The sequence below is a fragment of the Telopea speciosissima genome, chromosome 3, assembly GCF_018873765.1.
Source record: "Telopea speciosissima isolate NSW1024214 ecotype Mountain lineage chromosome 3, Tspe_v1, whole genome shotgun sequence".
NCBI classification, from domain to species: Eukaryota; Viridiplantae; Streptophyta; class Magnoliopsida; order Proteales; family Proteaceae; genus Telopea; species Telopea speciosissima.
In genome coordinates this window covers 61,297,368-61,368,837 of record NC_057918.1, presented here as the reverse complement: position 1 = coordinate 61,368,837, position 71,470 = coordinate 61,297,368, and the positions used below count along the sequence as shown (strand labels likewise).

At 41.0% G+C, this 71,470-nt stretch overlaps 1 protein-coding gene and 1 long non-coding RNA gene across 3 annotated transcripts; one reads left to right on the top strand and one right to left on the bottom strand.

The window, feature by feature from the left end:
* Nucleotides 1–31,109: 31,109 nt before the first annotated feature.
* On the top strand, nt 31,110–31,922 carry LOC122655380. Its single transcript, XM_043849578.1, has one exon. It carries the CDS (start codon nt 31,110–31,112, stop codon nt 31,920–31,922), a length of 813 nt encoding a protein of 270 aa, XP_043705513.1.
* A 7,937-nt stretch (nt 31,923–39,859) lies between these two features.
* LOC122657126 lies at nt 39,860–65,796 on the bottom strand. Of its 2 annotated transcripts, XR_006332218.1 has the most exons (4): nt 65,681–65,796; nt 62,427–62,540; nt 62,259–62,326; nt 39,860–40,076 (listed from the first exon to the last, which is right to left on the bottom strand). It is a non-coding gene; the product is annotated as an uncharacterized LOC122657126 (long non-coding RNA). The 2 variants fall into 2 exon arrangements; XR_006332217.1 differs by lacking the exon at nt 65,681–65,796 and having other exon boundaries at nt 62,427–62,585.
* Nucleotides 65,797–71,470: the final 5,674 nt, after the last annotated feature.

Genomic DNA, 71,470 nt, shown 5'->3' with positions numbered 1-71,470 from the left:
AGCCAGACTTTTCCGAAGTGAAACGCGTACAATTGGGGGTTCCAACACTTCAACACTTCCCTTAATAAATCATGATGGAGCTTGAAACAACCGATCCTTCCCAATACTATTAGATGGTGATCCTCTAGGAGTGGAGGCTCGTCCACATTCATTCGGAGAGTCCACTGACGCAACTGTTCGTCAAGTCCTTCTTTCTTTGGTCCTCTCATGCCACCAGTATCAAGGATTGGGTTAGCATTTTGCAACACAGAATGAATAAATCCTTTGTTAATAACCAGCTTTAGATGACTTTTACTCCTAAGCTAGGTCAAGGATGGAAGGCCAAATGGCGAGATTTACCCATATGTGCAAGGGACGCCGGCTGGCGGAATTTATGGGAGGAAACCGTTACAATGCCTTCTTTTTTTTTCTTTTTTTTCTTTTCCTCTTTTTTCTTTTTTTTGAGACCGTACCCAAATACATCGAGTTGCCTACGTATCCCTTCGGAGGAATCAGGTCGAACATAGTTCAAATTGCTTCACATATCTCAGATAAAATACTTCTTTAGTTGGTCCATATTGACCAGACCCCAAAGATCTTCTCCGTCAAGATCAGAGAGTTGGACCGCCTGTCCTGGAAATATGGTCTTGACTTTGTAGGGTCCACTCCAATTGGGTCGGAATTTTCCTCTTGGGTCTTTGATTGGAGCTCGCTGCTCTCTAAGGACCAAATCTCCTTCCTCAATGCTCTGAGTGCGGACACCTTTATTGAATGCCCTAGCCATTCTTTGCTGATATTTCTTGAGATTATCCATGGCCTTCATCCTTTTCTCATCTAGGAGATTGAGCTCTTCGTACCTGGCCCTTACCCATTCTCCTTCTGGCAATTGACTATCGAGTAAGACTCGAAGAGAAGGGACCTGAATTTCTACCGATAATACGGCTTCCATCCCATATACCAGAGAATACGGGGTAGCTCCGGTAGAGGTTCGGATAGATGTTCGATATGCCCATAAAGCTAGTGGAAGTTTCTCTGCCTAGTCATTGTGTGTATCTGCCATTTTTTGCAATATGACCTTCATATTCTTGTTGGCTGCTTCTACTGCTCCATTAGTCTGTGGTCGGTAAGTAGTAGACTTATGCCTCTTAATGCCAAATTGGTTACAGAGTTCTTCCACTTTTCCCCTGAAATGCAAACCTTGATCTGAAATCAACTGTTGCGGCACCCCGTATCTGCAGATGAGATTCTCTTTTATGAACTTTGCCACCTTAGCGGAAGTTAGGACTGCATAAGATTGAGCCTCTACCCATTTTGTGAAATAGTCGATGGCGACTAACACAAGTTGATGTCCATTTGAAGCCTTTGGAGTTATTTTTCCAACCACATCAATTCCCCAGGTAGAAAATGGCCAAGGGGCATTTAATGAGTGCAACTCTATCGGAGGAATATGAATGATGTTGGCAAATATCTGGCATTTATGACATCGCCTTACGAAGTTAGCACATTCAGCTTCCATAGTAGCCCAATAGTATCCCATCCTGAGAATTTTCTTGGCCAGCATCCTTGCATTCATGTGTGGTCCACATATTCCTTGATGGATTTCTTCCATAATGATTTGAGCCTGATCCTCATCCACACATAATAGTTGGATACCATCATAAGACCTCTTATACAACAAGTTTCCTTGGAGGATGAACTGAGTGGCATATTTTCGTAAATGCCTCTTCTCTCTTTCTGAAAACTCTTCAGGATATCTCCTTTCCTTGATGTAGTCGACCACTAGAGCATACCAAGGTCTTCCATCCTCGGTGAGCGTATTGACTGGTTCTCCATATGCTAGGCAAGTCCTTCTTTCTATTAGGAAGGGCTGGATCTTGTCTCGAGTATCACATTCTACCATGGACGCTAAAGTGGCTAGAGCATCGACGAACCAATTGCTATCCCTGGGCAGATACTCAAAAGAAACTTCCTTGAAGCATTGCGTCAGTTGTTCCAGATAGACTTGGTAGGGCTTCAACTTCTCATCCTTAGTCTTCCACTTTCCTTGTGTTTGATAGATCACTACAGAGGAATCCCCGTAAACTTTAATTTTATCAACTCCTACAGACAGAGCCATTTCTAACCCAATAGCACAAGCTTCATACTCGCTATGTTATTGGTACAACTAAATTCCAATCAAGGCCATCGACAAGTAAAAGTCTTCTAGGGTTATCAATAACACCCCTACGCCAAATCCTTTTTGATTGGCGGCTCCATCAAAGTACGCTTGCCACCCCTTAGTTGGTCCGGCTTCCACGGAGTACAAATCTTCATCCGGGAAGAGGTCCTCTGTTGCTCGGGAATCATGCTCTAAGGGAAATGCTGCTAGATGGTCGAGATTGCTCGCCCTTTCACGGACTTTTGCCTGACATAAGTTATGTTGAATTCGATAATAGCAACAACCACCTAGCCATCCTTCCTGCAAATGCTGGTTTCTCAAGAGGTACTTAATGGGATCCATACGAGAGATCAACTCTGACGGGATGTGACACCATATAGTGCCTCGGCGCTTAGTTACCCAAACCAGGAGATCTACATGTCTTTTCTCTTCGGGCATATCGAGTTTCATACTCGATGAATTTCTTGCTCACATAGTAGATTGCATGCTCTTCTCCATCCGCCTTGCCAACTTGGGCCATCATTGATCCGACCGCTGTTTCTCCTACTGACAAATATAGGAGCAAAGGTTCACCGAACACTGGAGGGACAAGTATAGGAGGAGAAAGTAGATACTCTTTGATTTTCATAAAGGCATCTTGACATTTCTCGTTCCATTCTTTTGGCTCTTTCTTCCTTAGGAGTTTGAAGATAGGTTCACAAGTGGATGTCAACCGAGATATGAATCTGCTGATGTACTGGATGCGGCCCAAAAACCCTCGTACTTCTTTTTCTGTCCGGGGTGGTGGCATTTTCGTGATGGCTTTTATCTTGTCAGGGTCCACTTCTATCCCTCTTTCGTTGACAAGAAATCCCAGTAATTTTCCTGCTTTGGCCCCAAACACACACTTCTGAGGGTTCAACCTCAGCTTGTATTCTTTGATTCTTTCAAAGAACTTTCTGAGAGCTGCAACATGGCCTTGTCGGTCAATAGATTTGACTATCATATCATCGACATATACCTCTACTTCTTTGTGTATCATGTCGTGTAGGATAGCCGTGGCGCTCTTTGATATGTTGCCCACATTTTTCAACCCAAAAGGCATTACTTTGTAACAAAACGTGCCCCGGGTATGGTGAAGGCGAGTTTTCTCCTGCCCTCCGGACACATACTAATTTGGTTATATCCTGAGAAACCATCCATGAAGGACAGTAGAGCATGGCCTACAGTGTTGTCTACCAAAATGTCAATGTGGGGTAACGGAAAATCATCCTTCGGGCTGACCCTGTTTAGGTCACGAAAATCCACACACATTCTGACCTTCCCATCTTTCTTAGGGACTGGGACAATATTGGACAACCATTGAGGGTACTGAGTTACTTGAAGAAATCCTGCATTCCATTGTTTGATTACTTCTTCCCTAATCTTCTCACTCCATTTCGGCCGCATCCTTCTTAACTTCGCTTGATCGGGCGAGCCTCCTGGATATGTTGGTAATTCGTGTTGCACAATCTTTGGATCGATGCCAGGCATATCCTTGTAGGACCAGGCGAAGACTTCCTCAAATTCCTTGAGGAGAGAGATCATTTGGGATGTTTCGTTATTGTTGAGAGAAGCACCAATTTTGATTATTCGAGGGCATTGATCGGTCCCTATATTTACGGGGTGGGTATCCTCTCGGACGGGTTGAGCTCTTCTTTGCTCCAATTGTTCTAACAGATTACGATGTTCTAAGACATTATCATCATCAGAAGAATAGGAAGAAGAAGAAGAAACATACTCAGAATCAGTAATGTCATTCATGATAAAGGGAGGAGTACAGACAGACCCAATGGACTGGACATTTCCACCGGACTCAGATACAGACTTAGACAGGACTATACTAGAGCTGGTTACAACTTCAGATTCATCAATATGGAAATCCTCCATCATTCTTGCCCAATTCGCTACGGATCCTTGGAGAGGTTGTATGAGAAGATGTGGTGCCGGTCCTTCTTCTTCTTCTTGAATGATCACTGCTACTTTGAACAGTTTGCCGATCCCTTGATCCCCTGTGACTTCCTTCTTGCTGGCTTGATCCAATTCCATGGCTATCTAGTCTACTTCGTTCTTAAAGAATATTTCAAGTCCTGGTAGACGTTCGCCCTATTCTTGATTGAACCATGGTTCTGGATTTCCACAGTAAGGGAAGTCTTCTCCCTCTTTCACGAAGTACCCATTCAGAGTCTTGAAATATGGCTCACCATTTGCCGTACTATTCTTCTGTCCTGTGGTTTTCTTCCTTGGGTTCTTTGGGTTAAACCCTAATCCACAACGGTTGGCATTGGCTGGTATCTCTGGGAACGCCGGTACCCCCTGTTGGTTTTTACCCAATCCCAATCCAGGGAAATATTTCATCTTTCTCATAATCTTTACAGAGGCCTCGCTCCACATTGTCAGGATTTTCCCTAGACTCTGGTCTTCCTCACTTGCAGAGGTAGTACAAATGTGGCCGATTTCAAACCCACCCAGCTGCACTTCTTGCGAGGATGAACCGCCTACTTCAATGTTGGCCAAAGTGTGTACCATTTCTGGGTCTCCAAAGATGGTAATCACTTTCTGATCATGTATGAACTTCAGCTTTTGATGAAGACTTGATGCTAGGGCTCCTGCTGAATGTAACCATGGTCTTCCAAGCAACATATTGAAGGATGCTTGAATGTTGATGACTTGGAAGTCTATGGTGAAGCAGGCTGGTCCAATCTTGACATTGGTGGTAAGAATCCCAGTCACCTCCCTTTTAGAATTGTCGTATGCCCTGATGGTTTGACTAGACGACTTCATTTTGTCTAGAGATAAACCCATGCATCTGGCTGCTTTGAGGGGCATCACATTGAGGGTGGACCCATTGTCTATCAGAACCTGGGGGACCTGATTCTTGTTACATTCCACCATAATGTAAAGTGCCCGGTTGTGATTCTTTCCTCCTGGGGGTAAATCTTCTTCTGAGAAAAAGAGTGACTGAATGGCATAAGGGGCTCCCACTATGTGAGATAACTCTTCAGGCCCCATTTCTATGGGCACTTGAACCTTGGTAAGAGCTTTCAGAACAGCTTCTCGGTGGGTTGGTGACGCCATTAATAAACCCCAGATTGAGATGTTGGCTTGGGCTTTCTTTAATTGGTCTAGTACTCAGTTTTCTGGCTCAACAACTGCCGTGGACTGGCTAGATCGATATTTTTCCACTGTCAACTCTTTATTCTTGAAGTTTCGGCCACTCTTGGTTTTCGCCACCTCTGACTCTCTTTCTTTAGTGACCAACTGGACTGGGCAAAAGTCCCCATCTTCTTCGTCACTATCAGTGATGATAAGAGGACCCTTGGGATAAATTCGGGTTTTACCTCCTTCGTCAGATAAGGCCACGATAGACTTTCGGGCTTGATTTAGGATTCCTGACAAGGTTTCTCGCCAAAGAACTCCTTTGGATCGTATGGGGTTCTTCGGTATCAATTGGCCAATGGCATGAAAGGCTTTCGAAGCCGCTTGGTACGTCTTCCTTGCTTCCGCCAATGACTTATAGAAGCTGTGATCCTTCTTTTCTCCTTGAGAAACTAAAATTTTGGACCTCTTTTCTGGGGTTGAAATAACTGGGTGGATATTCCCTGTTGGGTCATTTACCGCTTCTCCCTCATTGACATGACACATATAGAAATCATCATGTGCTCTTGCCCATGCGCGGTATTCTCTGTCACCCTGATACGGAGATGGGGGAGGAGTCCCACATAGGTCTTGTGTCAAGGCCAAAGTTAACTTTACAGAGTTTTCCAAATGGCGAATTGCTTGAGGGAGTGTCCACTGTTCTTTAACATATTCTAGCTGTCGAAGCTCCTCCTGGTACTTATCATCCAAGACCACCGTCCTCATGAGTGTTTCCTGGATTTTATCTATATCCCGGTGGATCTTGTTCACCCGGAATGATAATTCCCATGGTGCGGGTCCGCAAATGTTCTCATACTTCTCCAGACGTGTCCTTGGTTGCCAAGGTTCCTCATCCTCCGTTTCTTCTTCCCCTTCGGACACTTCATCATTGGATTCCTCTGATGCAGATTCTTGCTCACTTTCATCTTCTTCAGATGATTGTTCTTCTTCCAACGGTTCTTCCCCTTCATCATCGATGCCCATAGGAAAGATACCTCTGGTGGGGTCATTCTAAAATTCCCCGAGGCTGATATCATTGATCCATGCGTCTCAGGTTTCACTTCTTCGGGGTGGATCTGGATAGGAGAATGAATCTGAATACAAGACCAGGTCTTCTGGAGGAGTTCCGAACAGATCACAGGCCAAAGCATTGACTAACCAAGTCATATTTTTCAGCTCATGGAGGGTTCGAGCGAGTTCATCGCTCTCATTTGGCATCACCAAGCTCTCACAACGTGCTGCGAAGTTACTACACACCAGATCTGGGAATAGAGAAGTAGCCTTATACAGGATCTCTTGAGTATTGGTGGAAACGTCGAGTATATTTGCGACCTGATAGAAGGCGCTCATGTTCCAACGCTCGAAATCTTCTCTAGACACCGTCTAATCGCCTCTGGGAACCTCTGGAGATGATATCTCCTCATCATCTCTGCTTTCATACTCATCTGATGATACAGGTTGAATAAGGCCGGTAGGGTCATTATTATCATCATTTTCGATGTTATTTACCCAATCCATCTCTTCTACTCCTTCGTCCTCCATCGTCGGACTTTGCTCGGCATACTCTATCCATCCCTCGTGGATATCTTGGTCGTCTTCCTCATCTGAGCTATTGTCAATATCTCCCCTTATATGGGCAAGAGAGACTTCTTTGGTCAGAGCTTGTCCAATAGCTAATGCTGAGACTGCTTTAAGGAGCTAAGGTGTGACTCTGGTGATTTCAGTCCCTTCTTCTTCTTCAGGAACCAGGTGAGATATTTCAGATGAGGAGAAACCATACTTGCACAATGGTGTCATTATCTCGAGACCCTCTAATCCATACTCCAAGAAATCCAACTTTCGAAGCCGGTTGATGGATGCTATACCTCTACCTTGGTCATATGGTTGCCCGCCTGTTCGGATATTCCCGTCACAGTTGGTTCGGGCGCAATAAACGCAAATCTGCATCCTTTCTGCCCGTGCTTGCCGTGACCGCTTGTCTCTTCCTGAATACCACGGGATGGGCTGGATCAATGTGGTAGGATCTTGGAATGGTGTCTCTTCCTGCAGCATGTTCACTGATCCCGTAGACGACTCTGGGGAATAGGTCCCTTTCACCAATGGTTGTGAGATTTTCCATGCAGGTATTTGGTATTCTACCCATGTGGCACCTTCTGACTTTGGATGATAGAAAGGGGAATCGGGCCGATCCACTTCCTGAGACACCTCTTGTCGAATCTGTGGTTCTTTTTCCTCCTTGAGTTTCTTGGTCAACATTGCTATTTAGATGTGTGCTTTCATTAGCTTCCTCTTCCCGACTGGATGAATCAAGGTAGTAGGATCTGCTTGCTCGGCACCCTCTTGAAGCATATTTAATCCATGGTTAGGTAGAGGATTTATGGTGACATTTGGCGGCTGCTTCTTCTGAAGTTCAATTTTACCCTCGTCAATCAAGTCCTGGATCGCATGCTTAAGAGCTAGGCATCTATCCGTATGATGGCCTTGTTGGTCGTGGTAATGACAGTACAGATTGGGCTTATACCAGGTAGGTGGATTGTTCAAATCCACAGGCTTAGGAGGGACGGAATTGATCATTCCCTGTTTCTTGAGCTTGGTGAATAACAACAAGGGCATCATTCCTTCAAAGTTGAAATTCCTCCTGGGTGCTTCAGATTCAGTTTGGATCACGAGAGGGGTGGATCCTGTGGCTACCACCTGGACTTCTGCCGCCTGGCTGCTTGTCCCTACAGCATTTCCTCCTTTGGCTCTTGGGCTTTTCCTTGCCGAATAGCTTCCTGATGCTTCACGGGTCATACCCTGATTCTGCCTTTCTTTAAAGATCTTATCTTCAATCTTCTTCCCGATTGTCATAAGAGCATCAAATGTTTTGATGTGCTGGTAGTATATCTTCTCACGGTACTCCCCATACAGATTTTCTAACAATATCTCGACCTGCTCCTCCTCAGTAGGGCGGTTCCACATTTTCGTGGCCTTCTCCCTGAACCGCATGATGTAGTTTGAGAACTCTTCACTTGGTTCTTGCCTCAAGGTTTCCAATTCTCTTCGAGTAATGTCCATCTCAGTGTTGTATGAATATTGCTTAGTGAAGGCTTTAACCACAGAGGCCCATGACTGGGTTTGGGTGTGATCAAGCTGGGTTAACCATCTCAAAGCAGATCCGGCCAAAGAATATAAGAACGCCTGTCCCATTTGGTTTTCAGAAAGTCCCCATGATCTGGCAATGGTGGCAAAAATCTTGAGATGAGCCCTAGGATCTCCCGATCCGTCGAACTTATCCAATTTCCATTTGAAATCTTTGGGGATTTTCCCTTCGGGAAAGAACACCAGGTCTTCTTCATCTTTTTCTTTGACTTTGCCCTTGACAACCACTTCCAACTCGGCTACTTTTTCTCTCATTTTCTTCTCCCTTTCAGTCTCAGGAGGGTCCATAGGGTGGCTATCTTCCCCTTCTTCCACTGGTATGATGATTGGAGTCTTGAGGGTTGCGGGGTTAGTTTTTTGAACTTCTTGCTCTGCAGTCCAGCTATGGATCCACCCCTAGATAGTTTATTGACCGACTGAACTAGTTGTGCCATGAGTTTCCGCATTTTGGTCATGTCTACTTGCAGCCTATCCACTCGATCTTCGACGTGACTTTCAGACAAATGATCCTCCGGAGGATTCATGTTACTCACAAGTGATATCTCAGAAGATGAACTAGAAGAATGAGAAGGAATCAGGGATCTTGAGGAGAATGGTGGGTTGGCTCGAGTCAACCTTCCGTCACATCGGACCCAGATGGATAAGGATGGAATCGTGCTTCTACGAAAGAGAGAAGAATACCTAGTTTAGACCCTAAGAAGGCTAAAGAAGAATTTTATTTTATTTATCTTTTTTTTTTGTTTGTGATTTTTTTTGTATTTTATAACATTTGTTTCTTTTTATTATTTTATTCGACTCAAGTAATCGGAGTGGTCATCAGAGTTTCAGCAGACTCCTTCTGAGACCAAACTTTGAATGTCGTCATTGCCCAAGCATTTTCGAACACAACAACAAAAAACAAACAAAAGAAAGATCCTAGTTACCGGGTCATTGATGATTATGTCTGGAGTCAAGATGAGATGCCTTCTTTTTTTTTTTTGGAGGGACATGTAAGGTTCCATTATATGGAAGTGGACTTCCATTTTTCTTTGAGGGACCATCGTGGGACTATGGAATTCCTTATCTTTGGTGGTATCTCATATCAAAACCAGGTTAATCGTCAAATGACCCTAAACTCAGTCTTTCTTACAGCTAACAAAGGTTAGTTTGTGTCGTACCCTAATCATATGTGGTCTATTTTCCTATATGATGCATGTAATGGGTAGGCTTTCATAGGACAGAACAAGGCCACCCTTGACAGAACCGATATACCTATCGCTCGTGGTTAGGAATTGTAGGCACGTGGTTCTTTTGATATACCTGGAGAATAGGTCACACAAACTCAGAGTAATCGAGCTAGTGCCTTTTTTGAGTGGCAGAGCACTCCACAGCACACTAGTGAATACCCTCGCTGGTGATTCTAAACTCGTACAGTAAATATCAAGGGCTGTAGCTTTGCCGCGAATTACCCATGACTACTCATGGGGTCCAACGACTAACTACGAGGGTAAGAGGAGTTCCCATGCAGTGTATGTGTGCAAGAGAGTGGTACAGGAAGCGGCTATCATCCGATCTCAGAGTACTTAGCATGACGTGCCTCACCTCCCCGGGGGTAAAGGCACGACAGGGAGTACCCTCGCCGTTTGATTTCACTTGAGCACTATGCATGATGCGGTTAGTACACACAAGGGTTAGCAGACAAATATATTATGGTATTTGTTTATTTATTTATTTATTTTTTGTATTTTGTTTTGTATATATATATATATATATTATATTTTTTTATTATCATATTTTTTTTTCTTTTTATAAAAGTTTAGAGAGAACATTCTGTCATTTATTGATAGCACCTATTTAGAGAGTTTGACCTCGGGTGGACATTTGCCCACCATGTCCCCAGTGAAGTCGCCACTGTAAGTACCGCGGTCCTCCGGGACGAAGGTTTCCTCAGCCCTTCTTGCTAGTGTATTGGTGACATAGGGTTTTGGGAGATACATGTGTGTGTGTATGGATGTGGATAACATTGTCAATATATGATAAATAGGGGATTGGGATCATGCATTAAAATATGTTAACCTAATGAGAAGTCGCCACCTAGGGTTAGGGCCTAGGACCCATTAAGTGTAGCCCTACCCGTGGTGAGCGGAATCGGGCTACGTGACTCCATATGGTCCAACCAAAGGTTCGGGTAAAGGGTCAGGTTACGAGTGTGGGAAGGTGTTAGGCACCCACCTCGCTCGGCCGAAGCCGGCCTCTCTGTGTTAGATGCTATGTAAGGACGAATGTTGTTTCTCTCTTATTACGGGGATGGGGGATATTATGAACTACATTCAGGTGCTATGAATTAAACTAAAGTACAATAAACTACATTATATATGTGAAAAGTGTAGACTAAAGCGGTAAAATATGAAAGGACTACATTGGATCGACAAAAATGTAATAATTATACCTGTATGGTTGTATGCCCCTGGCTCAGGGGAGATGGACGAATGGACTGACGCTGCTTCTTTCTCGGCGGAGTAACGGCTCTTTCGAGTGATTTGAAAAAGAGTAAACAGACAGAATAACGTCTGTAACAAGGGAGTTTCGATGGTTATCCGTGCACAGACGGGATACCAAAGCTAAGGAGCCAAAGCGCTCTATACTCAGAGGGACAATCGAAGGAACAGTCCACCCCAGGGAAACCTCACATACTCACACACTCATGAGAGAAGGAGGAGAAATGAGGGTGAAAAGGGGGAAAAGATACTAGGAATCACTTGGGGAGGGTCTCTTTACCCAAAATTCCTTGGGAAATGTGGGAGGGGACCCTCCTATTTATAGGGAGGGACCTTTTCTCTCTCCTGGCCGAAAAGTCCTCCACGACGCCGTGGAGATGTCCACGGCGCCGTGGGGGGCTTTTCCACGGCGCCATGGGTGACGTCAGCAGGCTGATGTCACACCCCCTCATGGCGCCGTGGAAATCCGGTACACCTCCCCACAGTGCCGTGGGAAGGTACCCACGGTGCCGTGGGCGCACAGTGCCATTTTTCCTTATTTTTGGGCCTAAAATGGGCCATTTTGTGCTCAGCATGGTTCTTGGTCCTATGGGCCAGGTATCTTTGGGTCTGAAAAGAGGGGGGGGGTGCGTCGTCCATCGTCCATGTCCCGTTGTCATCATCGCCAATTAGGGGGTGACAAAAATCAGTGTCTACACAATGCATGCATAAGTCATAGGTATAGATAAGGTACCTGTTATGATGCCCGGTGTTGACTCTGTCTTCTCTATAGTCAAGGTGAAAAGCTACCTTGGGACCTATCATCCTATTGTGGCTGCTCGGGATATTCGACATGTGGATTCGACACATATTTGGCTCCACGATATGGGCAAACCCTAGTTGTATGCCCCAGCTGATTGTAGTCATAACAACAAAAATTCGGCCTAGACGACTAAGGTGTAATTGTGAATTGTGTCATTTGGCCAAGTTGGTTTGCATCCTTTCTACCAGAGCTTGTTGGAGTCGAACAGGATAGGGTCCTCTGGGAGCCTTACTAGGTGTCTCAAACTCTTGCGATGTCATGGGTTTCTTCTTAGATCCTTGTGTTCAAGGTAGCGGTACAGGTTGATCCTGAGGTGCATCGCTTGTAGATGGTGCAACAATTATGGAGGAATCCACTGGCACGGTCTGTATCTGTTGTGCCAATTGGATTTGTGCGTTCACACTGGCCATGAACTCTTGTTGTTGCCTTCTCATGGCCGCCAACATATCCTCCACCTACTTCCCTTCTTGTTGTTGAAAACTTCTCAGCATATCATTCACTATGAAGATAACATCATCACTAGTGAGGGAGGTTGAGTAGTAGGTGCAGGAGGTGGTACTTGTGCAGGAGTCACTGGTTGTCTTTCTCCTTTCCGCAGTACTGCTTAGAATTGGGCATTCATGGTTTGTATCTGATGTTCCTATTTCATGACTTGCAACATACTCCCCAGTATTGCCGTCACGACTACATTGTTTTAGGCAGGAAGGGTGAGTGGTACAGCCGTGTCTGAGGCATCTGATGCCTCATCACGGGGAGGGGAGAAATTCTCATCTGAATGGGTGTGAACCATTATAAATACCTATTCAAAATTCTCAACCCAACATGTACATTTAGTAGGTTTCATAATGTGAAAGAGAAATCCAAGTCTATAGAGAGTCTATATATATATATATATATATATGACAGCTCAAAAGCAAAGAGGGAAGTCATAAGGAAAGATTACTAAAATCTAGAGATGATTTGACACATGGAGCTAGGCTTAGGGTCTATGGCCCACCTTTATTATGTGTTATGATCTTCACATTTATTAGTTTAAGTTGTTGTAGTTTATTTACTTCCTTCTATGTACGAATAACAAGAAATCCAACTGAATTTTTGAGAATTCAACCTTTGTGAACGCCAATAGGGGAGGTCTATGTAATCAAAGCTGAATCTAAGAATGGAAAGCTAATTCATCACTACTATGTCATATTATTCTTGTTTTATTATTGATGTTATTGGCTTTCACGCCTATCTAGTCTTCTGCCTAGGTTTTGTGATACAATATCGTTGTCTTGTAAGTCTTTTAATTAAAACCTACTTATGTAGAGTAAATCGATATTCCGCTCAAGTGTGATTCCAAGTGCAGAGCATCACGCTCTGATACCATGTTGTCACGCCTCCATCCCAAAAAAGGATAAAATACAATAAAAGAGGATATGATTAGGATGACACGTGTCACCCCACACCGCCAAGATCTCGATGCAGTGGCTCAAATCACAGTCAACTCAATACAACTCACATGTATGCTAGAGTGCGGGAAGAAATACATTTACAATAAAAGTAAATGTATATACAAAAGTGCGGCAGCTTTTACAATAATAAAAGAGTTCAAAAGAGACAATTAATATATTACATCTTTTCTTAAGAGGTTAACTAAAACTAAGAACAACAGTAATATTAAAGAGTTTATATCATACAAATGAGGAAAACTTAAAAGAAACAAAAAAATAAATGTCTCGATCCAAGTGCCTCATTGGCACAGTCATCAACATCTAATCAACATCATATATAGAAGTCATCGACAGCACGTCAGCAACACCAAGCAAAACATATCCAAAAGAAAGAGCCACAGAGATTTCTACCAAAACATCACCTGCAATGCATCTAAAAAGGTTGCGCAAAGAGGGGTAAGCTCCACTGAGCCCAGTGAGGGGATGGGCAACATACAAGCAATAACACATAGTCCATGATGCATGAATTAATTAACAATATTAGCCACCTAGCAAACATATCTAAGTCACTAGGTACTTGCTACTGCAACAACTCGAGTAACATCGCAGATCACTTATCTTATCACTGAAATGTGACCTCAATTGTCACAATGGGGCTCGCGCAGGTAGAAGCCACTTGCCACCCGGAGGCAAACCCCGATAACCAATGGTCATCCCTAACCTGGCCTCGTCTCACTCCTCAGGCACACAGGGAGCCTTGGTTACCCAATACCTAAACCCCTGTTGGTAAGGGTCGTAGCAAGGGATCATAACCCTAACCGAATACTATATGAACTATCATGTCGAGAGGTATTCCGGGTACATCAACCTCCCATACCATCTAGTACCCGGGTACCAGCATAACACGGAGCATGACAAACCATATAATAGCACTAACCATATGATGCAATATGATACTATCGTATCGAGAGGTTTTCCAGGTGCATCAAAGTCCCATATCATCTATCACCCGGATACCAACACGACACGGCGCATGACAGACCAATTATAAACATGATGAAGACATTAACAAGCCATATTCATAATGCATACATTCACAATTTCCACAAACATGGTTATAATAATACAAGAATGAGTATGAATGAGAAATGGTATACAAGCATAACATAATGCAAAACACTCTCAAATTAAATCAAATCCACACCCACTCACCTATTAGTTCACGACTCGTTTACTTGGGTTCATCGTCGATCAACGTATGATAAGCCTCACCGTAAGAGTAATATTACCTAAAGAAGTGTGACAAAGCAAGTTAGGTAAGGTAGGAGGGTCTCCAAAGGTTAAGCTTTAAGGAAGGATAATAGAGTCTAGGTGGACTCTTGAGCGGAGGCACAATGCCTGGGTCCAATTGGAGCAGAATGCTCTAAAAACCTGGACCGGACTCTTGGGTGGATTCTGGTTTGAGTCTACTCCTGGGTCCAGCGCAAACCAGCAAGCATGCGGACTCTGGTCTGGGTCCACTCCTGGGTCCAGCACGAACCAGCGAGCAAGCAGACTCACAGGGCGGACTCTGGTCTGGGTCCACTCCTGGGTCTGCCTTTGCTGAATCCGAATTTCCTAAGGTTTGAGCTTCCTAACTTGATTTCACTTGGGTTTTAAGTCACAAGGACTTGGGAAAAGGGTCTTTGGGTCTACTTGGGTCACCATAACCTACTCCTATCAAGGAATTGATGGATCTATGGAATAAACCACTATAATGACCCAAATCTTAGGTTTTTCATTTGAAACCCTAGATTCAAGTGAGAGGTTAAATAGAAAGTCAATAATGGTCTTAGAGATGATCATCAAGCTCCCCATAGAGGTGATTTAGCTCTATTTTCATAGATTCCAAAGGAACTATCAAGGATTAATATTGGGTAATAGTTACTATAAATTTTGAATTTGAAAAAACAGTTAAATTTCAAGTTTTTAGTGAGACTTTGCTTAGTTAGATTTCATTAAGGAACTCAAGAATAGGGAGGACTGATTTCAAGCTTGATCCTAAGGCAATTGGGTAAGAGAATAGGGTTGACAAATTAGCCATAGTCTTAATAGAAAAATGGAAGAGAGAGTGGAGTCCCCACCTTCAAAATAAAAAATGGGATCTCAAGTTCTTCCTCCACTTCTTCTTCTTTTTCTTCTTCTCTTTTTCCTTTCAATTTTGCAGTACTAATTCAATTGTTGAGTCTCTAGATTAGTTAGGAAACCATTGCTAAGCCTCACTAAATGACACCTCCACCTTGCATGGGCTAGGTGGCTTTGTTCCACCAACCACTACTTCCATTCTTAGCTACCTCCTGCTTCACTATTTATCCAACAAGCCACCACATGCTTCCTTGCCACCTCCTACTTCACAATTTATTTAAGTAATACAACATAACCCATGTGCTATTTAAATCATATGTAAACATATATATAGATATAAACATAAACACCATATTATTATATTGTATATAACTTATATTAAAATAATATTATATTACATCTTAATTTATAGTGTAATATTATTATAATATAATCCATTTAAATACATATAATAATGTATTACACAAAATTCTTAAAATTTCGTATCCGATCCGCATCGGATACAAGGCCGGATCCAAGCTTGGATGTGAATTTGTGCGTGAACCCGAGCCTAGATGTTTGGTCCTTAAGTCTCAAAATCCATTTTTAGGTTAAGTTGGGTCTATAGGGCCCACTTTTAATGCCCAACACAAAATATAAAAGAAGAGGGTGGGGCCCACCATGTCCAGGGGCACCACGATGAAATCTAAGACATGGGACAAGTGGGTTCCACAACACTTTACCCAAAATAAACCTTACAGCAAGGGTAGACTCACCCCTGTGAGTCCAGCTCAGGGTCCAGTCCTATAAAAATAGAGTAAATCCAAGGCATTAGACCCCGGGCTTGGCCCACCTTTCGAGGGTTACGAAAGAAGCATGTACACATGATATTTAAGGATTAGATGTTCACCTTCACGTGGCCACATCGCCCATTAGATCAAAATTCCACCCTTTTATTCCAGTTATCACCCTGACTGCTATGGCTCAAGGTCACAGGTGTTGACCGTTGGCAGCGTCGCAATATCTACCAATGAAAGTTCAATGTGGCCCGAAGAATTAGGGTGTAGTTTAGGTGCAGGTATAACAATATGGCCATTGTCACTATTGGTAACAGGTATGTCATCAGTATATACTAATACATACATGGTGAGAGACCCTTGCATGAAAATAAACAAAGAGGGGTCGGTTTGGGATGTCCGAAATGAGAAACTAAGAAAGGTGATGGAACCATGCACTGGGTGCTTGTTTCAGGCCATATAGTGATTTCTAAAGCTTGCAAATAAACTCCGATCTAGTAGGGTCCTCCAACCTTGGTGGTTGGGACATGTAAACCTCTTCATTAAGGATGCCATGGAGGATGGCATTATTGACATTCAATTGACGAATAGACCACCCTTTGGAAATGGCAAGAGGGAGTACCATCCAAATAGTGGTGGGTTTTACCACTAGACTGAATTTGTCAGCGTAGTTCAGACCATACTGTTGATGGAATCCTTTGGAAACAGGTTATGGCTTATACCTTGTGTGCCATCTGCCTTACTTTTGATGCGGTTAATTCACTTGCAACCCACCAAGTTTTGATTGGGCTGAGGGGGAACCAAGGACGAAGTATTATTTCGCAATAGAGCATTGAACTCTTTGGTTATAGCAGCACGCCACTCAGGTGTTTTGTTGGCTTTGGCGAATTAGGTGGGTTAAATCATGAGGGGGTGGAGATTGGGTTATGTTGGTTTGAGGTAGTGGAGATGGGCATCGGTGAAGGGTCATTAGATGTGATCGGACAGGTGGATAGGGTAGGGGAGGGATGGGTATATTGGGAACACAAGGGAGTTTATTCCTTCATTAGATTTAAGTGTTTCAAAATTGGACCATTAGGTCCTACAACCAGAAAAGAAAATAGATTTTTTGAAAGGGCTCGAGTGTCCAATATGCAAAGGAAAAATAAGAAAACAAATACATCCAAAATGACCAAATGGTCATACTTACATCCAAAAGAAAAGAAAAGGAATGAAATGATCAAATGGTCATATCTACATCTAGAAGAAGGAAGAAAAAATAAATAAAGTAATAAGCCTTAAGGTTGTGGTTCTTCAGCCGCCTTCTCTCTGGCCTCAATGTCATCGCCATCATCATTAGAGGAGCCCTCCTCATCATCACTCTCAGAAGAACTAGAGGGGAACTCACCATTCAACCCTCCACCATTGCCACCACTGCCATCTCTGCCACCCCCAGCACCTTCACCATTGGCCAAGCCCTCCTCTGCTAAGGTGGTGTCATCCATACCTATTCGCTGGTCTAATACGCCCCTCGGAATCCCAATAGTGGCCTTGAAGCCCTCAATGCTATGACTAGTAGAAGCCATTAGAGAATCTAGCTTTGCTTGTGGCATGCATAAGATAGTTTTTAGGATATGTGCTGACTAACAATGCATGTAAAAATGGAATGAATTGAGTTCAAGAAACTTACTAATCGACGACACTTCGTATCCTCATCTCTCAGCATCGGGTCATATCCATCAAGAATCAACTGAAGGTTGTCATAACGATGTCCAAGGAACTGTGAACACAGCCAATCAGTAGAAAGCAGTAAATATATAATACAAGGGAGAAAAAGAATGGGGATTTAACCACTTACATAAGCAAATGGGGTGGGAACCCCGATGAGAGGTCCCTAAGGGTTAGGGATGGTCCTGTACTCGACCCCATCCTGAAAAACCCTACCAAGGATCCTTAGAAGAGGAACACTAGGGTGAGGGAGATCCCTTGAGGGTGCACTCTGAGCACCATTCCCTCCGGTAGACGGCATGTTAGAGCAGCAGTGGGGGTTGACACAGCAGAAGTAGCCCGAGAGGAAGCTCCCATCGATGGAGGTTGCTGAGTCCTATAAGAATGCTCCTACAAAAGAAGAAAGAAAGAGTTAGAGCTTGATGGAATCATTAAAAGAAAAGAAGAATATACTCAAAGTATAAAAAGGGCACTTACCACCGGTCCATCATGAGTAAGTTGGAGGCATACACACTCCTTGATCATGAATTCCCCATACATATCTCGGGAATCACTCTTAAAGAAGCTGACAACATTGTAGCCCATAATCCTCTCCTAAAATCACTCCTCAGAGATCCTCTGGGGGTGCAACATGCGGAAAAGGGGAGGCTCAGGAATGTGGGAATACCTAGTGGTGCCCCACTGATGGGTAACCCTCTCTCCAATGTGCCAGGCGTACCCTGAAGATCCCTAGAAGAGAATGTGAATAAGGCATAACCTCTAGGCCTTGCTCGTCTTTTCCCCAACAGGAGTCTCGATCAGATGATTCCAAGGACTCCATATCAGAGTCAAGAGTCAAATGACCAGAACTTGTTGAGAGGAAAATAATAAGGAAAAAGTGATGAAGAATAGAGATACTTACATTGGATCTAGGGATATCTCTCAATTCTCCTCAAAGGAGTTGACAACAGAGTGGCGATGACAGTTTTTCAGGGACAAACCTCCCAACCCTGAGAAAGAAGTCATCCCCGTAACTCTTCAGCTTAGGGGCTCAAACACCCCCCCCCCCCCCCCCCCCCCCCACCCAATTTCTCAAAACACCAACACTAAAACACACAATGGTTTGATTAGTTCCAAGCATACATGAAAATGAAATGAAAAATGAAGCGACATGATCAAGTATGCAAGAAACAATGGAAAAGAAAGGAAATAACATTTACCTCAAGGGCATACCAAGCCCTAATGATGCAATGGGACTTTTCGAAGGCAAGGGAGTCCAAATTCCCCAGTAGATTGGCGTAGCCAATGCAACCCCAATCATACTTCCTCACTCCCTCTATCCTCTTCAGATAGCCTAGTAGGACTAGGCTAATTCAGCTGCTGCTAGTACTAAAGAGGGAGTTCCCCAGTAGGTACATCACAAAGGATTAGGCAAATCGATCCTAAGTGGAGTTGGGAGAGTCATTCACCATAGTCCTCTTCCTCTCCCGCACCATCTGGAACCAAGTGATTTAAGGCCTGGTACTCCGGGGTCTGCTCTCTATCAAGTCCCTCACAACCTCCTTGTTGCTAGAATCCCAGCCATCTGGGCACCCCTTAATGCTTCCCTTGGTACCAGGAAAGATGTGTGTCGAGCTTATACTCGTCATTACTCCAACGAGTCTCTTCGTTGAACATGTCAAAGTCTGAAGAAGATGAAGATTCTTGGGTGCCTTGGTCTCTACAAGGCACCTCACTCTCCGAAGCTCAGACCAGGATGGTAATGCCACTCCCACGCATCCTAGGCCTCTTAGAAGTGGCCTTCTCCTCAACCATCGGGAATTTAATTGCTCTTGTGTTTGGGAGCCATGGATCTCATAAGAAGCTAAAACCCTATGTTTTCAAGGGTTTCACAACCAATAACTCGAATGGAGAAATAGAAAAGGGAAGGAGGATTTTTCGTAGTCCTTGCTCCCCAAATCAAGTAAAGAATGCCCCAAAATCAAAACCCTAGAGGCTCTACTAGCCCCAAATGAAAGAAATCATGTCTAGGGGTTTGGGATGAATAAGGTAGAAGAAGAGATTAGAACCCTAGTTTTAGGAGAAATCCAAGGTATCCTTGGAGTTTTTTTAGAGAAAGGACTCCAGGAAACCAGAGAAATAGAAAGAATGAAGCAAATGAAGGTTGGGTCCACTATTAAACCCAAAAAAGGCGAGTTGCAGGTAGCCCATACATCACCGTAGAAACGACGCAAGGTGCACACTGAACGCCACTCTATTGGGAAATGCCCTTCTCCATAAATTGGTTTTGATGATAACACACACATGAAAAGCCTTGACTATATGTATCAAGTGAATGATTATTGAACTAGTCAAGTCCAAGCTTTGGAAACTATTGAAGATCAAGAAGGACCTAAAGAATTGTTATGTACGCACATGGTGCATTAGTGATTTGTTAGTAATTGTTGTTCTAGGTAGTTTTAAGTATTGGGTTTGGAGTTATCAATGAAAAGTTGTGGGGAGTAGTTATTAGTAAGTGGTAGGAGTTATTATGGAAGCGGGCTACTTAGTTGTATTGGTAGTTATTTTTAGGTTGTATTCCTATTTAAATGCAAGTAGACGTAATGAAAGATAGAATGAAGTATCCTAAATTATCTCTCTAGATTTATTTTGAGAAGAGGATTGGCGACCTCCTAATTTCGCTGCAGCACTAGGCTTTGTCCATAAAGCCAAATCTCTATATTTTCTCCTATCTTTTCTCTTTTATTTATATATATATATATATTTATCTATTTTCTCTCTAACAATATCCATGCACGTAATAAATAGCATCAGAGCCATGCATGGAGGAGGAAATCGACCATCTCAGGTCTATACGAGAATATCCTCCTCTGTTTAATGGCAAAAACAAGGTGACCTTCCAATCGTGCAAAATGAAGAAGAGGCACTCCATCCAAAATTGCAAGTTGTGTTGGATCGTCTTCAGAAATTGCTCTACCAAGATTTGGGATCCAGGTGGATTATTTTAATTTTATTTCTCCCTTATTTTCCTTAAGGACAATGACAATTTCAAGGGGGAAGGAGTTGTCATATACCTAATTATGCGGTTCTTTACATGTATTAATTATTATTTTATTTGTATTAATTATTATGTTATGTTGTGCGTCAGTTAGTATTGAGCGTGAATTAGTTAGGATAACTATCGGTGTTAGTGGGTTAGTTATTTAAATGTGGAAGGAGTCATGACTAGTAAGTTATGTAATGGCTATACAACCCTATTTAATAGTGATTATGAATGAAAAGATTATCAGATTATTATCCCATAAATTATCTCTCAAGAGTTATCTTGAGAAGAGGATTGGCAGCCTCCCAATTGTTCATCCGTAAAGCCCCAAATTTATCTCTCTTCCTCTCCCTATTATTTCTCTTTTATTTTATTTTATTTTCAGATTATCTTGCACATATCAAATGACATCAAAGCCATATTTGAGAAAAAGGGTTGAGAAATTGGAAGATGCCGTGCATTCACTCCATGTTGGGCAACAACAAATTTTGGGGAAGCTTACCCAAACCATGGAAAAACTCACCGAATTATTTGTCAGAATTGAATTGAGTATGCCAACCAACGGCCTTGCATTAGAAGCATCTTCAAGCAAAGTAAGGAGACCGGAAGAAAAGATGGTCATAATGGTGTTCCCGATGTAGCCAATGAAGAAGATGAAGAAGTTGAAGAAAATAAAGAAGAAGAAAAAGATGATGACGAAGAAGATGAAGAAAAAGAAGATATCCTTCAAGGAGATTCCATGCTTGACAACAAGATTGGCTCACCATGAGATAATCATTCTGACTTTTGTAATTGAGATATTCCATATTAAGATATGGGATCCTGGTGGAGTTATTATTTCCTTAATTTCTTTGTCCTTGAGGACAAGAACACTTTAAGGGAGAAGGAATGTTACGTATTAGTAATTAGTATTTAATTATTTTATTTATAATATATTATTTACATTAGTATAATTATTTAAGTAGTTATTTAGGGAAATTATGAAGTTGTAAGTGAGGAGTGGGAGATGTGGGAGAAGTTTTAGGATTTTGTAACTACTTTGGCTTTGCCTATTTAATAGGCTAATATGAAATGGAAGGCATAAGATTGAATCCCAAATTTATCTCTTAGAGATGAGGTAGGCTTCCTCACCCTAGCCAGATGCCATTGCTTCGTCTGTAAAGCAAAACCCAATTCTATTTTCTCTCTTTTTCTCCCTATTAATTCTTTCTTTTTTTATTTTATTATTATATTATCCTTGCATGTAACAAATGGTATCAAAGCTAGGCACGACGGAAGAAATCGACAGTCCCGGGTCTATACAAGTGTATCCTCCTCTGTTCAACGGCTTAAAACAAGAGTGGTTGGAAGAGATTAGTTCTAAGATTGACCGTCTCGGATCCGTACGGGATTTTCATCACGTTCTTCAAGCATTATTGGACTGACGAGTTTGTGAGCATAACATCGATAATCCACGGAAGCAACTTGGGAATTACCCCAACAAGATTTGGGATCCAGGTGGGAATTATTTAAATTTTAATTTATGTACTCTTTTGTTTCAATTTTGTGGACAAAATCGATTTTAGGGGGATGGATTTGTTATGTACGCACATGGTACTTGAGTGATTTGTTAGTAATTATTTTTATAAGTACTTTTAAGTATTGGGTTGGGAGTTATCAACGTAAAGTTGTGGGGAGTAGTTATTAATTAGTAAGTGGTAGGAGTTATTATGGAAGTGGGCTATTTAGTTGTATTGGTAGTTATTTTTAGGTTGTATTCCTATTTAAATGCAAGTAGACCTAATGAAAGATAGAATGAATTATCCTAAATTATCTCTAGATTTATTTTGAAAAGAGGATTGGTGACCTCCTAATTATGCTGTGACGCAGGCTTCTTTTGTAAAGCCGATTCTCTATATTCTCTCCTTTCCTTTCTCTTATTTTTATATTTTTTTTATCTATTTTCTCTCTAGCAATATCCATGCACGTAACAAAAATCATGATTATCAAAGCATATATTGAAGATTGAAGATTAAAAAACGTTACTAAAAGAACACTTGATCAAATAAAGAATATGAAGACCCTAAATGCTCATATGATGTACAAGAAAATAAATAAGAGTGAAGATCTTAAGGACCAAATCAAGTAAAAAAAAGCAAGGTACTTAGTTCTAGGATAATACACACCATGTATAATATAATCATTTCATCTCATTCATATGCATATCATTGACCTAGATTGACCCTAGGTGGTGCCAAATATCCCACTAATATGTCCCAAAACAATGGACATGGACTAAGTGAACAAATGCTCAAAGTCAGTCAAAAGAAAACAGAGCAAATGACCTAATGGTCATTGTTTTTGGTCGATTGGGAAAATAGATAATATGTAACCAACAATAATAGAAACTCTGATAGTTGATATCAACAAAATGTTGGTTGACTGATAACCCACCGATCGTAGTTTTGGACAACCGATGGGCAACCTGAAAATCTCAATGGCTCTTTTTGTGTCCAACGATCATATTGACTGGTTAACCGACAGACCATTTGGTCGACCAAAAATTAGAAAAATATAGCCGTTAAACTATTAACTTCACATACTTTTTGGTCCTTGTTGATTTTCTAATGTAAGGGCGTTGGATTTTTTGAGTGTTCGAGAGAAATGTCTCCATTGGGTTGAGGTAAGGCGGCTATGTCACCCCTTGTACTGATTCTTATTTCTGCTTTCATCAATAAAATTCTAGGGGCCTCCCCGGGTTCCAGATAATATCCGGGGTTAAAAAAAAAAAAGAATTTTATTGTGAAGAATAAAATCATCAGAAGTGAAGCTTTGTTTTTTAAGCAAAAGATAATATTTATTATCATCTTCAACAAGGACCAAAGTGTTTAAGTCTCCTCTCTCATCAAAAGTACTAAATCAAGAGAGCATCAAGGAACTATCTCAAAGTGCTTCATTTTCATTCATATCATTGAGCATTTAAATAAGGAATAAGGTGACATTCCTTGTTAGGTAATAATTAATTTTTTCAAATTATAAATTGTTTATGCTCTTGAGTTGGTAAGAACTCTAGATTGAACATTATTGCATTGTCATAGTCTAGACTGTACTTAGACTATTGCAAGGACCCTCTCATCCTCTAAAGAAATTAAAGGACCCTCTCATCTTTGAAAGAGATTAAAAGACCCTCCCATCCTTCAAGAGATTATAGGATTCTCTTATCCTTTATAAAAAATTGTAAAAGATCCTCTTATCCTTAAAAAGAGTTGTAAATGTGACATTTCCCCAGCTATTGTATTAAAAATGAAATACTAGTGGAATTCTCTCAAGATTTGAGAGGAGTGGATGTAGGCTTGATTGGTTGAACCACTATAAAATCTTAGTGTCTTTTTTAATTATGCATTTATTTACTTATTCATTATGAATTGCTTTAATATAATTTTGCATCAAACATTGTATTCACAAATATTAAAAAAGAGTAGCCAAATCCACTAGTTATAACCTATGCATTTCCCTCTAGATTATTTCACACACCCCACATGTTGAATGACATAATCTAGAGAACAATTGTCGTCGTTTTCCTTCTCTCTGTGTCATCTTTCAAAACAAGAAGAAATAAGAGAGAGAGAGAGAGAGAGAGAGAGAGAGAGAGAGAGAGAGAGAGAGAGAGAGAGAGAGAATATAAGAAGAAGAATAAAAAAAAGAAAAAGAAAGAGATTAAAAGGAATCCACACTGAGTAAACGGGGAAAGAGGAAAGGAATTTCCCAACCGTTTAAAGATCAGTGAATCATGGTTCAACCAAGTCTTGGATATTAAATTGGATTTGAAGAAATGTGGCATGCAAGTTCCTTGATGAAGACCTAGGAACCGTACATCTCTCGTCATAAGAGGCACTCAGGCAACTACTTAGTTGTCTCAGTTTATAAAATTGATGGCATACCAGAATGCATCAGGCATGACAAGTTGTGACCTAGCTAGAAGAGGAGCCAGAGTCATTCTTTTCATTAATTTCCCTAGTAGATCAATGCAATTCAATGCAAGGGCATATGGAGGAGTAGCATTTCAAATACGGTATTCACCATCACCTTTTTTAGAGTAATAATCAAGGCATGATCTTCTTAAATTTCCCAGTAGAGCAATGGGTGCATAGGTAAGTACCCTATGTCTCTCTACGATTTATGATATGGTGTCATTATTTATGATATGCTATGTGATGGTTTATGATGTGTGATAATGATTTATGATATGATAGGTGATGATCTATGAAATGATATGTGATGATTTCATGATTTGTTTTCTCTTCTTGAAGATCCTTTAGTTTAACGCCATAGGTTCCCCAGATTTTCAATAGATTTTAAGTGATGATTTTATGATTTGTTTTCTCTTCTTAAACAACCTTTGGTGTAAGGCCACAAGGTTATCCCTAGATTTTCAAGAAATGTTAAGTGATGATTTCATTATATATTTTCTTTTCTTGAAGAACCTTTCATTCAAAGCCACAAGTCTACCCCCGGATTTTAAAGAAATTTTAAGTGATGATTTATGATCTGTCTTCTGTTCTTGAAGATCCTTTGGTTCAAAGCCTTAGGGTTACCCCTAAATTTTCAAGAAATTTTAAGTGAAGATTTAAGATACGTATTTGAGTCCCTTTTGATTTTGGCAACGTTGTAAGCCGATTGAGTACTATCTTCAATATCTTCAATATTTTCATATGTTTTTTTACATTAATAGCCCTGAGCAAGGTGTTGAAAGATTTGCTCACCCTGACGATGTGAAGTGTTTAGAAATCACTTCTTTGACTATCAATTGTTAACAGTCTTAGTCAAAGATGGGCATTCTATAGACACCTAATTTTTTCATTCTAGAGTGGTCCGAGCGATGATGAATTTGGAATCATTTTAAAAAGTTAAGTAATCCCTGGTTATACTCAAAGGTGTTCCTCCTTTCCTTGGGTAGTGTTCTTAGTTCTCGTGATTGTATAGGTGGTTAAAATTTGACAAAATGATTTTTCAAAATAATGCCTAATGCTTTTGACATGTTTAGACAAACCCAGGCTAACCTTAGAGACCAAGACCATAAATGGTTAGGGTTAGAACCCGGCTAAATCCTTGCCCGTGGTGTTATTTCGGACTAGATTCATGCTGACCAAAACAACACCAGATGCACATAAAATGGCACTACATGCATATGAAATGACGGCGTTTATCAACAAATGATGTCATTTTCTTTCACTCTATATCATTTATATCCAATCCTATGTCGTTTTGGCGACATCAGGGGTTATGTCCATCCTAGCTTGGGATTCAATTTGGCTTTGTGCCTTGTGACCTTGGATCCCGCCTACACATTTTAAAAAATGACCTTAGTGACATCCATGAAAACCTTAGAAATCTTCCTTTGGCAAGTGGAAGTATTCTCTTTCCATCCAAAGCCAAGATAAATCCCTCCTCTTAAAAAATAAGATCCCTTGAAAATGGAGACTATAAACACCTGCTTTGCATGGTTTTGGGAACTTAAGGCTATAAATAGATGACCCCACTCACGTTTTAGGGGGATCCCGATGATTAGACATGCAAGTGTGTAGATGCTGAATTTTGTCACCCTCCTGACAATGATGAAATCAGGGCATGAACGATAATCGACATCACTCTCGAGAGTCGGGCCAGCCCAAAATCACCAAAAGATGCCCCAAACCCAGGCCAAAGTGGAGGGGGACTCTAGTCTTACTGAAGCACCAAGGCATCCCAACCGCAGACAAGACCGTGAGCGTCAGCATACGGACAATCTTGTAGTGCCGTGGTAAGACCAAAGTCACCCTATAAATATGGATGCCCCCTCTATTTGAATGGGAGCCCAACTATGATCCCACATGCCATGTTCTCCATTTCTCCCTTATGAGCCCCATTTTTCCACCCTATTAGAATCCTCTTCAAGTTCCAACTATTCCCATCTTCAAACTAAGTTCCTGTTACTCTGTCCGTGAGCCTAATCACCCGAAATCCCATTTTCCATATTTCTTATCTACATCTAGTCTCATATACAGTCATTACTCTATCCAAGTAAAAGTATCAAAAATTCCATTTTCAATTGTTACTCTGTCCGAAGCCCGAGTAATGAAAGTCTCATTCTCAGTCGTTACTTTGTCCGAAGTCTAAGTATCGACAGATGCCATGTTTAGCCGTTATGCTGCTCAAAGTTTGAGTAACAAAATCCAGCTCATATAGCCCACATTCTGTCCGATAAAGGGGAGGTGAGCCGATAGTCTGTCTCCACCTGAGCTAGGAGACAACCACTTTTTCGCATTTGCAGTATTTTTGGTGTGAAGGTATATTTTCATAATTTTCTTCATTTCGGCACACTGTAGATCATTAAAGTACTTTGTATTAGTGTACATATTATTTAGAATAGTTTATTTCAATATAGTTTTGATTTATTAAAGTAGGTCATGTTAGGATGCATGTAAATATTTTATAGTTAAATGGCACCTCACGAAATTGATGCATATCATTCTAGCTTTACATGTTGGTATAGGATACATCATCAAGGGAGAATATTTGACATCTAGCATCAAGTATAAAGACCGGCTCAACCGGGAGGATGAGGTGCTAATACCTTCCCACTCTCGTAACCTAATCACTTACCCACTCTTTGACCAAACCATATGGAATCACATAGCCCTTTCCACCTAACCTAGATGGGGCTACACCCATTGGGTCCTAGGCCCAGATCCTAGGTGATGACTCCATTCTTTTTTATATATGTGGTATGATCCCAAACCCACCATTTTAATAAATCGAAACCCAACGAATCTATTTCCTTGTTGCCAAAGGACCACAGAATCCAATGGATCCCGTTCGCAAGGCGAAGAAACCTGCATCCGGAGGCCGCAATACCTACAAAATGATACGTATTATTATGCATTGGTGTGTTATTTGGAGCTTGAGTTGTTGGTCTACTGCATTATGTTTGGCTTGAGCCCGACAAAACCTGAGTCTAAGCCATTCTAACCATTACTCCCCCTTCACAAAAGTTGTAGATAGGTAACTCTACTTTCATTTATTTTTCATTTCATTCAATTTTGATATTTTTGTGATTTTAATTTAATCCTTTTTCTACTAAGCACGCGTCACTGCTGCCTCTAGTATGACAATGGTGTTGTGCATAATTACATGGATTTTCGGTTGGGCTTTGTGTGAAACCCCTTACATCATGTTTTTCCTTAGCTTCTTGGTTTTACACCATTTTTTTTCCGCAACCTTTACCTTGAGCTTTCTTTCTTTATTTTTTTTCCTCCTTGTCTAGGACAGATTTCAATTCTTTCTTTTGGTTGGTCTAAATTGTTGTTTTCATCACTTTAATCTCGTCTCATGTTTTTATTTCATGGCTTTATGATTATTAAGAAATATTTAGATGTCTTTTCTTATATTTTATCAAGTTTTATTTTTGTTTTGGGTTTTAGATTCACCCTGTCCAATTTTTTCATGATTTTCTCCTTATAGGTATAGTGTCTAGAGTATAGGGGTATTTTGGTAACTTTCTATGCACAAATTTTACATTTATTTCTTTGATTTTATAGAATGGCATATCCTTGTTTACTATGCAGAGATCATTTAATATGCATGTATGCCATGTTTGAATGTTATATGTGATGATATGAATAAGAACGACAAATCTGTAATTTCCAGCATATATATGGAATATCTCTAGCATGTTTAGCTTAGGATTTTTTCTTTTGTTGATGCCATGTTTAGACCATGTTCGCTATAAATTTTAGTATACTAACCACGTAGATAAAGCTGGATCAAGGAATGTCATCATCCTTCTTTACATTTCTTGTTAGTGTTTGCAATTTTTAACATATTCCTATCTTTATGATTTGGCCCATACATAATACAATGATCTAGGGTAGAAGTCTGCTTTTTAACGGGTGGACCGGGGTGCCTAACACCTTCCTCAGATCACAACCTGACACCGATCCTAATCTTTGGGTTATCAGTTCGGATGGAGTCATTTCTTTTATGTTTTTTAGTTTGGGTCCTAGCTAGACCCTAATCTAGGTGGCAACTTATTTTCAATTAGAGATCCCATCATTCCTTTTGATAGAAGATGAGGGGAATCTTTCCCTGTCGTTCCCAGTGGAAACCCTTTGTCCTCACATACAGATACAACACAACACGTCCTAGGATTTTGTGTACCTTCTCCCACTTTTGACGTGAATCCTTGTCCTAGGATTCTATTCTTTCTCACATCAACACAAACCTGTAAGACTTCCATAAGATGGGCTGGCATAGTCCCACTTTATTTTATTAAAATCGGTTTAGTTGTGTTGATGGGAGCTGCCTTAATTGTATGAGTCCAGTTACCATGTGTGGACCTAAAGTATCGTTTCCTTAATGGGAAGGAAACCCCAGTTTCTATGCAGGGTTGGTCCCTACCCTCACCACTATAAATAGTTGTCACTGGCCCATTAAGTGAGTTCTTAGTGAAAACCTAAAGTCAAGTGGAAGAGGGGAGACCAGACCAACGTTCGTGTGCGACAGGGATCGTAAAGCAAGTTTTCTGCTTCAGCCATGGATCTAGGTATGCGATTCGCATCTCCATAATTTATGTGTATGCTCATTGATCTCCATGAATGTTCCGCATGATTATTTTTTTATCAATGGTATCAGAGCCGATCATGGGTGATCAATGAGTTGCAATTTTGTTTTTTGGTTGTATGTGAAAACATCAGATAAATCAAAAAAAAAAAAAAAAAGTGGAAACCATGCTACATCCATGGCTGTAGCTGTTTTGCTATGGCGGGTTACAAATATAAAAAAAAAAAAAAAAAAAAAAAAAAAGGATTTCCTTGCAATGGCCGTTGTCTTCTGTTCGATCTATTTTTTGGGGCATCCGACCTTGGTATAATGGTCGCCAAAGGGAGAGGATTTTTTGCCGGGGTTACCAGTAGCCGCCGTGCCCCTGTCCGGCAACCTTAAGGGGCAGCAGTGGGATTTTTTGAAACCCATAAATCTGGTTTTTATTTTTTTTTTCAAAATCTGCTTGCTGTTTGGGCTTTTGCAGGAATCCCATCCGTGGTTGAGGTTGCCGGAGGGAGTGGATTCTTCGTTGGGTTTTTCCCTGGCCGCCGGCACCTGTCTGGCCACCGGTAACGCTCGGCGGTGGTAGGTTTTCACAAAACCCTTAAAGCTTTTAGTCTTTTTTTTTTTTTTTTTTTTTTTCTTCCCTGTTTGCGTTTTCAAGAAGAAGACAGGGGAATATTCCCCTGTCGATTCCTTTTCTTTTAATTATATTAAAAAAAAAAAAAAAAAAAAAAAGAAAGTCAAAAAAATCAAATTGGTAAGTAAGGGTTATGCTATCATGTGCCTTTGGGTTTTGCTAACGTGCACCCGGGTCGGGTCGACCTGGTGACCCGATCCAGTGACCCGGGTGTGTGACCCGATTTTTGACCCTACCCGGGTCATCTGACCCGTTGATCGGTCAAAGTTTGACCATTGACCAAAAAACAGAAAACAGAAACGAAAAACAGAAAACAAAAACAAAAATAAACAATGAAGTTTTGGTTTCCATTCTGTTTCTATTTATACCTTGTGCTATTTTGATCTGTCACGATAGGGAACACACAACTTCTAACACTTAGAAAATTTTAATGTGTTTCCAATTTTCACATTGTGAGACTTTGTGATTGTCATTGTGTTGGTATATTATTTACTTGTTGGATCTAGCAATGGCATGATATGAACACCTTGGATATATTTTGTTTCATACCTTTGTATTCAAAATTACAGTATAAATCTTTGATGAAAATTGTTTAAAATTAAATGGGCATACAGTAGCAATTCAGGTCTATAGAATTTCGTAATTTTAATAATTATGCTTCCACTCAGTGGGCTGCTTGTTGAGGTTGCGGAATCACTATCGACCATCCAGATGGATTGCAGTCAAGGAAACCATATGACGAACGATGTGCTCTTGCCACCACAGGTGAGTCTTCGTTTGGTCGGTTTCGCTTGACTGTATAAGGGTGACGTTTTGGCCTTCACAGCTTTGGAGGTTCTTGTCTTGCCACCACAGGTGACGGAACCTTCAGAATAGTGTTGTCTCAAGCGTCTCGCCTTGTATGTGAGAGATTCCACTGCGTGTTGGGCGATCTTGCCACCACAGGTGTGACCCCGATAATGCCGGATCTTTCCCCAGTTTATGTTTTTCTACAGTTATTGAAAATAAAATTGGGATAAATCTGATTAATGAGCCCAAATTAATCAATTTTGAATATATTCTTGGGATGTTGATATGCTTCCAGTTTTTGCATATTGTATGTTTTGGTAAATATTTGTAATTATGTTTGCCAGTTATGACTTCCCAATTATCTTCCATCAAAGTTTTGAATGGTTCAAATTTTGAGGAATGGAAAGATTCTCTTATTATTACTCTTGGGATTATGCGACTTGATTTTGCCCTGAGAGTTGATGAGCCCACCAAGCCCACAACTGACAGTGATACTGCAGCAAAGACTCTCTATGAAAAATGGGAGGAGTCAAATAGGTTGTGCTTATTGATCATGCAACTCACCATGGACAATATGATAAAGAAGAGTGTGCCTGCAACTGAAAAGGCTAAGGATTTTCTTGTAGCTGTCAACAAGAAATTCCCCAAACATGATAAGGCTGAAAAGGATACTTACATGGAATGGTTCACAAACACCGAGTATGATGGTACAAGTGGTGTACGCAACCATATCCTGAAGATGACCAACTATGCCAACAAGTTGGGGGAGGTGGAAGTGACCATATCAGATTCTTTTCTTGTGTGGCAGATTATGAAGTCACTTCCATCACAGTTTGAAAGTCTCAAGAGCTACTATGGTACTAATCAGGCGGAGTGGAGTCTTGAGCAGATAACTACCATATTGGTGCAGGAAGAAGAAAGAAAGAAAAAGGAGAAAGCAAATTCAGCCCATTTTGTTTCCAATAATGGGGGTAAAAAGAAGAAATTCAAGAAAAATTGGAAAGGCAAGAAGTTAGGTAACCAGCAAGCAAAATATGAGAAAACTGATCAGAGTATGAAACCAAAGAGTGAAGCTTTCAAGGGAAAGCGTTATTTCTGTAAGAAGGATGGGCATAGGAAGACAGATTGTTTTGGATACAAGAAATGGCTTGAGAATTAAGGAACTAAGAAACAGGAGAAAACCAAGTGAAGGAGAGATGGTGGTCTACATGGGGAATGGAGAGAAGACCAAAGTTGAATACATAGGAGTAGTTAGATTACATTTTTCTACTAGTTTTGTTTTGGATTTGATCAATATGGTTTATGTACCGTCATTTAGGCGGAAGTTGATTTCAGTTTCTAAACTTGATGATTGTGGTTACACTTTTAATACTGGTAGTGGGAAACTTTCTCTCTATTCTGGTTCTCTTTTAGTTGGATCTGCATTATTGTGTGATGGCCTTTATAAAGTTGATTTGGACACTACCTCTCCCAATCTTGTTAATTATGCTATTGCAAATATGGCTTCTAGTTCTAAACGTGGTAGGTTGGATGAGAATTCTTCTATGTTATGGCATAGACGTTTAGGACACATCTCCCAACAGAGGATAGAACGGTTGATTAAGGATGGTACTCTTCCTTAGTTGGATTTCTCAGATTTTGAAACTTGTGTTGATTGCATTAAGGGGAAACACACTAGAGCTAAAAAGAAGGGTGCAACCAGGAAAAATGAGGCACTAGAGCTGGTTCATACAGACATTTGTGGTCCATTCACTCCTACTGCTATGGGTGGCTATAGATATTTTATTACCTTTATCGATGACTTTTTTCATTTTGGCTATATTTACCTTATTCAAGAAAAATCAGATTCCTTAGATGTTTTCAAAATTTTTAAATCTGAGGTAGATTTTAAAAGGGAAAAGAAGATAAAGAGTGAGGTCTGATCGTGGTGGAGAATACTATGCCAGATATGATGAAACTGGGCGCAACCCTGGACTGTTTGCTAGATTCTTACAAGAATGTGGTATTGATGCTCAATACACTATGCCAGGATCCCTTGAGCAGAATGGGGTGGCTGAAATGCGAAACCGTACCCTTATGGATATGGTCAGAAGCATGATAAGCAATTCATCTTTATCGGATTTCTTGTGGGGTGATGCATTAAAAACAGCAGTATATATTTTGAACAAAGTGCCTAGTAAGTCTGTTTCCAAAACTCCCTATGAGTTGTGGAATCTGATCGGGCAGTCTTTCTTGAAGATAATATGGAAATTCAGATTGTTCAACCACGTAATTTGGTTTTTGAGGAGGAGCGTGTTCTTGTGCCTGTACTCTTGACACATCTGCCTACAGCGGTACATCCTCAGACTGTACAAGATAATGTTCCCACTCAAGAACCTATGGAGCCTGTAGTAGTTGAAGCTGCACCACCTGTAGTTGATGAGATTCAGGACCAACCTATTGTTGATGTTCCCTTGAGGAGATCTGAAAGAGCTCGTAAGTCTGCTATATCTAATGATTATGTTGTTTATTTGCAAGAGCATGAGTATGATGTTGGCATGGATTCTGATCCAATTACTTTTGATCAAGCTATTAGTGGTCCAAATTCTTCAAAGTGGATGGTTGCTATGCAAGAGGAATTGGATTCCATGTCAACTAATGGTGTTTAGGACTTGATGAAATTGCCAGGAGAAAGTAAACTGATTGGTTGCAAATGGGTTTTCAAGACCAAGCGGGACTCCAAAGGCAAGATTGAATGTTACAAGGCCAGACTTGTAGCAAAAGGATTCAGCTAGAGAAAGGGCATAGATTACAAGGAAACTTTTTCACCAGTCTCGACCAAGGATTCTTTTAGAATCATTATGGCTTTAGTAGAGCATTTTGATTTGGTACTCCATCAGATGGATGTCAAAACAGCTTTCCTTAACGGAAATCTAGAAGAAAATGTGTACATGATGCAACCTCTTAGTTTCGAATAGACTGGGAGTGAGCGTCTTGTATGTAAGCTTAAGAAATCTATTTATATTTTGAAACAGGCATCCAGACAGTGGTACCTCAAGTTTGATAAAGTTGTTACATCTTGTGGTTTCAAGGAAAATCTGGTGGATCAGTATATTTATCTGAAGATCAGTGGGAGTAAGTACATTTTCCTTGCTTTATGTTGATGACATTCTCTTTGCCTGTAATGATGTTGGTCTTTTGCATGAGACAAAACAGTTGTTGTCTAGTCACTTTGATATGAAGGATCTTGGTGAAGCCTCTTTTGTCTTGGGTATTGAGATTCATCGTAACAGGTCTTGTGGCGTTCTTGATTTGTCTCAGAAAGGCTACATTGAGAGGATACTGAAAAGATTTAACATGCTAGCTTGTTCACCCAGTAAGGCACCTGTTGTGAAGGGGGATGAACTTGTTAAGTCTCAGTGTCCACAGACTGAATTGAAACGTAATCAGATGAAGAATGTTCCTTATGCATCTGCTATTGGTAGTTTGATGTATGCTCAAGTTTGTACACGGCCTGACATTGCCTATATCATTAGTGTACTTGTTAGATACTTGAGCAATCCTAGTGAAGCGCATTGGGTAGCTGCCAAGAAAGTCATGAGATATCTACAGGGTACCAAAGATTTCGGGTACCAAAGATTTCATGCTTACTTATAGAAGATCTGATTCTCTTGATGTGGTTGGCTACACTGATGCAGATTTTGCAGAATGTCCAGATGATCTCAAGTCTACATCTGGATATGTTTTCCTCATGGCTGGTGGGGCTATATCTTGGAAGAGTGTCAAACAAACACTTACTGCATCCTCTACTATGCAGGCAGAGTATGTGGCGTGTTATGAGGCCACTGTTCAGGCATTATGGTTGAGGAATTTCATTTCAGGGCTACATATTATTGATTCTATATCTAAGCCACTGAGAATGTTCTGTGACAACTCAGCTGCAATTTGTTTTGCTCATAACTGCAGAAGTACTTCTGGTTCCAAACACATTGACATTAAGTATTTTCTCATCAGAGAGAAAATTCGGGAGTCACAAATCACAGTGGAGCACATCACTACAGATATTATGATTGCTGATCCTCTCACTAAGGGTTTGACTCCAAAAGTTTTTCAGGAGCATGTTATTAAAATGGGATTAGTTTGCTCTTTTGGTGCACTTTATTAGTGGGAGTTTTACTTATGAATTCAGTTACTTTTGATTTTCAGTTATCCCATCTTATTATTACTATTTTTGAGAATACATGCATTGTTTTATGGCCATTTGTTTATGTATATACACTTGGATAACTGCCTCCTACAGAATAAATTGAGGTCATATGTGGTGTATTTACCTCTTTCGGTATTCGAGGTTCCAGTCAATACACGCACATGCAGTTACTAGTAAAAGTCTCACTTGGATTGAGAAATGGTGCTAGTTTTTTGGGACATCCGGATCCAGTCCCAATGAGTTTCCTTAGGTGAAGCATAAGTGTTTTGAGTGACGCTTGCAGTTGATGAGACCTCCAGTTTTGGTCTCATGTGGCTCATTCGGTTTTCGCGCCTGGACCAATTTGAAAATTGGCATGCTGATCAAGGTCTCATGCATTTTCCATACCACACTCTCATACTGTACAGCCCAAGTCGGTGAGGCAATAAGCACTTTGACATGTTAGGTCCCCTGTCTCTTTAGATGTGATGATCTGCACTGTTGGGTGTTTGTAGTTTCATTCGGACCAAGGCATCAGGTTTAAGGTGTACTCTATTCAACACTGTCTTTTGTGGTTCCAATTAGTTTGTCTAAACCGGAGAGTCATTTTAAAATGGTTTTCAAAACAAAACTTATGACATATGCAGCCCAAGTGGGAGATTGTAAGATTTTCATAAGGTGGGCTAGCATAGTCCCACTTTATTTTATTAAAACCGGTTTAGTTGTGTTGATGGGAGCTGCCTTAATAGTATGAGTCCAGTTACCATGTGTGGACCTAAAGTATTGTTCCCTTAATGGGAAGGAAACCCTAGTTTCTATGCAGGGTTGGTCCCTAGCCTCACCACTATACATAGTTGTCACCGGCCCATTAAGTGACTTCTTAGTGAAAACCTAAAGTCAAGTGGAAGAAGGGAGACTAGACCAACGTTCATGTGCGACAGGGATAGTAAAGCAAGTTTTCTGCTTCAGCAATGGATCCACGTACGCCATTCGCATCTCCATAATTTATGTGTATACTCATTGATCTCCATGAATGTTCCGCATGATTGTTTTTTTTATCAAAACCAAGATCATGCCTTCAAAAAACCAACTTTGTGTGATTGTTTCATTCATTTTTTTTTCTCTCTTCTCTTCTCTCTGTGTATCAGAATCGTATATGCACTCCTCTCTCTCTCTCTCTCTCTCTCTGTCCCTCCACCAACTCCATAGATGTAGAGAGAAAAAGCCAGATCCACACTTTATAGCGGAAAAAGAAATCTACTTTTGTACCTTTTGTTCCTGCATAGTACCGCCCTTTCCTCAGATCACCATGCACAGTCCACAAATATTTTGTTGAACCCTACTCTAATTACTCTAATACCACTTGTTGGGTTGAATACATAATCACGAGGAAGAAACCAAGAAACAATCATACACATTATAAGGAATTTAACGTGGTTTGGCACGAATGCCCACATCCACCCGAGAGAACCAGATTTTTTTGCTAAGCTAGAAAACCTCTCTACATTATTCTTAACATCACCCTATGATCTCCTTTGCTTACAGCATTAAATAGATAAGATGATATGATCTTAATCGGTCCGATTCATCACGTACAAATGCTAGAAGCTACAACACGATTATGAGAAATCCTTTTTTGTGATTCTCATTGATTTGGGCATCTCAAACTCGGAATTTGGGAGTCTCATCGTTTTTGGCCAATCTACGCACCCATTACGTTCAAATCAACTAAAAACATCTGATTGGGAGATCTATAGGGTGTGGGTACCGTGATCTCCCTAGATACAGGCCTCAATTTGCCTTGCAGGCGGGATCCCTAGAATAGTGGTTGCTTATTGAGGTCCCTTGGCAACGGAGGTTTGGGGTCATGCAATGTATATCAAAATAAATGGAGTCGCCACCTAGTGTTAGGGCCTAGGACCCAATGGGTGTAGTCCCGTCCGTGGTGAGTGGAAATGGCTACATGATACCATATGGTCTATTCAGAGAGTCTAGATAAGTGGTCAGTTAAAAGCTTGAAAACGTATTGGCACCCCATCTCGCTCGGTTAAACCAGTCTTCCTACTAAATGCTTGATTTTGAATATTCTCCCATGATGATGTATTCTATTTTAACATATAAGGCTAATTTGACATGCATCAAGTATGTGAAAAGAATTTCAACATGCACACTAAAGCAAACTACTTTAATAAACTAAATATACTCAACGAAAACTAAAGTATGCTATCTTTTATGGATAAAACTTACTATATACGTACACTAATGCAAAACACTGTAACACTCTGCATTGTGCCAAATAAAGAAAAAGGTGAAAATGTATATCTATAAGTGAAATCCACAAAATAAAGAAAAGAAATACCAAAGATTCAAATGCGAGGTGTTCCCTGACTCAAGTGGAGACGAGCAATTGGTTGCCTCTCTCTTGTCGGATAGAGTAACGACTATGTAAGATGAGAATTTCGCAACTCAGACTTCAGGCAGAGTAACAACTATAAAATGTGTATTTCACAACTTAGACTTCTGGTAGAGTAACGACCGTAAAATGAACTTTTGCTAATCAGACTTTGGGCAAAGTAACAGTTAAAAATGGGACTTTCGCTACTTAAACTTGGGGAAGAGTAACGGCTTAAAAAAGAGCTCAATTGCGACCAAGAATGGTAAAAAATGGGATCTGGGTGATTCAGGTTACAGACAGAGTAACAGAATAATAAGTTTCAGATGAGAGTGGGCAAGGCTTCAAAGAAGGTCCAAAAAAGGGCTCTTAGGCATGAAAAAGGTGAAAAGAGAGGTTGGATGTACTTTCCGAGGTTGAGAAGCTCCTCCTTCCAAAATGAGGGGGGGACCCTTATTTATAGGGCTTCTCGCAACAGGGCGACGCTGCATAGGAAGACGGGGAGGGTGGGGCATCGTGGTGGGTTGGGTTGCAGCAGGGGTTAAAGGCGGGTGGTATTGGGTTGGGTTGTAGCAGGGGTGGGAGCTGGTGGCGTTATAGGAGTAACAAGAAGAAGAAGAGGGGACAGTGATGTAGGTCCCATTAGGTTTTATATTAAAAATGAAAAAGTCATTTTCAAGGGTAAAATTGGAAATAGAAAAAGGGAGTGGGATAGGTATGGTAGCACCCTATGTGTCTATCTCTCTCTTCCACCCTTTGAAATGACTCCCTTATCTCTCAAAGGGAGGAAGAGAGAGATAGACACAGGTTGCTAGCTTACGATATATTCCTAGAATACCCAACCTTTGTCCTAGGAAAAAATTGTGTAAATCAATTACTTATAATCCAATTTAGATCCCAAACACAATATCTGAAACTTTGGGTACTTAAATTACAATTTGTCAAAACCTTAGGTACCTTGGGTGCCAGTTTTACCTTTTTTTTTTTGACAGGTAAAGGGGAGGGGAGATGTGAACTAGGAGGCTTAACCCAAAGCTTTAATGCACCACAAGCTACTAGTGCACTTGTTCACAGTATTTAGTTGGTAGAAGAAATTTACCAAAAAACAAAAGGTTAATACAGAAGAAGAGATTTCTTAGTTTAGGAGAGATCTCATTTTATTGGAATGTTATTTTCTTGATGTAGTTGGTACCAAAAGAAGAAAAAAGAGAAACTGAGGTCAGATTATCTCCATTCTCCAGAAAGAGACTTTAAATGGTAAAAATCTATACCGGAATCAAGGCATCAAACAGCATTCTTTTCGTATCTTTGATATTCAAACATTCTCTTTGGATTTTCTTCCGCACACAAGCCAATTCCCATATTCATCAATACAGATGAAGAAAACTAAATTACTAATTGGAGAAGGTTCTCTGAGCAAGTGGCACAGGGGAGCACACCAAAGAGGTGTGGAAAGATAGTATCATAGCTAGGTCATTTCATGAGGAGAAGATGGACACATAGGATGCTAGCATACCCTGTCCTGGAGGCTTAGAGAACCATTAACTATTACCAATTTACATCATGAGAAATAACGAGAACGTCACAAAACGTATTATTGGTATCTTCTTCTCACTGCTGTGGATTACACCATTGACTGTACATTCCTTATATTCTTCCACCTACTTTCCTTGTATTTCTCCATCTCATTGCTGTACACAAGGTAGTAATTAGTTGTAGATAAGATTGCATCCATGATAGGATCAATCACCTAAGATCAAGGAGGATATTGCTCCTTCACAATTGTATATATATAGTATGATATATCTCAATGAAATACACACAATATTATCTCCATATTATCAGTTCTTTACAAAATGTTCTCCGACAATTGCGAGTGAACGTTTACATCTCCACAACCATCTCCAAAAAATTAAAAAAGGGTGAGGGGGGGGGGGGGGGGAGGAACCCACACTAAACCTGATAAAAAGAAACAAATAACTTGATATTCAGACAGAATCACTTCTGACTTGACCTGGGTTTGCAATAACCTTCTTCACCCTGAACTACAGAGGCAAAGTAGTCCTCATCAGGAAGCCGTCCTTCACTCTCCATTGTCATATGTGGCAATGCATGGGAGCTCAATCTTGCTTGTTGCTGCTCACATACCAAACTTGTGAGGCCATTCTGTTTTAGGTACTCCTCCAAAGGAAGGGCTGCCACCTGAAGAAGACTCATCATACTCATGCGTATTGACCCTGCTTAGAGGTCTTCCTCGCTGTCTGTATGACTACTCAAGTCTATCTGCCCTTTGCTGGACTCAGCAGCCTTCTCTGCAACAACCTGACTCTGGCTGCAACCAAACACTGACATAGATGCTTTTCTGACTTCATTGTCCGAAGGGTCTAAATGCAGTGATACACCTTTGGAAGCACTGTCTATTTCTGCTTCATCTTTTGGGCTGCAAATTTGGTGGTTCCTCTGAGTGATCTCAGCTTCGCGCTCTGACTCACGTTTCTTCTTGCGCATCATGAGGGTTTTAAAACGGCGTTTTGTTGGCATGTGTTTGGGGCCTTTCTTACTTGGGTGCTGGATGCATACAATACAAGTGCATCCAGGTCGATGCCGAGGATGTCTTGTAGTGGTTGCAACTGATGGTGTGCCTGAGTCACCGGCACCGTCTCCAAGGACTGCTGATGTGGCCAAAGCATCAAGGCCTGAAGGTTCTTGTTCCTGGGCTGATTTATGGCTTGCCATAATCCTCTGCTTTTTAAAATCTGTAAAAACAATTACAAAACCCAGGGGGAGAGGGGGGGGGGGGGGGAGGATAATCAGCTATATCTCAATGTCCATAATCAATCTTAATGAGACACTCCAATGACTGCAAAAGCATGATATCCTGATTCCCTAAGCAGTCTAATAATACCATGCATATTCAGAAAATCTTACATCTAGGTTGTCTTTTTTGTTTTAAGGTTTAACATGATTTCGGTATACAAGTGTTTTGTCAATATAAACAGAACTGTTTCTCTTCTCATGTGGTATCAACTAATAATTGCTACTCTTTAAGGGATCATAATGAATTTTGTTGGGACATCGTACCAGTAGGTAAAGGTGAAATCCCATCACAAGCCAAATGTAGTTGGGAGTGCAGCATACAGAAGATATCATATCAAAATAAACACTCTCCTCTAAAATTAGATCAGGTTATTCACATCATAATTTTCCTCAAAGAAGAACAAAAATGCTCAGTTTATTAAAAATACTTACATAGTTTTGTTAAATATAAACATAAAGTAAGCTCGGTAAAAATGCTATAATTCTGTTTGTGCATACTTCATGAATTTCAATGGCAGAAGTTTCTTTAATCTACATCATTTTATTGTTATGTTTTAGAGTAGAAGAAGAAGAGAGAAAAGCCCCAAGAGAGCAAACACGATTTTGAGTTGTTGAGTTATGTCTCAAACTAGAGACAAACTAGTTTATATTGAAAAGAATAGATAATTACACAGAGGTCCCCAACCTTATACAAATAACATAAAGAACATATAAAAGATGTGGTTATATACAAATATACCCCTGACTACTATTCTTAACACTCCCCCTCAAGCTGGGTGGTATATGTCATACTTGCCCAGCTTGTCCAACAAGCAGCCAAAATGATAAGAGCTAAGTCCTTTGGTGAAGATGTTGACCACTTGTTCATTTGTCTTCACAAAAGGAGTGCAGATAGTCTTTGATTCTATCTTCTCCTGAATAAAATGTCTGTCAACCTCAATATGCTTTGTCTTGTCATGTTGAACTGGGTTGTGGGCAATACTTATGGCTGCCTTATTATCACAATACAAGCTCATAGGTTTAACAGTCTCAAATCCCAATTCTTGAACAAGTTTCTTCAACCACAAGATTTCACACACTCCGTGAGCCATGGCTCTAAACTCTGCCTCTACACTCGACCTAGCCACCACAGGTTGTTTCTTACTTCTCCGGGTGATCAAATTTCCACCAACAAAAGGTACAGTATCCAGAGGTGGATCTTCTATCAGAAATAGATCCAGCCTAGTCAGCATCAGTGTATATTTCAATCCTTAAGTGACCATTTCTAGAGAAGAGAAGACCTTTTCCAGGGCATGACTTCAAATATCTGAGGATCCTGTAAACTGCATCAAGATGTCCCATCCTGGGTGCATGCATAAACTGACTTACCACTCCAACAGCATAGGCTATTTCAGGTCAGGTAAGGGAAAGATAGATTAGCTTGCCTAGTAATCTTTGATATTTTTCAGCATCCACAAGAGGTTCACCACAATTTTCCCCTAGTTTGTGATTCTGATCAATAGGGGAGGAGACTGGTTTGCACCCTAAGTAACCTGTCTCTGTAAGCAGATCAAGGACAAACTTCCTTTGGCAAACATTGATCCCTTGCTTGGATCTTGAAAATCCCCAGAAAATACTTCAATGGACCGAGATCTTTGATCTCAAACTGTCGAGCCAAGTAGAGTTTAAGCTTTAAGATTTCAGCCTCATTGTTTCCCATGACCACAATGTCATCAACATATACAAAGAGAGCTGTAATAGTGCTGTCCCTCTTTTGTATAAACAAGGTGTGATCGGCTTGACTTTGAGTGTATCCATTCTGTAAGATAGCTTGTCTGAACCTCTCAAACCACGCCTTAGGAGACTGTTTGAGTCCATAAAGAGCCTTCCTAAGACGACACACTTTTCCATTGCCACCAGGATGCTTGAACCCAGGAGGAGAGTGCATATAGACCTCTTCTTCTAAGTCCCCATGTAAGAATGCATTCTTTACATCAAGCTGGTACAATGGCCAATCAAGATTTGCAGCCACTAAGAGAAGTACACGAATGAAATTATGCTTGGCCACTGGAGCAAAGGTCTCCTGATAATCAATGCCATACACCTATGTATAACCCTTGGCAACAAGTCTTGCCTTATACCTCTCCACAGTACCATCAGATTTGAACTTGACTGTGAATACCCATCTGCATCCAACAGGAATTCTCCCCTTTGGGAGTTCAACAAGATCCCAAGTGTGATTCTTCTCAAGAGCCACCATCTCTGTATTCATTGCTTCTCTCCATTTGGATCAGCCATAGCCTCTGTTACATTCTTAGGAATAGATACAAAACTCGATCGAGTGTTGCGCAGAACCTGTTTTCTTCTCTTTTTGAACTTCAAGACTTGGCTGTGACTCATTTTGGCTTTGGATTTGAAGTTGTAACTTGCCGGAGAGTTGATTCAGCTACACATTTAAAGAATTCAGCTACACATCTTCAAGAATCATCTCAAAGTTGAAGGATTTTTCAAAGGTAAACTATTTTTCCCCAAATCTTTTTTTTTTTTAAAAATATTATTCAAACCTTGGTAGAATCATGTCATTTTAAGATATGTTACATAACTTTGGACGATCTATCACTTGATGGATTCCGAATGTTTTTCTGTTATTATTTTTTTTACTATATTTTTTGCAAAATAGAATGATTTTTTTGAAAAAAGAAATTGAAAAAAATAGGATGAATAGTGGTTGTTTGGAAGTGATTTTCATGTTGTTGGACAACTTTGGATGCTCTATAGCCTCATGGAGTCATTTTGTTTTTTCATCCATTAAAAAAATTATTTTATTTTTCAGAATTAAAAATATATTATTAAAATTTTTAAAAAATATATAATATTAAGGAAAAATACCTATTTTTGTTGGAAAATTATGTACAACATATGTACATAATGTCCAACTTCAAATGGTGTCAAATACATCATTACAACATAATGTTTTGTACTTTAAGGTATAAATATTTTTAATAAAAATTCTACATTTTATTTTTAATTAAGAAATAAATACTAGGGTTAGGGGATAAATAAGAGATAGCTATTTGATTGTTCTAGTAGCTTGACATTATGTTTAATAGTTACAAATATAATACTTTAAGTCTTTAATATATTACTTTAAGTTTGTAATAGAGAGGCCTGGTGTAGAGATACATGGAGGAGATGATAATGAATATAGGGCTTCAAGCGGTGAGTTTGAATTAGAGGTTGAGTGGAGAATGTACCAGCAGACTTTGGCAAAGAGTAGACAAAGTTTTCATTTTGAGAATATGAGAGCATATGAGCAAGCAAGAGGAGCTGGTGGATCTGGCTCAGCTGCACCAGAGCAACAAGATGAGAGGAGGAGAAGCACTGACACAAGACATACGTGAAGGAATGGGCACCAATGATAAAGAACCCATCGAGCTTGCAAACATCTTCCAGGAGGACTTTGATGATGATGAGGATCCTTTATTCCAGTGGGTGAGGGATCGTGGTGCACCTGATATGGATCAGCCTGGAGGTAGGCCCGACCCCCCCATTGCGTCCGTAACCGGTACAAATGTTGAAGACTATATATCATAAGAGGGGCGTGTGCATTCAAAGTCACCGAGAACTTTTGAGGCTGCAACAGGAAGTGCTGATGATGATGATGGTGATGGTGGTAGTGGTGGCATGCAGAGTGGTGGTTATTTTGATGATCATCATGAGGGGATGCCTGAGCAGTACCAGTATGAGGTGGGAACGTAGGCGGATCCTGTGCGTTACACAGGTGAGTCTCAGTTTACATATGCCACACAGGATCGATACCATAGTGCCCCCTCTACATATAAGAGGAAGAAAGGTCGCAATTAGTCACAGGCTCAAGATGATGACATGAGTATGCAGACCATGCTTGCAAGTTTCGGAAGCATGAGCATAGATAATACTAGTGAGCGTTAGTCGTAGCATTCATCTCAGCCTCATCATGACTATGATTATGTCCAGTAGAGCACCGGTTCCGAATATAGTGGTTATGGTCAATTCGGGCAGCTAGCACTTGAATTCGACAATCAAAGCACTAGGTCAGGTTTTGGGCCCATATTCCCAGTCCTAAATCAGCCACACCCATACATGCCTTAATATGACAGTAGCAGTGGATCTAACGCTGCCTCATGGCATCTGCTATACCCTAGGATAGGGGACTTGACATATGCTGATGACAACTCTTATATGATTGTTGTGGAAATTTGTGCAACAGTACATCAACACTATGTCATGGGAAGACTATGTGGCACTAGTGGGGATTGAATGCCTGATTCAAGGGAATTTTATGTGATGATAATTGTAACATTGTTAAACAGTTTGATGTATCACTTTAACATTTATAATGCTTATTAAGTTTTACTATTACTTGAATGTTTTGCTTTCTTTCTATTACTAAATTATGTCATTTATGTGTAGAGTAGGATATTTTAGTACGTCGTCGCCTACCAACATAGGGTTTGATGTAAAAGTCCTATTTGGACTTTGTTTTTGCAAGATCTGATAATGCCATTGTGTTTAAATGGCCTAAAATAGGCTAATACTAAGTTTCAGACCCAAACTAGGTCTAAAACCCACCGAGTTGAGGTTTCGAGTTCAAAAAAAAAAAAAATGCACCAACTCGATCGAGATCTCATGAAATCTCAGTTTTTCTCAGAGTCGAGTTGGGGTCAAGTTCCAAGTTTTAGTACCTTGGTTATGATTCCCATTCTATATGCTCTGGTAGGGATAAGGTTAGAATTGCCAATGGATCCCCGTTCTTCTATTTCGGGTAAGGGTAATGTTTGAGTCACTCCTATTTCTCTTGACTTTTTTCTTCATGTCCCTAATTTTGCCACTAACCTATTATCTGTATGTCATCTAACCAAATCCTTAAATTGTTGTGTCACCTTCTTCCCTTCCTATTGTCTTTTTCAGGATTTGGTGACGAAAAGGATCATTGGCAGTAGACGTGAGGAGAGAGGACTCTACCTTCATGAGTCTCGGACACCTACTTTGATACCTGTTTTGCTTACTACTCATTCTTATGTTTGTGGTCGGAGTGATAGTAGTACTATGGATTCTGTGATGCTTTGGCATCAACATTTGGGTCATCCCTCTTTTGTTGTTATGAGAAAACAATTACCACATTTGTTTACTTCCTTTTCTTCTTCACATGTTTTTTAGTGTGAACCAAGTATTTTCGCTAATCATTGTCGTTCATCTTATCTTTATTATGGTAATAGATCCACTGTACCTGTCAATAATGTTCATTCTGATGTTTGGAGACTTGCTTCCACTACTTCTTTGTCTGGATATTGTTATTTTGTTTCTTTTGTTGATGACTATTCCTGGTCCACTTGGACTTTTTTGATGAAACAAAAGAATGATGTTTATGATACTTTCAAAAAAATTTATCAGTTGATCTGTACTCAATTCAGTATTCGCATTCAAATAGTTCGTTCTGACAAGGGGGGTGAGTACATGTATGGGTGGCTTCAACAGTTTTTTACTGATAATGGAATTATTCATCAAGTTGCTTATGTTGACACCCCTCAACAGAATGGGGTGGCTGAGAGAAAAAACTGTCATTTGTTGGAGGTCACTAGAAGCCTCCTCTTTCGCATGCATGTTACTAAAACCTTTTGGTCTGATGCCCTTCTTGCTGCTGCCTTCCTAATCAATTGGATGCCAACTCAACTTCTTGGCTCCAAATCTCCTCTGGAAATCCTTTCACCTCAAGCTTCTGCTTTTTCTCTTCCTCCTAAAGTGTTTGAGTGTGTCTGCTATGTTCATGTCAACATATTAGCTTGAACAAAGCTTGACCCCAAAGCACTCAAATGTATTTTCCTTGGGTATTCAGCTTCTACTATAGGGTATTGTTAGTTTCAGTAGATGAAAGAAGAAGAAGAAGAGAGTTGCACCGTAAGCACACTAGGCTTCTCACGGTTCTATTATGATAGAATAATTAAAAGCAGTACAGCATAATAGGGTAAAGGGCAAAACAGGAAAGAAAATAAATCTCCTATTAGGAGTCTCGGGATTAGCGTTAGCGCTAATCCCAAGAGCCCCTTTCTCTACTTTTATTCTAACACTCCCCTTCAAGCTGGAGCATAGATGTCAAGCATGCCCAACTTGTTACAAATATAATTGATCCACCCATTCCCCAAAGACTTTGTAAATACATCATCTAGTTGGTCCCCAGTTCGAACATGTTGAGTGGAGACTAACCCTTCTTGTTCTTTTTTTCTCACGAACAAAATGACAATCTATCTCAATATGTTTTGTCCTTTCATGGAACATAGGATTGGAGGCAATGTGTACTGCTGCCTGGTTATCACTACAAACCCATCGGAGACGGATTTTGGAACTCCAACTCTTTTAGAAGTTGGCTTATCCACATTAACTAACATGTAGCATGAGCCATAGCTCGGTATTCTGATTCTACACTTGATCTAGCTACCACACTTTGTTTCTTGCTCTTCTAGGAAACAAGATTTCCACCTACAAAGACACAGTAACCTGTAGTCGATCTTCGATCTAATGGAGGCCCAGCCCAATCAACATCAAAAAATCCCTAAATCCTATTGTGACCATGATCATCATACACCAAACCAAGACCAAGGGACTTCTTCAAGTATCGTAAAATACGAATAACAACATCCCAATGTGAGGTGCGAGAGGATAGAAACTGACTCACAACACTGACAGCAGTGACAGGAAAAGAAATATCGGGTCGAGTAACTGTTAAATAATTCAGTTTGCCAATAAGTCTTCTATACTTCTCAGGATCATCAAGGACATCTCCCTCATTTGCAGTAAGCTTCAAGTTGTGGTCAATAGGAGTATCAAGTGGTTTTGCCCCCAACATTCCTCTGTGTAAGTAAATCAAGAACATATTTTCTCTGTGATACCAATAGTATTATCTCCAGTAATAACTATATCATCCACAAATACAACCAAGAGGATCCTCCCTGCACTGGAGTGGTGATGGAAAACAAAATAGTCACTATTAGACCGTAACATTCCAAATTCAAGCACAACCTCCGTGAAACGGCAAAACCACGCACGAGGAGATTGTTTGAGCCCATAAAGAGATCGCTTCAGCCTATAAACCAGAGGAGATTCCCCCTGAGCAACAAACCCTAGAGGTTGCTCCATGTAGACTTCCTCGTGGAGATCACCATGAAGAAAGGCGTTTTTAACATCCAATTGATGTAACTCCCAATGATGTGATGCAGCCAGAGAAAGTAACAAGCACACAGAAGCCAACTTCGCAGCAGGAGAAAAAGTATCAGAGTAATCCACCCCATAAAGCTGAGCATAACCCTTAGCAACAAGACGAGCCTTCAAGCGAGCTAGGGAACCAACAGGATTCACCTTAACAACATAAACCCAATGACAGTCAATGGCAGACTTACTTGAAGGTAAAGAAACAAGATCCCAGGTAGAGTTCTCTATAAGTGCAGCCGCCAACTCCTCTTCCATTGTTGTCCTCCAGCCAGAACTAGATAATGCCTATGTGATAGACTTAGGAAGAGGATGAGTCTCAAGAGTAAAAAGGCAAGCACGAAACGAAGCAGACAAACCAGAATAAGAACCCACATTTGACATAGGGTGTCGAGTACAACAATGAGTACCCTTACGCAAGGCAATAGGTACATCAAGATCAGATATAGGAGCAATAGAAGTACTTACATCAAGATCCGGAGTGGAAGAGGATGGTTCAGGCACAATAGAGTTAGGAGGACCAGGTTGTGGTGGTGGTGCTCCACGTGGTTGCCGACTGTAGACAAAATGAATAGGTGGAGCTGGTTGTGGTAGTGGTGGTGGAGTTACTTATAGGGGTTGGGGAACCTCCTGTCGAAGCACAGTTGTGGGCACGACATTATCCAACTCAGAAATAGTAAAAGATTCATCATGATAAGATGTAGACTCAAAGAATGATGACACATTAGTAGTAACAAGTATTTACCCAACGCAAGAGAATAACATCTATACCCTTTCTGAGTACGAGAATATCCAAGAAAGAGACATTTTAGTGACCTAGGTTCAAGCTTAGACAACCCAGGTTGGTGGTCACGAATGAAGCAAATACACCCAAATACCCTCAGTGGTAATGGAAACAAGGACTCAGAAGGAAATAAAACAGAATGAGGTATTTCATCCTTTAATACAGAGGAAGGCATCCTTGTGTGCATATTAACAAACCTACTCACACTAAACTTGATCCCAAATTTCTCAAGTGTCTCTTTCTTGGGTATTCTTCTACTACCAAAGACTACAAGTGCTATTACCCTTCTTCTCGTCGGTGTCTTCTCTCTAAGATGTCACCTTCCTTGAATCAGTCCCATTCTTTGCCCCTTCTCAGCATCCTCTTCATGGGGAGAACTGTGGAAGTGAACAGTTTGCTGATATTCCATCTTCTTCTCTCCCTCTGTCTCCTTTTATGCTTGACATTGGAAAACACAGAACTGTAGATGTGGTTGACACTGCTGATCAACCAAGTGTGGATGATAACAATGCAAAAATTGTTGCTAAAAAGGAAGCGGTTGTGTACAAAAGAGGTGAATGCTTGAAAGGAAAGAAGACCTGCTAAGAGTCCTCTTTGGATCCACATCCTGAGATCTGTTCTCCTCAGTCAGGTGACATCCCTTCTCTTCCTTCTGATTTAGACCTTCCTATTGCAGTTAGAGAAGGGAAAAGAGCTTGTACTAATCCTTATAGCCCAGTTTGTTTCCTATGATGCTCTTTCTCCTACAGGTCTTGCCTTTAGTGTTGCTCTCTCTTCTATTCCAATTCCCAAGAATGTTACTGAGGCTATGTCTGGCCCAAAGTGGAGACAAGCTATGTTTGAGGAGATGATGGCACTTGAGAAGAATGGTACTTGGAAATTGGTGGATCTTCCCAGGGGGCGTGTCCCAGTTGGATGTAGGTGGGTGTAGACAATCAAGTATAAATCTGATGGTATTGTTGAAAGATACAAGGCAAGGTTGGTGGCTAAGGGGTACAGTCAAGTCTATGGAATTGACTATCAGGAGACATTTGCCCCTATGGCTAAGCATAACTCTATAAGTTATATTAGTTAGATGTGAAGAATGCCTTTCTTCATGGAGACTTGGAAGAGGAAGTGTATATGCAAACCCCTCCAGGATTCAAAATACCTTCAGCTGAAGGGAGAGTGTGTCTCCTCAAGAAGGCACTATATGGCCTCAAACAGTCACCAAAGGCATTGTTTGAGCGATTCCGACAGGCTATTCTGAAGAATGGATATTGCCAGAGCCAAGCTGAACACATTCTCTTTACCAAGCGGGGCAATGGTACCATCACACCTCTTATTGTCTATGTTGATGATATTATCGTCACTGGAGATGACATAACTGAGATAATTAAACTGAAGATCTATCTGGCTCAACAGGTTGAAATGAAAGATCTGGATCCCTTGAAGTATTTCTTAGGAATTGAAGTATCAAGGTCCAAGAGAGGAATCAACATATGTCAACGGAAGTTTGTACTTGATTTGTTGATAGAAACAGGGATGTTAGGTTGCAAACCAACAAGTTCTCCTATTGAGCAAAACCACAAACTAGGAGAAGATTGTGGTCCCTCTCTTGTTGATGCAGGAAAGTACCAGAGACTAGTAAGTAAGCTTATCTATCTTTCCATGACATGCCCAGATATTTCTTATGAAGTGGGAGTGGTGAGCTAATTCATGCATTCTCCCAAGAGTGGCTACTTGGATGCTGTGTATTGCATTCTCAGACATTTGAAGTCCTCTCTAGGGAAAGGACTGTTGTATGCCAAGCACAATCACTTAAGAGTGGAAGGTTTCACTGATGCCGATTGGGCTGGATCCATCACAGACAGAAAATCTACCTCTGGCTATTATACCTTTGTCGGAGGTAATTTGGTTACATGGAGAAGCAAAAAACAGCCTGTTGTAGCCAGAGCCAATGCAGAGGCAAAATTTAGAGCTATGGCTCATGGAGTGTGTGAACTCATATGGTTGAAAAGACTAGTTCAAGAATTGGGGTTTGACACTGGAGGCCCTATGAGACCCTACTGTGATAACAAGGCAGCCATCAATATTGTTCATAATCCAGTGCAACATGACAGAACAAAACACATTGAAGTGGATCGACACTTTATCAAGGAGAAGATCGACTCCGGCTGCATTTGTACCCCTTTCATGAAGACTAATGATCAATTGGCAGACATCTTCACCAAGGGGCTTACCTCCCTTCAGTTTGGTACCCTCTTATGCAAGCTGAGAATGCATGACATTTATTCTCCAGCTTGAGGAGTGTTAGTGTTGGAATATGTAATCCAGAATACCGTTGGGGTATTCTGGTCTTTTTGGGGTAGTTTTATTCTTCTTATGTTTTTTTTTTTTGGGTGAATAAAGAATATAATTACTAAAGAAAAATGAAAGGCCCCCAAAGGGGGAATACAAGAGCCCAAGGCTAGGAGAGCATTAGCTAACAGGAGCTAGAAGAGAAACATTAGAGAGACCCCAGGAGACAACAATAAGCCTGTTCCTTGGGGTGTCCTTACAAAAAGAGGGAGGGGCAGACAGCAGCTTTGAGGAGATTTCAAAGGAAATGGAATCCCATATCTCCTTGAAAGGTACGCGATTTGGAGGTCCATTTCCTAATATTCCTCTCCATCTAAATGTGACTAATAGCAGACAAAGCCATCTTTCCCACCGAATCACACACGAGTTCCTCCATAGGTCATGTCAACCCAAATCCATTCTCTAGAGAAACCGAGAATCCTTCTTTGGGCAGCCAGCATTTGGAGAGGATGCCTTTCCATATGGCCTTGAGACGGGCAATCAAAGAACAGATGAGCCGAGTCTTCCGAGTTGCTCCAACAAAGGCAAGAAGAATCGACACCTGGATGTGCCGCTGCGAAGGAGCTTGCATAGGAAGACATTCAATGAAGACCCTCCAAGCAGTGAAGCAAGGTTTAGGGATGTGATGCCCGAACCACGTGCTTCCTCCAAATAGCCATCGGACCTTTCTGCCGAATAAGGTTCCAAGCTCCTTTAGAGGAGAATGCAAGAGAGCTGTTAGCATTCCAAGAGACACTATCTCCCCTGGTAGGCAACCTTCTGGCGATAGATCAAGCTCACTCCGGATAAGAGATAATCATGCGAGAGGAGGTTGGGGGGAGCCCAGTCATCAAGATGGATAATATCAGCCACCCGAGCCTTCCTATGAAGACCCGAAGCATAGATAACCCTTGGGGTGACAAGGTGGAGTAATATTCCTTTAGGGTGCCAGTTGTCCAGCCACAGAGAGGTGGAGAGTCCATCTCCAATGTGATTGTGGATATGACTTTGAACAAGATGACGAGCTTCTAGGATCTTGCGCCAAACCCAAGAAGCCTCGGAGGAGACAAGAATATCCAAATAGAGTCTTGCGGAGGAGTCTCGAGTAAACCCACAACCCAAATGCTCTTTTTCTTAGAGGCTATCTTCCAAATGAGCTTGATAATACCAGCCCGGTTGGCTTCTTTGATCCTTCGATACCCGGCACCACCCTCCTTTTTTGGGAGGCGATCAAGCCCATTTGAGAGGGTGGGAGAAACCTAGGCGTGTCGAGCCTTTCCGGAGGTAAGCAAAACAAGGATTCCAGGGACTTGATGGATGCTTCGGCAACCCATGATGCCGGACCAAGATGTAGGAAGCTTCTAGGACAGATCCGATGAGGACCAGCTACCAAAGATAGGAGAGGAGCTTGGCTTTCCATAATCAAGCCTTTTCTCGATGAGATCCAACATGGGAGTGCAGTGATGAGCAGAGAGCCTGGCCGGGATCAAAGGGAGACCATACTGACGCGCATGGCCTTCAAGGAATCCAGAGTCCAAGAAACTCCTTTTGTCCAATTCTGAATACCAAAGAAAGAAGATGAGGGATTTGTTAGGATTGATGCGGAGCCCTGGCTGGCATGGAATTGACGAAGACAAAGCAATATACACTCGAGCGAGGCTATGGAGGCTTTGGAGAAAATCATCAAGTCATCTGCAAAAGCAAGGTGGGTAAGCTTTAAAGCTTTGCACTTAGGCATAGGAGCAATGAGTTGCTGATCAAGACAGATCGCAAATGTCTAGAGAGGACTTCCAAAGCCAAGGTGAACAAGTAAGGAGATAAAGGGCACCCCGCTGAATGCCTACAAGAGCACCAAAGTAACCTGCCGGGCTGCCATTGAGGAGAACAGAGAACTTGGGAGAGGAGATGCAGTGAGTAATCCAGTTAACAAAAGGCATAGGGAACCCCATCTTGAGCATAACTTGAGAAATGAAATCCCATCTGAGAGAGTCAAAAGCCTTGTGAATGTCAATCTTCAAGAGAATAGAGGGCGAATGATTTTTCCTGTCAAACCCTCTCACTAAGTCATTGCAAAGGAGGATGTTGTCAGAGATGTTCCTGCCTGGGATGAAAGCTGATTGGTTTTCACTGGCCAGCAGATCAACAACACTCTTGAGTCTTCTGGCTAAGATCTTTGCAATAAACTTGTAGATGATATTGCAGAGAGAAATGGGCCTATAGTCATTCATCAAGGATGCACCCTCCTTCTTCGGGATAAGACAAAGGAAAGTGTGATTGACCCCTTTAATCTGACTGGGGTTAAAGAAGAAGCTGACAATGGCTGCTATTAGGTCTTCCTTTATGATATCCCAAGCAGCAAGAAAGAAGCCCATGCTGAAACCATCCGGCCCTGGAGCCCCCGAGACCTTGAGAGAGTGAATTGCATCTAAAATCTCCTCTTCTTTGGGGATAAACTCAAAGCTTCCAAGTGGCTGGCAGGAATAAACTTGTTTAGCAGTTGACTTTGCAGAGGAACATGATCCGGAAGAGGAGCATTGAAAATGTCACTGAAGTGTTTAACAGCCAGCTCCTTTATATCCTTGACAGTGGTAGCTATAGAGCCATCATGGGAAGTGAGCTGGATGATGGAGTTAACATTGACATTTGCCTTGACAGACCGATGGAAGCCAGCATTGTTTGAGTCGCCTAAATCAAGCCATTTGATTCTTCTTATGTTATTAAGTGTAAGTGGGCTATGTGGGTTTTAGTCTCACATCGCCTAGTTTAGTCTCTTTGTAATTTCCCCTCTATTATAAATAGAGGGACTTACCTATCAATGAATACAACAAGTTATTATTCTCTCATTCTCTCTTTTCTCTCTTTTCTCTCTTTTCTCTCTTCTCTTCTCTCTCAAGTTACTGGCTACAGGTCTTAGGTTATCTACATGGTATCAGAGCTAGGCAACCAGTAACTGATTCTCTCTAAGATTGCCGATTTGAGAGTCGTTCCAAGTTTCTCCGATTAATGGAGAAACCCTAGTTCATAAAAGGAGAACTAGGGTTTCGATGAAGATTTATCACAACTGCGTTTTGATGGTGCGCATCCCCTACTGCCGCTGCTCTTATATCTGGTGAGAGTGCTCCCGTTTGATGGCGTGCATCCCAGTTTAGGTTTCCACTCTCTTTGCTGGTTGCTGGCAACGATTCAAAACCCTCAGGAAAACCCAATCTGAATTTATGTTTTCTGTTTCTGATTTTCTGTTGTCGATTGCTAGTTGGGGCTATCGTTTGAAGTCGATTTTTCAGATCCTGATTTGTTATTTGTCGCTAGTTTGATGCTATTGGCTTACTGGTTGGTTTGTTGTTATCAACGTACTGGTTCGATTGGTTGCTGCTGGTTTGATTGAAGCTGTTCTTCCACCATCCTTCAACTGAACAAATATCTAGCGCTGCTTCCCCTTTTGAAGTGTAATCCTCTTTAGTTGTGAGAAACCAGTTGGAAATCATATCTGGTTCTGAGTCCTACTGCCAGATTGGAGTTGCAGGATTTTTGTTTAATCTTTGACCTTCTATTTGGAGTTGCGTGGATTTTGTTTCTACTGCAAACATTGCTGGTTTCGATGGGTTTCTTTGCCTCTGTTTGGCAATCTCTTGTTTATCTCGTTTGTGGCTGGAGTTCAATCTCTTTCCTGAAGGTATTCAAGTTTTCGACCTCTTCCCAAAGTAACAGCTCCCATCGAAACTCCTATTGCTGAGTTCTCATGGCTGAAAGCAGACTTGGCTCTACCGCCCTCCATGTTCCAGCAAACTATCGAAGGTTGAAGAAGACTTATTCTTATTTGCTAAGAAGGACAGCTCTTGTTTATTTACTATATTACCCCTCCTTTCTCTTTTTATTCCACTTAGCCTATATTTTACAGCCTTCCTAGTTTGTCCCCTTACAATAATTTTAATTCCCATCATGTCCCATTGCCTCTTTATCTACCAAATGACCCCTTGCAAAATTCTGGTTATTTACGGAACTGCCATTACTTTTTCATACATTCCCCTATTTGACTACCCAATTGACCCTTGAAAATTCTGGTTTATTACCAGTTTGCCCTTTGGCTTGGATTATATTTAAAAGTGGATTTCCACCAAATTACAGCCATGCCATCCTTTTTTCCAACACCATTCCCTTTCAATAATTCTAATTCCCTTCATATCCCATACCTTTGGTATTTACCCATAACACCTTTGGAAACTTTTGGTAAATTATAATTTTGCCATTCCTTTTTAATTACCCATAGCACCTTTGGAAAATTCTGGAAAGTTACGTTTTTGCCATTAAACCTTACATCATCTCCATTATTTGTTCACGTGTACTACTACACGTGAGGGGGAGATTATGTACAGTACACCTGCAGACATTGTAGAAGCAGAACTTGCAGGAACACTTGGTGCAACACATAGAAGATCAGAGTTTTCACCATTGCCATTGGGTATCTACTTTGTTATTGGGTTGAGTTTGCCGTAAGGGGGAGATTGAAGTATTGAAGAGTATTGAAGATATTTGGTTGTTGCCTATTTGAGGACTTTCAGTTGGATTGATACAGTTTTTTTTTTTCTACTGCCTGATTCAGTTTGTTTCCGCTGCTTGCTGCCCTAGTTATTTAACTTCAAGATTTTATGTCACTATGATAATCTGAGATTCATCACTGGATAGCTATTGAAGATCGTTGAAAGCTGCCCTTTTTGGAACCATTCCAATCCCGGTTTGCTGATCATGTCTGTCCGGGTTTTGAAGATCAATTATTTCAAGATCTTCTAGGTTTATTTAGGAGCTGCATTCATCTGTCAAGCTGGATTCTGCTACAACTTAGTTTATTCCCATTTTGTTCAAGTTGGGCATTAATACTTTGTATGCGCCAACTTGAGGGGGAGTGTTAGCATTATTATGGAGTTCTTTTTTTTCTTTAGTTCAAGCTGGTCTTCTTTCTTTGCTTATTTGTATAATCCAGCTTGAGGGGGAGTGTTGGAATATGTAATCTAGAATACCTTGGGGGTATTCTGGTCTTTTTGGGGTAGTTTTATTCTTCTTATGTTATTAAGTGTAAGTGGGCTATGTGGGTTTTAGTCCCACATCGCCTAGTTTAGTCTCTTTGTAATTTCCCCTCTATTATAAATAGAGGGGCTTACCTATCAATGAATAAAACAAGTTATTATTCTCTCTTTTCTCTCTTTTCTCTCTTCTCTTCTCTCTCAAGTTATTGGTTACAGGTCTTAGGTTTTCTACAGTTAGAGTTGTTAGAAGTTATGTAACAAGGGTAATTTAGGAACTAGCCTTTTGTCTAGTTGCCTTATTATGTATTTTCTCTTTTTTATCCTTTTTTACCTTTTACCTCCCTAGGGTGGTGGATGTAATATTTCTATTAGTTCTATTGAAGTAATATAGAAGTGTGGAGATGTCTCTCTAACAATAAGAATTACAACCAAAATATTCTCCTCTTCCTTCTTGTCTCCTTCCTCGCCTCTCTTCCACTTCCTCCTTCAACTTCTTCTCCCTCTCTTACTTGCTTTCCTAACCTAAAATCCAACTGTAATGTGGTTACATGGAGGAGTAAAACACAACCAGTTGTAGCTAGATCCAGCACTGAGGCAGAATTTAGAGCCATGGCTCATGGGGTGTGTGAACTCATATGGCTGAGGCGGTTGATTCAAGAGTTGGGATTTGACACCGAGGGACCTATACGGCTTTATTGTGATAACAAGGCCGCTACAAGTAATTAAGTATTTCTCATAATCCCGTGCAACATAACCGAATTAAGTACATTGAGGTTGATAGGCACTTCATTAAAGAAAAGTTGGATTCTGGTTGCATTTGTACTCCCTTTGTGAAGACAGGTGATCAAGGGGCAAATATCTTTACCAAGGATCTCATTCCTAACCAGTTCAGTACCCTCTTATGCAAGTTGGGAATACATGACATTTATTCTCCAGCTTAAGGGGGAGTGTTAGAGTTGATGTTATAAAGGGTACTTTTGTAACTCGCTTGCTATAAGTCATATTAAGTTGTATTTTCTATCTTTTGTTCTTAATTCCTTTTACCTCCTTAGGAAGTCATATGTATTTTCAAGAATGTTGTTAATGAAGAAAATAGGTGAGTGGAGATGTCTCTCCCTCACAGTTGATTCTGTCCCAACTCTCTTCTTCATCTTTCACTTGCTGTGCCTGTGAATCTTGTTCTATTGCTTGAATCGATCAATTGATAGATTCTAATTATTATACCATACAATATTTGCTGAGTAGAATTACTCCAAAATCATAGAAACACAAAACTGTTTCTGACTCAAACGGTATTTTGGAACAGAAACATTGTCATACAATCCCTAATAGGCTACGTTTGGTAATATTCTTCGTCAAGAATGGGTGTTATTTCCCAAAATGTTCTTTGTTGTTCTTGGCCTGGATCAGTGTTCTTTATCTGTAATTAACCGTTTGACAAATCTGTTCCAGAACTATTCTGAGAACAGTTTTGAAAAAACTACGGTGTTTGGTAAAACCTGTTATTACTCATTCTTCTCAAGCAAAGAATTGCAGGCCAGCATTAGAAAGTAGAAAATTTCATCTACTGCTGAAAAGCCAGTTTTTGTTCTTGAACTGGGGGTTGACATTTTATCATTTTGGAATTTTATTTTTTAACTATTTTTATTGGATTCAAGTAGGAGATATTTGCTTATTTATGAATAATATCTCAAGTAAATGACATACAAAAGCATTTACTTAAATGATATTTGGCATAAATAAGTGCAAGAACCTGGTCCGATACCAATTAAACTAGTGCAAGGCGCCTTGCACTAAGGCGGCAGTCGCCTAGGCGATCAACTGTTTCTTGTCCATGGATTATCCACTCTGGTGCCTTTTACCACATGACCGGTACTGCCAGTCTTTTCTTCAAATATTCTCCTTGTTATGGTAAAGACAAGGTTCAAATTGCTGATGGCTCTATTTCCTCTGTCGCTGGGAAGCAGTCCATCGCATGCTCTCCCCCTCTGACTTTAAATTCAGTTTTACATGTTCCTAACTTTATTACAAATATTATTTAATTAGTCGTCTCACTTCCAACCTTAATTTAAAGTGACTTTTTTTCCCGTCTCACCATCTTTTTCAGGATCTGGTAACGAGGGAAAAGATTGGCTCTGGTAGGGCTCATGGTGGTTTCTATTTGCTAGACGAAGCTGCTTCATCTCCTCGTCATGCTCCTCAGATAGTTTCTGCTTCCGCTCCCGTAGTTTCCCCTGAATTACTTCTTTGGCATAGACGTTTAGGTTACCGTCCTATGGGTACTTTAATCAAACTTTTCCCAATTTATTTTCCAAAGGTATTCCCCTGCAACCTATCTGATCAACCGGATGCCTATACGTGTTCTTGATTTTTTCTCACTTATTCAAGTTCTCCAGGGATCCAATACCTTCACCAAAGGTATTTGGATGTGTCTATTACGCCCAGACCAACCAGCATCCAAGTTAGTTGGAGCCGCGTGGATTGAAGTGTGTGTTTGTTGGTTATTCTCCTACCCAGAAGGACTACCGGTGTTACCATCCGTCGACTCACTACATGTATGTGACTATGGATGTTATTTTAATCAAGTTGCGCCCTATTTTTCTCTAGCATCTCGTCAAGGGGGTGACTCTCCATGGTTTGGTGAAGATATGCCTGATATGCCTTCCTCTTGTTGGTAAGATAATTCTCTTGTCCAGGGGGAGACTCAACCCATTGTTGTTGTTCCTCCCATTGTCCATACATATACTCGTCGAGCTCATGGGAAGCAAATAGACACCGCCATCGCTGCTCCAAGCCAACCAGATCCTCATGCATTCGATCCACCATCTCCTGGTAATCTCTCTCCACAATCTCCCATTGTTTCAGATCCTTCTTTAGATCTTCCCATTGTTGTCTGTAAAGGGGTTCGAGCTTGTACGCAACACCTTATTTCTCAGGTTGTTTCGTATGAGTCTCTTTCCCTCTCATACCATGCTTTTGTTTCTTCTTTGTCTTCTATCTCTCCCTAAAAACTGGCAGGAAGCTCTCCAAGATCCATAGTGGAAGGCAAACATTATTGCAGAGATTCAGGCTTTGGAAAAAAAATGGCATTTAGGATTTAGTTTTCCTTCCTCCTCAGAAGAAGACAGTAAGTTGCAAATGGGTGTTTGCTTTCAAACAGAATATGGATAGCATTGTGGATAGATACAAGGCCTGGTTGGTTGCTAGGGGATTCACGCAGACCTATGGTCTTGACTACCAGGAGACGTTTTCTCCTATTGCAAAGATGAACACTACCTGTGTGATTTTGTCGTGTAACCTTGGATGGGAGTTGCAGCAACTAGACATGCAAAATTCATTTCTCCATGGGGAACTAGAAAAAGAGGTATATTTGGATATCCCTCCTGGTTTTTCTACTCAGAAGACTCATGGGAAAGTATGCAAGCTGAAACGTGCTTTGTATGGATTAAAGCAGTCCTCACGAGCTTGGTTTGGAAAATTTCATGGTGTGATGATCTCTTTTGGTTACACACAAAGCAATACTGATCACACCCTCTTCATCAAGAGATCTGGATCCAAGATTGCACTTCTTATCGTCTATGTGGACGATATTTTTATCACTGGCAGTGACACTGTGGAAATTTCTCTTCTCAAATCATATCTTGGGAAGGAATTTGAGATCAAGAACCTTGGAAATTGAGGTACTATCTTGGTATTGAGGTTTGTCCGTTCTACCAAAGGGGTGTTTCTCTCTCAACGGAAATACACTGGATTTGTTATATCAAACTGGCATATTAGGGTGTAAACCTTCAGACACTCCTCTTGAAGCAAATGTTCGTCTCTCTAGCAAGACTAGTGACTCTGTGGATAAAGGGCAATATAAGTGGTTGGTTGGAAAGTTGATCTATCTCTCCCATACCTGGCCAGACATCTCTTTTGCTGTCAGCATGGTTAGTCAATACATGCATGACCCTTGCACTTCACATTGGTAAGTTGCGACCCATATATTACGGTACTTAAAGCCTGCCCCAGGCAAGGGAATTCTTTTCTTGCTCATGATCACTTACGGGTGGAAGCCTTTACCTATTCTGACTGGGCCAGCTCTCCTGATGATCAACGGTCTACATCTGGTTACTATACTTTTGTTGGAAGTAACCTGGTCACGTGATGGAGCAAGAAACAGACTGTCGTTGCTTGCTCAAATGCTGAAGCTGAGTTTTGTGCCATGTCCCATGGCATTTGCGAATTAATGTGGCTCCAGGGATTGCTAAAAGACTTGGCTATTCCTACATCTTTACTTATGATGCTTTACTGTGACAACAAATCTGCTATCAGTATTGCTCACAATCCAGTCCAACATGATTGCACAAAGCATGTGGAGATTGACTGCCATTTCATCAAAGAGAAGCTGGAACAGGGACTGATTTGTACTCCATTTGTCCAGTCTGGAGACCAGTTAGTTGATGTTTTTACTAAGGGTTTAAGTAGTAAAGTGTTTATCCTCTTGTGTGCAAGTTGGGCATGTATGATATCCATGCACCAACTTGAGGGGGAGTGTTGTAATATGGGGTATAAGAGTAGAATCGTCCTTGAGGTTTATTTGGTGTTTCCCTAAGGGCTCTATTGCCTTTGTACCATATATCTCATTATTATAAATAAAGGTGGGCTGGTGTCTCATAGACACAAGTCACAATTCCCAAAACCATCAACTGATACTAACCGATGCGTATCTTATTTTTAAGGTACCGATTTGATACCTCAGAAAATTTGGTATTCGTACATGTAAAAAAACCCCATCCTACATATATACAATCAATTCACTGCACTTGTCTTGTTGTACTTTATTCTCCTTTATATACATGATATATTTTACATATTACTTATTTATAGTGTTTTATGCTTCAAAATCGTATTTTACATATATTTTAAGCATTTCCATATGTTTCTTGACTATTTCCAAATGTATCTAGCATATCTTGTGTCTCTTTGATACGATACGTCTCTTAAAATCACCCTTCCAATACCCCACATAGAGAAAACCAGCAACCTGTTAGATTAAGTTCCCAAAGCTTGGAGTTAATCCAACGGCCAGATTTGGAGAAATCAAAAGAATACCAAATTAGAAAGTTGCTGAAATTAGAAACTGAGATTTAGTAACAACAGAAATTTAGTGACTAAATCAAAGAATAGCAAGTGAAAAGCATATTAAAATTCAGAATAGATTTAGTAACCAAACCGTACCAAAAAAGAAACTAATCAGATTTAGTAACTTGCTGGAAATAGAAGTAAATGGGACAACATTGTTGTAACAGCATCAAGACCAGGCAGCAGACTGCCGACAAACAGGGACAACTCAACTCAGCCTTATCCCAACTAAACAGGGTCGGCTACAGGAACCCTTTTTCTCCATCCAGCTCTATTCAAAGCCATACTTGTGACTAGTCCTAAGCTAGGAATGTCTTTCCTCACCACTTCTCCTACAATCAGTTTAGGCCTACCCCTGGTTCTTTTAGCGCCTTCAATCTGAATCAAATCACCCCTCCGTACTGCAACATTCAAAGGCCTCCGTTGCACATGTCCATGCCACCCCAAACGACTTTCTCGCAACTTATCATGTATCAGAGCTACTCCTAAATTAGCTCTAATTTGTTCATTTCTTATTTTATCTTTTCTAAGCCAACAAACAGAGACACAATGGACTAATAGAAGGTTGTATCTGCAGTAGAAATCGAGACCTGAAACTAAGAGGAACAATGACAACAGTTAGAAATTAGAATAGCAGTTCAAAGGTTAAACAAAAAAAAACAATAACTTGAATGCACAAGATGGAGAAGTAATCAAAATATGGCCTGAGGTGAAGGAAGAAAAAGAAGATAAAAAAGAAAGGGCTAAGAACTAGGCATCCCAACTAGAATTTGACCAGCATCTCACCAGTCTACTTGGCTTCCCACCGAGATACCTTAGCATCCCACCAAAGTTGCCATTACATCTCATAAGAGCGAACTGTATCTCACAACAAATCACAGCAAAGAGCTACAGTTTTTGTCAAAATCGTTGGAGGGCCTAGGCCCTTCTCCTTTATTTATAACTCCATAGCAATCACTACAAAAAAAAAGAAATACCCATGTATGGTAGGAGGGATCCCTTACAACTTAAGGCTCTTCAACATAGAAGCAATTCGAGAACATTACAAAATAGAAACTAACTACTTGATCTCATATAGGACTTATATCCCTAATATTTGGGCTTATAGAATTGGCAATTACAATAGAAAACCCCACAATACAATCCATTGGACACTCGAATTAACCCTAAGTTAAACCAAAATTAATCCATAGGTTCACTTGGACCCAAAAAACTAAACCAAGCCCAAAACAACAGGCCCATCTTCTCTTCTTGCTGGAATTCTGCATTAGCGATGTTATATTATTATTATTTTTTTAATCCCAAACTATTACATTTCTATCTGATCAATTTTTGCATAATCAAAATGTGCTCAGCATCATAAGGTTGGCCATCAGAGGTGTAACTGTGTAAGTTAATACTAAAGAACTACTAAGCAAAGTCCTTCCACAGCTTTGATCCTTTTTCTTTTGGAATTAAAAATTCTAACACCAAGGTACAGTAGTGGCAATTCCAGCATGTGTAAGGCAATACCAGAGAAATGAAAGAAATTTTTAGGAACCCTATAGCTTCTACCATGCAACTTAGGAAACAAACTGGCCCTCTGTGGAATGAAATCCAATTCTTTTGATCTTAGTATGGAATGATAAAGGAAAGTAGAGGTTGCCTCATACCCATATTCAATCTTAGAAGATTTACCAATTCCTTTGGGCTCATCTCATTTGGTGCAGAACATGAACTCCTGAGACCATGTCATTAACCACAAAAAATGGAGAAATATGCTTCAGTCAGTTCCTCTCTCCACATAAAACCCCAAAAAGGAAAACAACCCTCTAACTCACCTGTTTGGATCCCAAGAATTCTCTGCACATGTCCATTTTGGAGGAAGAAGAGCATCCACCGGAAGCCTTCTCCATTTGGAGCAACTATCACACTGAGCCCACTGATCCTGTTTCCTGGAAGACCAAATTCAGGACACCAAGCATTAACTTTATGGATTGCATTAGATACCAATGAACAATGGGGATAATCTTTTATATATATATATATATCCCAGTATGGACCCTACTACTTATGAATATTCAACTAAATCTGCACATCCAACATGTATATATAAGATTGCTAAAATCTTATTTATATTGAAAGAGTTATGTACCGGTCAAACTTAATTCGGTGTGCGCGAATGCTGTCAAAATCTCTGTGAATGAAAATAGTTTTTTGGACATCAAAACAAATGAATATTTTACCGCACTTTTGGTTTTTAGCAATGTTTTACCATAATAAGATTTATGGAATTTTTAGATTTGAGAAAAACCCCTAGCATTAGAAAGTTGAAAATTGCACCTATCGCCGAAAATCCAGTTTTTGTTCTTGAACTGGGGGGTTGACTTTTTTTCCTTTTGGAATTTGATTTTTTAACTATTTTTACTGGATTCAAATCGGGGGTATTTGCTTATTTATGAATAATATCTTAAGTAAGCATTTACTTAAATGATATTAGGCATAAATAAGTGTGTTTGTCCTGTGTCTGTTCTGGTTTCTAGCATAAGTGAGTGCATGTCCTGCTTTCCCACTAACTGAAACTCCTATTTGGACTTTGTTTTTGCAAAATCTGATAGTGCCATTGTGTTTAAATGGCCCAAAATAGGCTGAATACCAAGTTTCAGATCCAAATTAGGTCTTAAACCCCCCGAGATGAGGCTTCGAGTCGAGAAAAAAAACAAAGTGCACCAACTCGGCGAGATCTCGCCGGGATCTCGACTCGACTTGGTTTTTCAAAGGTCTGAGTTGGCACCGAGACCTGAGTTTTCGAACCTTGTTATCTCCAAGCGAAGAAAAGAAAAAACCCCATGAGCGAAGAAGAAGAAGAAACTCCTGAACGCTAGCACGCCAGAACAACAAAGACTTCCCAACACCATTAAGAAAAACAAGGCCATGCCTGCAATCGCTTGATACCGGGGGCAGTTTGTTCAGCATAAGAGGGATTGTGCTCACCAATCTGGGAATATGTACATACCAGAACTGTCCCAAGGACTTTTCTTAATTTTTTCTTAATCTATCCTAATCTTAGGGTATCCAATTCGAACTGAAAGTCTTTAAGAACTTCTTCGAAAGCTTCTAACCAAGCAGCATTTCCGTTTAATTCATGTATTAAATCAATAAGGGGATTAATACTATGAATCTGTAGATAACTAATTCTATTGTCTAAAACACGAATATTATGCTTGATATTTTCTATTTGAGTCTCCTGTTGCTTAATACACCGTTCAAGTAATTGAATACGTTTAAGAATATGAAGTCTAAAAAGAGCAATAAATTAATCTTTTGAGAAAAAAGTTTTCTCTGATTCTTTAATTCAGAAAGAGAATGTTGATATTCATATAAATGTTTAATAATTATAGGAGCTTCAAATAAAGAACGGTTATAATGAAAACGAAAATCTAAGAAAGCTATACTTTTAAGAGAATCAACAATCTCTTCATTAACTAGAATAAATCTTCCTTCAATTGTCGCACATGATAGTAAATCATAAATTTAGTGCCAAGAAAGACTTACATATGGATATTACAATGAGAATCTGGATGAGGAGAAAAACAGAAACACACCGCTTCAACTACAAGATATTGTTCATACAAGAACTCGAATCCAGGAGATAAGTGATACACCTCATAGATGATATAAAAAATCTGACTTGAGTTCATACACTCTTACTAAAACACTCAAAATTAAAATCACTCTTGCAGAAAGTAAAAGCACACTCTTCTAAACTGCTTGATAGAAAATAAAACACATTTCTTCGAATATAGCACACTCTTCTAGATCTATTTACTCCTCCGGCATTCCCAAGTTAGCCCCCCTATGCTCCATCATCTCTCATGGTTCTTGGACCCCCCCCCCTCCCCTCTTCCCATCATCCTCTCCTTGATCTGGAATTCCCTTCCCCCCCTCCCCCCACCCAGCTCATGCGGACAAGGTTATTTGGCTCCCCTCCCCTAACGGCCTTTTTAGCTTTAGATCTACTTGGAACCTTGTTAGAACCCAAACCCGTACTGTCCTATGGCACAAGCTAGACTGGTTCAAAGGTCACATCCCTCATCATAGCTTCCTGGCCTGGAGAATCCTTACCCTTTGCCTTCCTCCTTCAACGAAGAATCCCTGTCCCCCCTTCTTGTATCTTCTGTTGGAGTGGTTCCGAAGACATTGACCGCCTCTTCTTTGCTTTCCCCTTTACCTCTACCATCTGGAAAAAAGCCCTTTCATTTATCTGGCCTCGCAGTAGGAGACCCCTCCCTTCCGCTAGAGAGTAGCTTTGGCTGGTCATGACTTACCCTGGCTGCTCTATCTACGACACTATTGTCAAACTTGTGTTTGGCGCAGCTCTTTACCACATTTGGATGGAGAGGAACCTTAGGAGATGGACCTCCAACTCTCGTTCCTTTGACTTGATTTGGAAAGCCTTCTTTTTGGATGTTTCCTCTACGCTTAGTTTTTCGCCTCATAAGGCTTTTTTGGATTCCCCAAGGAACAGGCATATTGTTGTTTCCTAGGGTTTAGATAGTGCTCTTTTACAGCCCCATTCCCCCCCTTAGTTGTGTCGGAGGTCTGTTTCTTCCCCCCCCCCCCCCTCTCTCTCCTTTGTATATTCTCCCCCCCCCTCTTTCCCTCCTGCCCCCCTTGGGCTTTGGTAATAGATTTTTTTATTCACCAAAGAAAAAAAAAAACATTAAACAACAAGATCTCCTTGCAGACATATCAATCAAATGGTATGGTCAGGCTGTGCCGCATGCACATCAAAGAAAATTTTTGATGTCATCAGTAGTAACAATAGTACTACAAGAAAATAAGACGTTGAAACTTGAGAGTTGAAATTATATATTTTTTAAGGGTAGATACATAAAAGTAGAAATAGCTTATCACATAAACATCTAAGACAAAGAAAGTAAGGAAGAGGGTGATAGAAAAGTACAATATACAAAGTGTATCCAGAAAAGAGCAAGAAGACAGAAAACAGGACCAAATCAAAACTGTGAAATTAGAATTGCACGGCTTTGCTGAGTTGTGTGCTTATAATAAAGAGAAAAAACCATGAACTTACCCAGATGATCGGGTTCTCTTCCCAACAACTGGGGCTTCCTGTTCCCAGAAATAACATCAAAATATAAGAAGGATTAATCACCAATATCTGAAATAATGAGGATGAAACAATCTAAGTACATAATTGTGATATAAAAACCGAGTGGCACAAATTGTCAAAGCCTCCTAGCAACAAAGTGCAGGGTTGAGGCATGCGCCTAACGGAAGTAAGGCATGGCATAAAATATCTATTCTTTGGCAGCTTGATGGGGTCAAATTTAGTGGCTGTGTTTTCATATCATCATCTAACAGCAAGCTGGTAAGTTGCACAAGTATGATTTGCCATGTGATATTGTAAACCTCTGAGAATTGCTTGAAAGGCTATGGTGGAATCAAGGCATCCCTAAAGAAGTTTCAGATTCCAACCCACAGGCAGAATTGTAGGGCTCAAAACCAGAAAGCAAACACCATTGATAATTCCCAATCTACAGGTCTGATCAGCTCCAAATTAACAGTATTAATAGGTCTCCCTAGGGTCTTCAATAACCCAAAAGTTGATCTCAATCCAACGGTAGGATGGAAAGCTACTGTATGATCACCAAAATAGTAACGAGGTTTCAGAATTAGTAACCGAGCTGAAACTTCACATTAACACAACAATTCACTGTCAAATTAACAACATATCAGCCGCTCGATAACAGGAATAACATATAAAGAAAAAAAAAGATCACAAACACTCTAAAACAATAATCCAAAACCAGATTTAGAAGCTATTAAAATCTCACAACCTGCTTGGAAAATCACCTTCAGCTTTGCATCAGTCATAGGGCCCAAGTAATGGAGATAACCCTCTAAATATCACACCCAACTTCAAGGATTTAAGTATCGGTATAGCGCATCGTATCAGAGAGCTGATTTTAAGAGATGTATCGTATAGTATTGGAGAGACCCAAGATACGCTAAAGAAACACATCAAAATGATCAAGAAATGTATGGATGTGCTTATGATACATATAAAAAACATTTTTAAAGCATAAGACACCATATTATGCAATATGTAAATATATATCAGCTTGATGCAAGGATTTGAGTCTTTTTTACTTGATTTAGTGATGCATAACAAAAAAAAAAAAAGAAGATATTTGAGCATTAAAAAAAAAGACATGCAACTTTACCATTTTTTCACCCAAATCTGTTTTGATCCGTGATTTGAGCACTGCAAGTCCCCAAAACTGGTTTAAACGATGAAGATTAGAGTGGTCTTTCATGGGGGGGGGGGGGGGGGGGGGGGGGGGGGGGGGGGGGGGGGGGGGGGGGGGGGGGGGGGGGGGGGGGGGGGGGGGGGGGGGGGGGGGGGGGGGGGGGGGGGGGGGGGGGGGGGGGGGGGGGGGGGGGGGGGGGGGGGGGGGGGGGGGGGGGGGGGGGGGGGGGGGGGGGGGGGGGGGGGGGGGGGGGGGGGGGGGGGGGGGGGGGGGGGGGGGGGGGGGGGGGGGGGGGGGGGGGGGGGGGGGGGTTTTGGGTTTGGGGGGGGGGGGGGGGGGGGGGGGGGGGGGGGGGGGGGGGGGGGGGGGGGGGGGGGGGGGGGTGGGGGGGGGGGGTGGGGGGGGGGGGGGGGGGGGGGGTTTTTTTTTTTTTTTTTTTGGGGTGTTTGTTTTTTTTTTTGGGGGGGGGGGGGGTGTTTTTTTTTTTTTTTTTTTTTTTTTTTTTTTTTTTTTTTTTTTTTTTTTTTTTTTTTTTTTTTTTTTTTTTTTTTTTTTTTTTTTTTTTTTTTTTTTTTTTTTTTTTTTTTTTTTTTTTTTTTTTTTTTTTTTTTTTTTTTTTTTTTTTTTGTTAGATGATTTTTCCAACTCATATCCAAGAGAAAAACAAGTTTCCAAGGCCTTCGGTTGCTCTCAGTTTTGTATCTCATTCACGGTTTCTATTTTGCAGGTTTAAAGAAGGGGCATTAGTAAAAAACTAGAGGCTGCAAGAGACCAAGAGGAGAAGGAAGAAGATGAAGAGAAGAGGAAGAGGAGAAAAAGTTGGCGGTGAAAGTTGTGGGAGAGTATGTTCATCTCTCCACTATATTAATTCACTTAACTACCAAGGAAATTACATCCTTACACCGCATGCTAATATAAGTTAGCTAAGGGAGGTAAGAGGTAAAAAAGGAAAAACGCAATACAACATAATAGCCTAGTACCCAAAGGACCCTTATTACATGAAATTACACAAACTCTAACACTCCCCCTTAAGCTGGAGAATAAATATCATATATTCCTAACTTGCATAGAAGAAAGTCTGCCAGTGTTTGCTCAGTCCCAAGCCTGGATAAGGGAGGCGGGTTGGTGTGTCAAGTCGGCAGCCGGCACCCAAAAAAAAACCCAGCCAAACAATTTTACATGGATTCTACAACCTTATATTATAAATGTTATGTTAGGGCGTTCCCCACAGAATAAGTGACACGCTATACTATGACCCGGGTGTAGTGAAAAGTGAGCATGGGTTAGGTGTCCCCTCTTAGCGACGCACCATGTCGGCAACCTGATGCAGTGACATGTAGGCAAGGGTTCTACTGCCGTGGACGAGTGCAGGTAAAGAAGCTAGTCCAAAAGTGTAGGCTTTTTTTATTATTTTAACCCGAATATTCTCTGGGACCCCGGCTGGCCCCTAGAAATTTATTAAAAAATAAAAAACAACAAATAAGAAAGAATACAAGGGGGGGGGGGGGGGGACATTCCCGCCATACCCCAACCCGAATAGAGAAAAAATAACTCTCAAACACTCAAATGAGGACCTCACCCCCATACAAAACCCCAACTATCAACTACTATTTTCACAAAACTGGAATACCAGCTGCATCCTTACGAGAAATCCGCCTAAGGGCCAAAGGAAGATCTAATTCAGAACAAAATAAAGTGTTAGCTGCCGAGTCGCATGCATAATTTGCCAACCAATCCTCCACCCTGTTGCCTTCTCTAAAAGTAAAAGAAATCATCAGATGAAGCGCATCAATCAAGACCAAAATTTTGTGGAACCAATACCAACCTTTCCTAGTATTGCACCCTTTCTTGGAAGTACAGTGCACAACCGTGGCAGAGTCTGAATTCACATGGAAGGCCAAGACCCCATCTCAGCGCAAAGTTTGAGACCATCCCTCATCGCTCTAAACTCCGCTATGGAGTTAGTACAATTACCATCGAAGTTAGCGAAAGTAGCCAAGATTCGCCCATCATTATCTCTAATAATACAACCTCCTCCCCCCACCCCAGGATTTCCCTTGCACGCCCCATCCACATTGAGCTTAACCGCATTGAAGGGAGGACACCAATACACTAGAATAGGCGGTTTGTGAATAGCCAGCGGAGGAGAAAGGTTAAACATTTGAAGAATAAGAGACTCCCTCAACGATGGGGACTTTGAAAAAGAGGAAAAGTAGGGAATCTCCTTAACCCAATTTTTAATTGCCTCCACAATGAAGCTAGCTGAATGGGCCCTCTCCCCATGTCTCCTATTGTTTCTCTCCTTCCAAAGCTCCCATATAATAAAAGAAGGAATAAATCATGTTATCAGCCCACATAAACTCCTCCAATTAGCGTGATTTTGCCTGAACAAAATCCTACTTTTCACTTCTTGGGAAGGGACCACTTCCACCTCAAAAAGCCTTGAGAAGAAACCCCACACCTTAGCAGCAGTATTACCCTCCACCAAACAATGAGAAGCTGATTCACATCTAGGACTGGCACAGCAAAAGCACTTGGATGCTAGAGGCACACCCAATGCCCTCAAGGCATCATCAGTGGGAATGCCACCACACATAACCTGCCACGAGAAGAAGCCAATTTTTGAGGGAATCGTCCGGTTCCAAAACCATTTTGTAAAAGGTTTTTTCACCACGGTAGGCCTAATTTCATTCCATAACGACTTGGTAGAGAATCTTCCATCACTCGCCAATGTCCATACTAATCTGTCTTCTTTGTTGGTTAAACAATATTGTTACTGAGAATACTATCACGCACTGTCAGAGAATCAATTTGAAGCAGAAAATCCTGGTTCCAAACACCATCTATATTTAGAACATCTCTTATTTTCACATTCAGATCAATGGAGGGCCCCATCAACATGATCCATAAGGAAACCCCATCCCGACCAATTATCAAGCCAAAAATTGATCTCCCCCGATCCAATTAGCCACCTAGATTTTGAAAGGAGGAAATCTTTATGCATTAAAGTGCTTCTTCATGAAACCGAGCCTACAGCCCTCAATTCGGCCAATGCAATGTATTCATTTTTATGAAATTTGGCTTTAAAAAAAAGCCAAACCTTAGAAGCAACAATGAGAAGCTGATTCACATCTAGGACTGGCACAGCAAAAGCACTTGGATGCGTTGGGTGTGCCTCTAGCATCCAAGTGCTTTTGCTGTGCCAGTCCTAGATGTGAATCAGCTTCTCATTGTTTGGTGGAGGGTAATACTGCTTCTAAGGTGTGGGGTTTCTTCTCAAGCTTTGGGCTCGAGGGTGGTCCCTGGCTGATTAGTAAGAAACCCAACTTCTTGCACCAATGGGACCATCACTCTTCTCTTTGTAAAATCAACCTTCAAACCAAACAAAAAAAGAGCACCACAGAGATTTCTCTGTCATGATTCGCCACAGTCCCTTAAACCTCAGTGCACGGCTAATGTCTTCTAAACGGCAAGTACCAAGGCCCCTTCTGCCTCTGGTTGCGTAATCTTATGCAACACCACCCAATGATGGCGCTTCCCCCTTTCCGAATGGCCCCACAAAAAGTCCGAACAAATGCTGTTGAATTTTCTAATAACCGAGAGTGGTGGCTTCCCCAACTCCCCCGGCGGTAATGGTTCCTTAACTCCATGGCCCTCCCCCCCCCCTCTCCGGCAGCCCCTGCCACAGCCATTCCTTCTCCCTCCCCTCATCTTCTCCACCTCCCTTACCACCTCCCTCGCCGCAACCCTCCCCTGCTTCCAAACCTTGGAAATCTCTTTTTGTTTCTCCCCCATCCTCCACCCGTGATAGGCACTCTCTTCACTTCGTCCCCCCCCCCCCTCTGTCATAGCTGAATCCAAGGTTGGCTTCTTCCCCAAGGCCCTCCTCGACGATGAAATTTCCAAGTGGCAGTGCTGCCTGTTTGGTCACTTTCTTGGCAGCTGACCACCCTTCCAACTGGTCAAATTTTCTCTTATAAAGCAATGTAGAGCTGCCGAAGCTGTTTTCACTTACCTGCTGTCTAACGGTATCTTCATCTTTCGTTTCTTCGACGATGCCGATAAGCTTCGGGCTCTTGAGGGTGGTCCCTGGCTGATTGGTAAGAAACCCATCTTCTTGCACCAAAGGGACCATCACTCTTCTCTTTGTAAAATCGACCTTCAAACCATTCCTGTTTGGGTTACCCTCCCTGGTCTCCCACTCCACTACTAGTGCCCCTCTGGCCTTAGTAATTAGTATTGTGGGTTCGATCATCAGGAAGCTTCTTTACTCGGACGAACATACTAAGCGTATGGATCATCTCTCATTTGCTAGGATCTGTATTGAGATTTCTGCCGAGTCTCCTCCGCTGGACTTTGTCACCATTTTGGAAGAGGATGGTCATTTTTTCTAGTAGAGAGTCCTCTACGAATGGCTTCCCCTCTACTGTACCGCCTGCAAGGTTTATGGTCATCCTTCAAAGCTTTGTCTCCCTACTGCTACCAAGCCATCGGTCGGTGCTATTGCGGGGGTTGCTGAGGAGGCCATGGTCTTCGCTAAGAATACCGTGATTGCCGTGAGTGTTGAGATTACTGCCAAGGTTGCATCGAAGGTTGCTGAGGGTATTTCA

Bases quoted from the DNA above. Each gene is read 5' to 3' on its own strand.
- LOC122655380 (XM_043849578.1), top strand. From the start codon at position 31,110: ATGACTTCCCAATTATCTTCCATCAAAGTTTTGAATGGTTCAAATTTT.